General features: G+C 52.7%; 2 protein-coding genes and 2 non-coding genes across 4 annotated transcripts in view; 2 read left to right on the top strand and 2 right to left on the bottom strand.

The window, feature by feature from the left end:
- Positions 1-8,921, bottom strand: part of DLGAP2 (DLG associated protein 2) — a 460,914-nt gene extending 451,993 nt beyond the window's left edge. Inside the window, exon 1 of the mRNA XM_066380042.1 lies at positions 8,785-8,921. The gene's annotated coding sequence lies outside the window, so the exon portion shown is untranslated. The remainder of the gene's footprint in view (positions 1-8,784) is intronic.
- Positions 8,922-14,943: 6,022 nt separating this feature from the next.
- On the top strand, positions 14,944-15,019 carry TRNAS-GCU (transfer RNA serine (anticodon GCU)). Its single transcript has one exon. It is a non-coding gene; the product is annotated as a tRNA-Ser (tRNA).
- A 1,306-nt stretch (positions 15,020-16,325) lies between these two features.
- Positions 16,326-43,454, top strand: ERICH1 (glutamate rich 1). The gene is made up of 6 exons (XM_066380039.1): positions 16,326-16,421; positions 26,443-26,589; positions 32,365-32,499; positions 38,095-38,730; positions 41,220-41,411; positions 43,017-43,454. The coding sequence occupies exons 1-6, from the start codon at positions 16,400-16,402 to the stop codon at positions 43,082-43,084; spliced, it is 1,200 nt and encodes a 399-aa protein (XP_066236136.1). The 5' UTR covers positions 16,326-16,399; the 3' UTR covers positions 43,085-43,454.
- TRNAA-CGC (transfer RNA alanine (anticodon CGC)) lies at positions 30,424-30,499 on the bottom strand. Its single transcript has one exon. It is a non-coding gene; the product is annotated as a tRNA-Ala (tRNA).
- Positions 43,455-70,220: the final 26,766 nt, after the last annotated feature.

Here is a 70,220-nt window from a genome sequence, read left to right as displayed (position 1 = left end):
GGACAAACACTGAAAAATAAGTACGTACATTAAGGGGTGCATTAGAAGGTGACCGGGGAGGAAAAGGTACCGGGGGGGAGGAGTGAGAACCCCAACAAAGTGTCGCCTGGGAGCTCAAAGGAAGGGAGGGGTGACTGGCGTGTACCCATCCCACAGCTCAGCAAGGGGAGGGGTCAGACAGCCCTCCCTCTGGCGGGACATGGGTCCAATCTGCTCTCTCAGCTCCCCACTCAGCAGCAGGAAAAAGGACCAAGCCAGGCACACTGCTCCATGACCTGCTTTCTTCACTTAACATAGTCTGAGCACCTCCAGTGTGAAATATTTAACTTGCATCTGTTTAATGGGTGTGTATCTTTTTATACTGTGGCCATATCATAATGAATCTTTCTAATCTCTTGTTATTGCTACTTCCCAATATTTTACTAAGAAAACAAAGCTGGAATAAACATCTGTTTAGCTCACATCCTGTAAATTCATTTTTATTTTTTTTATTTTTTTTTTACATTTATTCATTTTTTTGAGAGAGAGGAGACACAGAAAGAGAAAGAGACAGAGAGAGGAAAGAGATAGAAAGAACAGAGGGAGGAGCAGGAAGCATCAACTCCCATATGTGCCTTGACCAGGCAAGCCTGGGGTTTCAAACCGGCGACTTCAGCGTTCCAAGTTGAAGCTTTTACCCACTGTGCCACCACAGGTCAAGCCATGTAAATTCATGATTACTTCCTTAAGACAAGTTCCCAGAAGTGAAATCGCTAGGACTAGCTTTATAAAAAATTTTAAAAAAGCTGTTTGTTTTTTATTTTTTTGAGTGATGTGAATCTTACTAAAATACCATTAGAGTGGAAAGTAAGGGGATAAATTGAACAGTAAGAAATACTGTTTGGTTAGTGTAAAGAGCTACATAACCCATCTTTCACAGAAAAATAAAACATTGAGTATAATTACAGTGATAATCTGGAATATTGTGTTGTAGACCCAGGAATATATGCTCAAATGGCTGTGGCAAAAGTTTAAAAATACAATATTCAACTGCTTGTGAAAATTTCTCACTTATCATAGTATATATTCTATACTAAGTTTTCAATGGAGTCAGAAAACAAGTTTTCAGAAATTTGTTTAGAAACTGTCAAAATATTACACATAATGCCAGAAAAGTGAAAATTATTTTTTTTTCTTCTTTTCCAAGTGAGAGGAGGGGGGAGAGAGAGACAGACTCCCTCATGTACCCCGACCAGGATCCACCCAGCAACCTCCATCTGGGGCCAATGCTCTGCCCATCTAGGGCCATGCTCGCAACCAAGCTATTTTTAGCACCTGGCACGGAGGCTCCACAGAGCCATCCTCAGCACCTGGGGCTGATATGCTCAAACAAATCGAGCCAGGGCTGTGGGAAGCGAAGAGAGAGAAAAAGAGAAGGGGAAGGGGTGGGGAAGAAACAGATGGTCACTTATCCTGTGTGCCCTGACCGGACATCCACACGCCAGGCCAATGCTATACCACTGAGCCAACTGGCCATGGCCGGAAATTATTCTTAGAGACAAAAGTTTCTCATGGCACAGTCAACACACACAACATAGAGAAGCCACGCGGCAGGCTGGTAATGCAGGGCCTGTCCTGTAGCACACTGGTGGTTAATGGCAGTGGATTTACCTGCATTTCTTGTGTAATACGGTCCAAAACCCTCCCTTCTGCCCAGGTCCCTGCTTGTGCTCAGCACCAGGGACAGCGCTGGCACCTGCCGAGGGTGGTCAACGCAAACAACCCTCTCCCACGGAGCAGGTTTCACATCTAAGTTTTATGAGAATTCCATGGAGCACCCGCCCCCAGCAGAGGCACAGAGGAGCACAGGGTGGCAGTCTGGGGTTGCCGGCTGGGAAACACGCCACAGCAGAAGTCGCAGCGCAACGAGGTGGAAGAATAAACATGGGGAAGCACAGAAGAGAAGCACCACCATGCGTGTGCAAGTGTGCAACAGCTGCGCACAGCTGGTCAGGAAGTGGGCGTGCACCGTGCCGGGCTGTGAGGGGACAGTGTGGGCGCCGGGGGCCACGGCAACGGAGGAGACGGTGCTGCGTGAGGTCAGGGTGGGAACCGGGGACACCCTGTGGGGAGCTCGTGCGTTCACGAGGACAGGTCACCAGAGAGATGGCACTCTGGAGCCGGGATCACGCACGAGCAAGACCAGGCCCCCCCTTCCTCAAAAGCTGTCTCTCTAAAAGGGGAAGACAGTACAGGGGGCGTTCCAGGGGGCGTGAGGTGTCACCGTAAGGTCAGAGCACAAAGTTACCTCGCCCACGTGCAGGGTCAGGGACAGTTACCAAAGTAACGGCTAAGCTCTCACTGGGGACTGGGGACTGAGGACTCCCCCCAGAATGTGGAGCAGAAAGACAGAGGGTGGGGGGGGGTGGCAACTCTGTCCAGGTGGTGCCACTCTCAGAACAACACGGTCACCGGCTCAGCTAAGACAGATTTCGGCCTCCACGTGAAAGCACACAGGGAACATGACGCTCCCTGAGACCTGAGGAGTTGAGCTGTCCTCCGGACACAGGGTGTGCAGTCACGATAAGCCAGCCACTCGGACAGGTGGAGGGGGGGGTACAGAGACAGTGCTCTACCTCCCGGGCTCACGGAGCTCACCAGCTGCTCGTGGGAACGGTGCACAAATACGGGGAAAGGGAGCCTCTACAGCGGTGTGTGCATGCTTCAATTTAGGTTCCTTTCGGTCTGTTAGAAGACTCCACCCTACAGCACGATTCTGTCTGTAGCTGTCACACAGTACCCAGCCCCAACAGGTTAGTCATGAGAGTACTTTCTAAACTGGAAAACAGGCATTCAGCATCCACCCCAGTGAAAAGACCAAGTGAAGTCTTGTGGTTCTTTGTTTTTGTTGACTTGGCTTCCAGGAAACTCTGACTCAAACTCAATGCCCAAAGAATTATGCCAACCCTCATGGTTATCATACTTGTTGCTCTAATTGTCTCCTTCTATTTTTTTTTTTTTTTTTTGTATTTTTCTGAAGCTAGAAACGGGGAGAGACAGTCAGACAGACTCCCGCATGCGCCCGACTGGGATCCACCCGGCACGCCCACCAGGGGGCGACGCTCTGCCCACCAGGGGGCGATGCTCTGCCCCTCCGGGCCGTCACTCTGTTGCGACCAGAGCCACTCCAGCGCCTGGGGCAGAAGCCAAGGAGCCATCCCCAGCGCCCGAGCCATCCTTGCTCCAATGGAGCCTCAGCTGCGGGAGGGGAAGAGAGAGACAGAGAGGAAGGAGAGGGGGAGGGGTGGAGAAGCAGATGGGCCCTTCTCCTATGTGTCCTGGCTGGGAATCAAACCCGGGACCTCTGCATGCCAGGCCGACGCTCCACCACTGAGCAAACCGGCCAGGGCCTCTCCTTCTATTTTATTAACATTTCTGCGCTTGTCCCTGTGTGGTTATGTTGGGCCAAAACTTTTTGGAATGAGGTGGCAAAACAGACATACAAGAGAAGACCAGGAAAAAAACATCTAAGTTCTATGAGAATTCCGAGAATGGCTTGATTACTTGCAATGGAGGATGGCTCAAACTGGGCCCCAATTTTACCTCCTCGTGAGAAAAGTAGTCAGCACTTCCTGAGCACTTGCCATGGACACTGTTCTAAATGCCTTCCAGCGTTGAGTCACTGAAGCCTCATGAAGGAACTGACACTCACTGAGGTCAAACAAATTGCCACATGACAACAGCTGCCAGGCAGTCTGACTCCAGAGCCCACATCTGGGGCCCATCTGCCGGTGGAAGAAGCTGCTGGTTGGTGCCATGCAAAAAACAGTAGGAGACCCTGACGAGATGGTGGCACAGTGGATAGAGCGTCAGCCGGGGATGCTGAGGACCCAGGTTTGAAACCCCGAGGTCGCCAGCTTGAGCAAGGGGTCACAGACATGACCCTGTGGTCACTGCCTTGTCACTGGCTCAGCCCTCCAGTTAAGGCACACATGAGAAAGCAATCAATGAACAACTAAGGTGCTGCAAGTATGAGTTGGTGCTTCTCATCTCTCTCCCTGTCTGTCCCGGTCTCTCTCTCGAGCACTTGCTTTAAAAAAAAATAAAAGTAGATAGTTTAATTAAGAACAAGAGGATAATTTTATATTGATTGCCTGGCTCAAAACATATACTACTCACAAAAATTAGGGGATATTTCAAAACGAATATGAAACCATAAAATAATCCCTAATTTTTGTGAGCAGTATACCTTAAGGGCAGGGGTCCCCAAACTACGGCCCACGGGCTGCATGCGGCCCCCTGAGGCCATTTATCCGGCCCCCACCGCACTTCCAGAAGAGGCACCTCTTTCATTGGTGGTCAGTGAGAGGAGCATAGTTCCCATTGAAATACTGGTCAGTTTGTTGATTTAAATTTACTTGTTCTTTATTTTAAATATTGTATTTGTTCCCGTTTTGTTTTTTTACTTTAAAATAAGATATGTGCAGTGTGCATAGGGATTTGCTCATAGTTTTTTTTATAGTCCGGCCCTCCAACGGTCTGAGGGACAGTGAACTGGCCCCCTGTGTAAAAAGTTTGGGAACCCTTGCTTAAGGGCCTTAGGGGATCATTGTTTCAATATTTTTTTTCTTTTGTGTAGAGCTTAGTTTTAAAGGCAATGACCAAACAGATTTACAAAGTTCCCTTTTTAATTTGTGCTTCAATCTTATAGATGGGCTGGTTGTAACTGTTTATTCCTGTTTAGCAATATTTAATTTTAGTTTTTCTCTTGTATGTGTGCATACACACAACAAGGTATCTGGACAAAAGTATCATCTGAAGACCCACAGATCTTGCCCCACAATGGAGCATCAAGTGGAAATTTTTAGAGAAACTAAAAACCCTTATATCCCACTGGGCTGTAGGGACAGAAAACTCAGTTCAAACGGAGGAGTTTCTCGGTTCACTTAATGGTAAATCAAGCAGGAATGCCGGTGTCAGGCACAGTCTGACTCAGGCTTCGGCACCATTGGGCTCAGGAGGCTCCACCACAGCCAGCCTGCCGGCCTCCAGACAGGTGTCCCCTCTGGCCACTTCTGAGCTTCCCTTTCTGAAGCCTTCCCTCCTCAAAAAGCACGTGCAGCTCCTCGCTGACACAGTTACCCTTGAGAGGAGGATGGGCCTGCCCACACAGAAGGCAGGCCCACCACAGCCGAGCCCTGAAAGTGGGCCGGTGTCCCCTCCACGACCTCAGAGCGCGGCTGTCCTGGAGCAGTGGGCGCGGGCAACGGCAAACACAACAGACGCCCGTGAAACTGGCCCTTGACGATCCCCCAGGAAAGGCAGATGGCTCCGGAACAAACCTACTGACTCCCGGCATGGAGAATTACTGCAGCAACCCGGAGAAGCTCTCCCCTCCAGAGCGGCTGCCACTGGTGCCTTCGCAGGAAACGCCAGAACAGCAGAGCGGGGGCTAAAGAGTGGGAGCATGCGGACCCCCACCCTGAGCCGCTGCCTGGGAGACGCTCGTCCGTGGCCACGAGGCCAGCACACAGAGCAAGGACGCGGAAAAGGAAACTGTGCTTTTCCACGTGAGCTCCAAGTGCCTCTGCTGAGGACACAGACGCTCACGCTCCACGTGTTCTTGGGGAGATGACGCAAAGGTGAGTGATCCTAGAACAGCAGGTGCAGGATTGGTACCGGAATCCACATGCCCTACAGCCCCCACCTCTCACACCAAAGCTGAATGCTCTGCTCCCTGAAAAGGCATGTTTTCATCACAAACGTAAGTAAGTACTGTCCCTCTCTGTACACGCAAGCCTCTAAAAGACAACAGAATATCATGTAAAAATAAAAGCTGGCGATCAGCTGGGAAAACAGTTATCTGATAAAAATAACGTGTACATATAACTGGTTGATTGAGGGTGATTTTTAACTGCATAGGGTGCTGTGCCTGCTAACTTCCTGTATGGAAGCCTATAATTCTTTTAAAGCCAACATGCTGGCAGTGCTCTAAATATGACTCCCATCTGGCCAAAATGATGAATCATAGTTATTTTTAATGTATCCAGAGAATGACCATGGCATATCCTTCTAAAGGTCAATAAATGATACATTTAATTAATTTCCCTTTAAAATCTACAGTCAAAGTGTACATCATTCAACTCCTTGGGTAGCTGGGAAACCATGATGTTTTCCTGGAATTTAGTTACAAAGAATTACAGCACCTCTTCAATTTCATCTTGTAGGCAAATTATGGAAGGTACTCTGCTGAAACAGAGAGAGCAAATCCTCTAACAATTTAAAAAATATTAGAACCCTTTAGTTTCAGAATTGCTCAGATTCTGGGTATGTCAACTCCAACATGCCTCAAATTTTACAAAGCATATTTTTGCTTTTAAATTTTAATTTGGAATTTCTGCAAATTCAAAAATGAAATAGAAATAGGAGAAGCACTTCATTGCCACAGGGTGACATATATTTATGTCATGAGAGAGAAACAATCTAAATGCAGTAAAAAAAAATGTTATTAATTCAACTACATCACAAGTAACCTAAGGCCCAACAACATATTGTTAAAATGCAGAGTGGGGCAAAAGTAGGTCGACAGTTTTCATATGGAAAATAGTACAATAATTAACAAGAATACAAGAATAAACTCACATGTTCACAACTGTAAACATTTTAAGCAACTGTAAATATTTAAAACAACAAAAATATTGGTAAATAAATACATGTTTATTTCTGCCTCAAGCTAAGCCCCTTCTAGACTGTCCGTGCAAAGTTCTTTGGAAGGAAAGGCAGTAACGATTGACAATATGGAAAACTGGTTTAGAAAGCTTATCCAGGAAACACTGTTGTGGAGAGAAAACCTTAATTTTAATTACTTCATCGCTTTGGAATAATCAAGCATTCATTTTGCTCACTAAGCGTAACCTTCACTCTGAAATGTAATGTTCAGACTGGACACAATTGAGCTTACTGACTTCTTCACCAAAAACTGGAGGTTCTCAAGGGGCACAGGTGGCTTCACTGAGAATAACCCCCACCATGATGGGACTCCTAAGTGGACGGGACACCTGAAGTGGTGACAGAAAAGGGGACTGTTCTTCTGGCCAGGCTGTTTGTCACCTATGCATCAAGGGGCCCACAACGCTCACAGCCCAGAGGTGCCTGGACGAACAGTGTTTCCAGGGTACGCTAGCCTGGCTGCCAGATGTGAGACATAAATATCCCGTCCTGCTCTCTTCCTAGCGATGAAAAAGTCACCCCATCACATAGGAAATGGTACACACGCTCTCCAATTACCATTAGAGCCAAATCTGTGAGTCACCCAGCTGCCTGCACAAGACAATTTGCTACTGGAAAATCCTGATTAATGGCATTTTTTTAAAACACCAGAGTAACAACTTGACCTGCCAAAAATTACCATTTTTTTCATCATTTCATCATTTTTCTCCTTAATTACCTATTACCTTCCGCCAAGAATTTGAAATAAAATGGAAAAGTTATAATGTGCAATAACCGCAAATCTAAATATTGTTCCTTCCAAGGTGCAGGGAAGGAGTGGGTTCTGCGACATCAGCTTGGAGACATGTGAGGACAGTCCTTCTGGGTGTGGCATGTGGACTCGCCAAGGCCACGCTGTGATGCAGGGTGATTTACTAACAACCAGTGCCACTGAGTCACCACCTACAAACAGGCCTTCAAGTCCCCGGTTGTCAGCAGGCGCTCCAGGAGGGCTCGCCCAGCTGGATATCGAGAGCAAACCCTGGGACCCCAGGAGAAGGCCCGCGGGGCAGTCCTGTCTGAAGTGCCTCCCTGCGCGCTGCTGCCTCCCTCCTCGTCCGAGGTGACAGTAAGGCTGCCACGCTACACATTCCCAGCTCTAAACCACCACAGCCCGCGCCGGCAGAATTCCCGACAAGAGGAAGAATTCGCTGGCCAACGCTTTATTCTTAATCCGTAAAAGACAGGCGGCTTTCAGTCCCGCATGCCAACCCCGGGCCATTCATCTGGAGAAGCGACGCGCAGGCGGTTCGAGTCACGTCAGCCGAGAAGTGAGCGGAGCCCAAGAAAGGGCAGCAGCTTCGGAGTTTCCGCCGCGAATCGCCACCACCCGCGCACTCCCTGCACCCGCCGCCCCGGTGCCTCCGAGGGTCCCCGCGGAGTCGCTCCAGCGCCTCTAACTCTGCGTCGTGCCCCGCCCCATCCCCGTCCGCCCGCTCTGCGCCCCGCGCACGCGGCCACTCCCCCACCCCCCGCCACCTGGCCCGCCGGCCCCCGCCCGCGCCGCGCGGCTGCGACAGTCATATCCCGTTATTTCTGCGCGATCGTTAGCGAGCGAGCCGAGAGCAGCAACAGCCGCTGCCGGGGGAGGCTTGGTGACAAAATCCTGCGCCGCAAGCGTCTCGCTTAGCAACCGCCCGAAAAAGCCCCCGAGCTCGCGCTCACACGCGGAGAGCAGGAGGCGGCCACCCCCTCGCGGCGCGCTCCGCCGGCCCCGCCCGCGCTGCAGCCACCCGCCCGCACAGCGAGCCCGAACCCGCGACCCCCGCGACCCGGGCGCGCTGCCTCGGCCGCCCGCACCCCAGTCCCTGCTCAGCGGGGTCCGCTCCCACCTGCCGCCCCCACCCGCGCGCAGCCCCCTCCCCGGGTCTCCGCCGGGCCGAGCGCAGAATGTCACAGCTCCGCGTCCGCGCCCCCGGGAGCCCAGGGTCCAGGGACACGGCCCGCCCGGCCCGGAACCCCGCGTCCCCGACGGCTCCCGCGCCCCGTCCCCGCACCCGGTCCCCGCGCCAGCTCCGCGGCCCCGGCGGCTCGCACCTTCCTCGGCGCGGACATCTTCGTCGCTCCCGGGTCAGCAGGTGCGGGGACACATGGCGAGCTGGTCCCTCCCGCCGGACGGCGGCTTGCGGGTCGGCGAGTCTGTCCGCCAGTCGGTGCGCTCGCCCGCGGGTCCGTCCGCCGCCGCCGCCGCCGCCGCCGCGCGCTCCGACCGCGCTCGAGCCCGGCGCACAGTCGGTCCTCCCGGCGGCGCCTGCGCACTGAGCGGCCGGGGAGGCCCCGCGCACTAGGGGGGCGGCCGGAGCGCGGCGGCACCTGGAGAGCAGCCGAGCCGCGTCGGGGCAGCGCAGGACCTCGGGCAGTGACCCCGGCCGCCCTTCCTGCCCCTTTCCTTCCGGCGCGCACGGCGGGCCAGGAGAGCGCGCGCACCGCCCGGTCGGCCAACTGTTGCGCCGGGAGCGGCCGGTCACGCGGGAACAGCGGGGGCACGAGGCGCTCGGAACACGCCCGGCGGGCGGCCAGTGACCACGGCGCTGCCCTGGAGCAGATGCCGAAAGCGCTTGGGAAGTTACCGCTGGTGCCACTCGCACCCGAACACCTGGGCAGGTGCAGCCCGCTCCAGACGCGGAGAGTGACACCCGGGCGCATTCGCGCGAGGGATTCGTGGACGAGGTCGAGTCTCCTCCACACCCAAATGCTCCCGCGGCAGGAGGGGTCCCATCCATCCTGCTGCTGTGGGTGGACAGGCCAAGCCAATCCTCCCGCTGCTCCCACCGCGCGCACCTTCCTGTCTTCGCGGGGAAGGGGATTCCGGCACGTCCCCAGAGGCAGCGCGCTCCGCCAGCGGGGCCAGTGTCGGTGCGTGTTCGCTGTCCGCAACACACCGACCATACAGCCAGGGGACAAGGAAGAGGGCTTATTCAGTGAAGTGGTGTTGACAACTGCAGCGATCTGGAAAACCTAGCGACGTGGTTATATTTGATGGACTGCAATTAAATTCACGGAGATGCCCTTCGGTGACCGGAGGCCGGGCGAGAAGGAAAGTTGCTGCGGATTGAGTGACTGCCCGCCGTGCTGGGAGCTGGGACTGCTTTTACTCCCGCTCTGTGATGTAGTTACTGACCTTGGGCCACTCTGTAGGTAGCCCCACTTTTGATACCTCTGCAACAGCAGACCTTTGTATGTCTCTAACTGGGCTATGGAGAGGGTTAAATGAGATGAAGGACGCGAAAACTGATAGAAGAAAAAAAAACACCAAGATGAAAAATTTCAGGGAAATTGACAGGGGTTCGAACAGGAAAAGAATCAGGAGATCAAACACCTGGACACGAGACAGTGGTTTTTTCCGGAAATTCCAGGGTCTTCCATAAAAAGCTGTCTCCACAAGATTTCTCCATAAAATCGATCACTCAAATCAATCAATCGCAGTTTATTTTCCCACGGAAGTTCTAAGTGCTGAGGCACACGGATACAGCATGAAGCCAAGAACCTGCCACAGTTGAACTTCTTCCTGTTTCCAGGGTCCCACAGTTTTCTCTCCAGTCAAAAACCAGTGGGTTTTGTGTGCCAGACTGCACCCCAAAATCGACTTCAGATCAACTTTTGTTTTAAAACTTACTTTCCTTGTCCTTTCCCACTCTCCATATTTGCCCCCACCCTTTCATCTGTTTGAGATCTATTTGTTTATTTACTCGTGCACCAGCACACCAATTGCAGAGATGGGCTGAGTGCCTATCATGCTCTCCGTGTGGGAGCAGGAGCGACAGCCACTGGCTGTGGAGCCTTCTGTCTAGGGAGAGTCGTCTTTCAAAATAACACAGTGACATGTAATTACACATTATAACTGCTTCCCTGAAGGCGAGATACAGGGTGTTATTGGAGAATAAGGGCAACCAACACAGAGTGTGGTATCAGGAAGTTATAATTAAGTTAAACCTTCCTCTTCCTCTAGCTTCCCCACAAGCAGGCTCGAAGATGTGGATTTGGGTGTAGGCACTTTGGGAGGTTGATCCAGGAACTGGGAGGGGGAAACGGTGCTGGATGCGTTTTCAAGCTGTCTACCCCTGTGGACAATGGGGGTTCAGGCTGCCCAGGACTCCATGAAGGAACTACAGGGAATGCACCCGCAGGTTGAAAGGTGGACATTTATTGTCTGACTTCTGTCCCCCCAAAATTTATGTTTGCGTTCTCACACCCCCACCCCAGGTTCCTCTGGCTGAACAGCTCCCAGAGCTTCAAAGAACACTGTGAGGTGCCAGCAGTGAGGGACTGCGCAGCAGAACCAGAATGATGTCAGATGTCCACTTCTGCCAGAGCAGGAGTGGGATTCAGGCAAGGAAAGAGTAAGGCAGGGGAGGGCTGCCAGGCTGAAGATTCGGGGGTAGAAGGACTTGGTGCTGTGCAGAATGTAGTGACCAGGACAAAGTGAGCAGGAGAGAGGAGCATGAATGTCCTGGGTTTCAAGGACACTTTAGTACTCTAAATTAGACCCTAGACAAGGGGTCCCCAAACTATGGCCGGCGGGCCACATGCGGCCCCCTGAGGCCATTTATTGGCCCCTGCCGCACTTCCGGAAGGGGCACCTCTTTCATTGGTGGTCAGTGAGTGGCGTCGCTCACATACAGTACTACTTCCAGTGACGCGGGACACATGCCTCACGCGGCTCCAGAAGCGCGTCATATCACTTGTTATGGCTAGCAGTGACAAATATGGAACCGGACACTGACCATCTCATTAGCCAAAAGCAGGTCTATAGTTCCCATTGAAATACTGGTCAGGAGCCCTGGCTGGTTGGCTCAATGGTAGAGTGTCGGCCTGGCGTGTGGAAGCCCCGGGTTCGACTCCCGGCCAGGGCACACAGGAGAAGCACCCATCTGCTTCTCCACCCCTCCCCCTCTCCTTCCTCTCTATCTCTCTCTTCCCCTCCTGCAACCGAGGCTCCATTGGAGCAAAAAGATGGCTCGGGCACTGGGGATGGCTCCTTGGCCTCTGCCCAAGGCGCTAGAGTGGCTCTGGTTGCGACAGAGCGACACCCCGGATGGTCAGAGCATCGCCCCCTGGTGGACGTGCTGGGTGGATCCCGGTCGGGCGCATGCGGGAGTCTGTCTGACTGCCTCCCCATTTCCAGCTTCAGGAAAAAAAAAAAAAGAAAAAAAAAGAAAAACCTTTAAATAAAAAAATATATATACTGGTCACTTAAATTTACTTGTTCTTTATTTTAAATATTGTATTTGTTCCCGTTTTGTTTTTTTACTTTAAAATAAGATATGTGCAGTGTGCATAAGGATTTGTTCATAGTTATTTTTATAGTCCGGCCCTCCAACAGTCTGAGGGACAGTGAACTGACCCCCTGTGTAAAAAGTTTGGGGACCCCTCCCCTAGACAATGAAATTTGATGTAGGATTTTGACATGAAATAAGATGTTCTGCACAGATAACCATGTTATTTGTGGACAAAGACAATTTTTTTTTCTCCCTTCCCAATCTGTATATCTTTTATTTCTTTTTCTAGTCATATTGCATTAGTTAAGGCTTCCAGTCTGATACGGGAAAGAAGGGATGGGAGGGGCCATAATGACTGGAAGGAAACATCTAGTTTCTCATCAGTGTGATGCTAACTGCACGGTTCTGTAGATGCCCTTGATCAAGCTGAAGTTCTCCTCTCTTCCTAGTCAATGGGTGTTTTATCATGAACTTTGAAGAAACGAGCGTGGAATTGGGGAGATCAAATTTGAAACACCTGGAGAACTTCCATTGAGCGACCATGAAGATATGGCTACACTGCGGGAAGTGGGAGATGCTGCAGGTAGAACGGGCGGGGTTATTTTTCTGGAGGAGATGTGGGGGAAGAGGCAGGGAGGGGTCCACCGTGAGTCCCAGGTCTGGCTCTGCACTTGGTTTGATGATGCTTCTGGGGGACCGCAGGGCAAATGCATGACTACTGACACATGCACTGGAACTGGTGACGTGGAGGTCCTGTGACTTCAGCAAGAGCGGTACAGCACAACTGGGTGCAGAGGACACACTGGGCAACAGAGTCGAGTGAAGAGGAAAGTGGAGACTGACTCATCCACTCTTTCAGGAAGTTTGTGTGTGAAAGAGATGAAAGAAGCAGTGCTGGAGGAGATTAGGTGCTTTCTGGAAAGATTTTGTCAGGTCAGAAAGTCCAGAGTAGGCTTGAAGGCTGGTGGGGATTTTGAAAGAGAGAACAGCAAGTTCACAGGCAACCTACCCAAGGACATTATCCAGCTTGGATTCCCTCTCTTCTGCACCACTCACTCTTTAAAAATACTTTATATTTTACTTATTTTTCTACTGTTTTAGAGAAAGCGGAAGGGAGAGAAAAAGAGAGAAACACTGATTTCTTGTTCCAATTATGAATGCATTCATTGGTTGCTTCTTGTATGTGCCCTGAATTGAACCTGCAACCTTGGCACATTTGGACAGTGCTCTAACCAATTCAACTGTCTGGCCAGGGCAAAAATATTTTATATTTTAGAGTAGTTGTAGGTTCGCATCAAAACTTGAGAGTAAAGCACTGAGATTTCCTACATGCCCATCAAAATGTAGAGCCAGCCCCATCAACATCCCCACCTGATGGGACGTTTGTTACAACCTCTGAACCTGCACCGACGTCATCACCCAGAGTCCACAGCAGACATCAGGGTCACTCAGGGTGTTGTACATTCTGTGGGTCTGGACAATTACACTGTCACACAGGGTAGTTTCGCTGCCGTAAAACCCTCTGTGCCCTGCCAGTTCATCCTCACCCCAACCCCATGGCAACCACTGCTCTGCCACCGTCTCCATAGTTTTCTTTGCAGAATGTCATAGCATTGGATTCACACAGTGTGTAGCCTTTTCAGATCGTCTGGCCTCAGGCATTTCAGATCCCTCCTTGTCTTTTCCTGGCTTGATAGCACATTTCTTGTTAGCGCAGTCTGGTTGTTCCAGTTATGCATCACCTACTGAAGGACATCTTGGTTGCTTCCAAGTTTGGGCAATTACGAATAAAGCTGCTACTAAAGTCATATGCAGGTTTTTCTGTGGACATAAGTTTTCACCTCATACGGGTAGATACCAAGGAGTATGATTTCTGAGTTGCATGGCAAGAGAATATTTAGTTTTGTAAGAAAGTCAAACTGTCTTCCTAAGTAGGTGCACCGTTTGCACCCCGTGAGTAGTGAGTACAAGTTCTGCTACTCCACATCCTTTGCCAGCAATGGGTGTGGTCAGGCCTGGATATGGTCACCCCCATAGGTGTATAGTGTTGTCTCACTGTGGTTGTGATTTGCATTTGTCTGGGGACATGTGATGTGGCAGGTCCTTCCACATGCTTATTTACCTCATGTGTCTTCTTCGTCTTTCAGGTCCTTGGCCCCTCTTTTACCACATCCTTCGTGTCCCACTACTCATTTTTCAATCTCAGCTCCATCAGGTACTTCAGCACACAAACTGGCTGCATATGCGGTGTGTGCTGTTTTCTTTCCTTTAACACTCTTGATTATGTGTGTGTGTGTGGTGTGGATGTGTTCCATCTTTAAAAACCCTCCAGCTACTCCCCACTCCCTGTAGAGTGATCTACATTTAATGTCTCAAATTTCTCTCCTGTGATTCTCTCTATGGAATTCCCATCAACCTTACCTTTTGCCTCGACCACTCCAACAAAATGACTGTAATCAAGGTCACTGATAACCTGCACTTGACAATGCTAGCTGTCTGTGATCCATCCTCACCTTAAACCACCGACATCATTCGAGACACGCTGACTTCTACGACTTGGCTCCAGAACAGCTCAATATCCACTCCCTCTCATTGCTATAGCCGGGCCCTTCTCGCCTCCCTGTCTGCAGGCTAGGACACCTCAGAGATCAGCTCTTGGTTCACTTCTCTGTCCACACGCAGCCCATACAGCTTTAAATGCCACCTCTGTGCAGACAAGCCCAGTTCTATATCACTTTCCTCAGCCTTTCTCCTGAACTCTAAAACCAGATTCAACTGCTTACCTGACGCCTACATTTACATGTCTAATGAGCACCTCAAAGGTAACATGCCTAACTGCACACCACCCCCAAGGATGCTCTTCCCAGAAGCTCCTCTGTTCTGTGAAACACCAGCCTTCCTGTCCCCAGACCACAACCCGGAGCCATCGCACACTCCTCACCTGCCACAGCCTACATTTGGCCATTGAAAAATATCAGCCCTGGCTGGTTGGCTCAGTGGTAGAGCGTTGGCCTGCTGTGCAGGAGTCCCGGGTTCGATTCCCGGCCAGGGCACACAGGAGAAGTGCCCATCTGCTTCTCCACCCCTCCCCCTCTCCTTCCTCTCTGTCTCTCTCTTCCCCTCCCGCAGCCAGGGCTCCATTGGAGCAAAGTTGGCCCGGGCTCTGGGGATGGCTCTATGGCTTCCACCTCAGGAGCTAGAATGGCTCTGATTGCAGCAGAGCGACGCCCCAGATGGGCAGAGCATCGCCCCCTGGTGGGCATGCCGGGTGGATCCTGGTCGGGCGCATGCGGGAGGGAGTCTATCTGCCTCCCCGTTTCCAACTTCGGAAAAATAAAAAAATTTAAATTAAAAAAAAAAAGGAAAAATCTCTTTCGCTTAGTCTTCAAATGTATTCAAAATCCAAATACTTCTCACAACTGCCCTTGCTAGCCAGCCACCAAGGTCTTCCTCACTGCATCGGGACACAGCGAGTCTCCGTGCTTCCTCCACCAAAATCGATTCTGGGCACAGTGGTTCGGGGCTTTTCTTCAGATGTCAGATAATTTCACTATGTTCAAAACCAGCCCGATTTCCATGTCGCCCACTGGAAAACATAAAGCTGATGCCCTCCCTAGCGCCTGGCCCCACTACTGAGGTCTGCTTTCCGTCTGACCACGTGTCACTGTCCCCTAAACCACCAGTCACTGGGCTCTATTCCCACAGCCTCGGAACTGCTCCCGGACAGTCACCGGGGAACAAGGAGCCGCCTGCTGTCCCCTGCGTCCAGCCTGGCTCAAAATGCCTTCTCTGCGGCTTCCTGACCCGTCTCCCCACTTGGACCCCCTCCCGCCCCTGAGCGCAGCCCTCCCGGCAGTACGCCGTCCGTCTCACTTCACCTGCCACCCACCACTCATGGGGGTGCCCGGCACCCAGCACAGAGCCCGACACACACGCTCACAAACACGCTTCCCAGGACGAGAAGCGGGGCTGGGGGCAAACAATAAACCCAGGTCCGGAGAGGACGGAGAGGACGGAGGGGCCGGAGGGGATTCTGGGCCGCGCCCTTGGCGGAGGCCTTGCCCAGGTGAGCCGCGGACGCCGGGAGGGTGGGCGCCGAACGGGTGCGTCCCACTGCTCGCGCCCTGCCCCACCCTGCGGCCCGCTGACCCCCTTCGGTGACCCCGCTCGCCCCAGACCGCCCTACAGCCTGCCCGGTGCGCAGAAGATGCAGTCGCTTTCTCCGAGCAAGCGCCGAGCAACGCGTCTAGAGGCCACGCCCATAGATCCCTCAAGAGCCAATCCAAAGCCGGGAAGCGATTGATGGGCACCAGCGGCAGACACCCTGGACCCGGACTGGGCACGCCGGCTGTTGTGGGCGGAACTACAGGGGCGGATACGGAAGAGGCGCTCGGACCTCGGTCCCCGCAGGGGTCGGGGGTCGCGGTACCTGCATGGCGGCGGTGCGGAGGCACGGTAGGCGGGGGCGCGGGGCCGCGGGGAACGCAGGGCGTGTCTCCAGCCTTCCCGGAGAGGGTACGTGACGGACGCGCCGCACGAGCCCAGGTGACAGCGGCCTGACCTCGCGCGTGTCCGCGCGGCGGACCGGCCCCTCGTGTGGTTCCGAGGAAGGGTTCTTCTGTGACCCACCATCCCCGCAGCCCTGCATGGTGCGATGCGGTGTCGTTCACCGTAGCCACGCGCCCGAGGTGACACCGCAGGACTTCTGTCTGGACGTTTGTCACTTTCCAGCCCTTCTCCCATTCCGCCCCCCCCCCCCTCTTCTGCCAGGTTAGCTTTTCCGTTGTTTTAGTTGGTTTTTTAGACGCCACGTACCAGTGCGATGATGTGATATTTATCTCTCTGACTTACTTCGCTCAGTATACTGTCCTTTAGGGCCACCGCTGTTGTCTCCAGCGGCAAGGTTTCCTTCTCTCCGCGGCGGGTTGTGTTTCATCTTGGTGGTTTCCTTTGCTGTGCAGCAGCTTTTTAGTTTGATGTCCTCCCCTGTGTTTGTTTGCTTCTGTTGCTTGTGCTCCAGGGTTCAAATCCAAAAGGTCACTGGCAAGCCCAACGTCAGGGAGCTTTGTCTGTGTGTTTTCTTCTAGGAGTTGGATGGTTTTAGGTATGTCTCTCACTGTTACTTGGATTATCGGTTCAGGCTATGATGTTTTTTTCCTTCTGTACATTTAAAACAGAGGATTGCGTTTTTTGCCCTTTGAAATGAAAAGCCGAGTGGTATCTGTAGTTAGTTAATAAGCATTTGCTTAAAATAAGAAAAGGAAAGTAATGTGTCAACAGGGCAGAATGTGGGGAAAAGTAAGTAGAGCCCCCACCCCTGTGGCTCCGTTTTATAAAAGCATCGAGCTGTGCATCCTGCTGCTTTGACCACCGGTCATGGCGTACATTCACCCGGTCAGCTTCCCACACTGGTCCTCTCACAGATTCTGAACAGCCAGCTGTCAGGCCCCAGAATGGACCGGGACAGATGCTGGTGACACCACGTACATTCCACAGTCCGGTGTCAGCAGGTTCACAGGCTGTCCAGTCACACGTGGAGGGTTCTGGGAGCAGGCCCGTCATGGAGCTGTCACAGGGGTCTTCATGCCGACGGAGGCACCCCCTTGTGCTTCCCTGCATTTTGATTGGGGGTTCCTGTACTTCACACCAGGTTTTCCTTGTTTCTCTCCCTCGTTCCTTGTTTCTGACGGTCAGTGCTCTACCCCGTGCAGGAAATTACTGTGTCACCTGGAATACACCTGGTCATGTTTTGAAACTTTGTCAGCTCACTGAATTAAGATGGATGCAACCTTTTCCTTGTTTTCGTCAGCCAGGGAACATCTTCCCTGAAACAGCCTTCTTTTGCTATTGGGAAATGTGACCAAGGCACTGGCGGGTTGGTTCAGTGGTAGAGCGTTGGCCCAGGTATGGACGTCCCAGTTTCGATTCCCGGTCAGGGCACACAGGAGAAGCGACCATCTGCCTCTGCAGCCTCCCCCTCCCTCTCCTCTCCCTCTTTCTCTCTTCCCCTCCCACAGCCATGGCTCAGTTGGAGCAAGCGGAGGATGGCTCCATGGCCTCACCTCAGGCACTAAAATAGCTCAGTTGCCAAGCAACAGAGCAGCAGCCCCAAATGGGCAAAGCGTCAGCCCGTAGGGGTGGGAGTCTGCCTCCCTGCTTCTCAATTAAGAAAAATTAGAAAATATAAAGAAATGTGACAGAATTGTGGAGTCAGGTTGTTTGAGAGCATTGTGTTTGGAAGGATAGATCAATAAATCTTGAAAGTGTGAGGTGTGAGTGGGAGCAGAGTGTTAGTGTTGTCCCCTCTTAGCGAGACCGTGGCAGAGACTTCTGCTGAAGCAACACTGGCTGAGCTTCCTTCCTTCCTTGCCTCCTTCCCTCTGCCTCTCTTTTTCTGTCTCTAAAATCAGTCACTAACAATTAAGAAATGACACTGCTCGGCCCTGGCCGGTTGGCTCAGCGGTAGAGCGTCGGCCTAGCGTGCGGAGGACCTGGGTTCGATTCCCGGCCAGGGCACACAGGAGAAGCGCCCATTTGCTTCTCCACCCCTCCGCCGCGCTTTCCTCTCTGTCTCTCTCTTCCCCTCCCGCAGCCAAGGCTCCATTGGAGCAAGGATGGCCCGGGCGCTGGGCATGGCTCTGTGGCCTCTGCCTCAGGCGCTAGAGTGGCTCTGGTCGCAACATGGCGACGCCCAGGATGGGCAGAGCATCGCCCCCTGGTGGGCAGAGCATCGCCCCTGGTGGGCGTGCCGGGTGGATCCCCGTCGGGCGCATGCGAGAGTCTGTCTGACTGTCTCTCCCCGTTTCCAGCTTCAGAAAAATGAAAAAAAAAAAGAAAGAAATGACACTGCTCTTCTCACTGCAGACCTTGGTGAGAGGCCACCCTAACCTGCCTGCACCTGGCTCCACAGGTGGGCTGGTCAGGCAGAGGTCAGACTGGGGAATGTGTGCTGTATGCAGGTGGTCCAGTTGCAGTTTGTTCCCCAGATGCCAGGCTGGGCCTTCCCAGATGCCAGGCTGGGCCTTCCCAGGTGCAGCCCTCCCGGGAGCTGGGGTGTGGCAACAAGGGAAAGGGGTAGTGAGCCGTCTAGTGCCCCGCAGACCCTCGGACAAGCTCGAACCTTCAGTGAGCCTCACTCCAGCTGGGCAGCCAGTGTCTCAGGGCCTGGAGGTCAGCGTGGCACGGTCCTTACCATGGGCTCTCCGTGACCAGCAGCCATTGCTCGCGTTCCCAGAGCAGAGGTGGTGGGACAGGGGTCTGTGTCTATGCACATGCGCTGTGTGTCTGCATGTGTCTGTGTGTATATCTGTGTCTTTGTGCATGAGTCTCTGGATCTCTGGTTGCATGTGTACGTGTTTGTGTGTGTGTGTGAACTGTTAATGACACAGTAAACGCTACTAAAAAATCTACAAGGGCCCTGGCCGGTTGGCTCAGCGGTAGAGCGTCGGCCTAGCGTGCGGAGGACCTGGGTTCGATTCCCGGCCAGGGCACATAGGAGAAGCGCCCATTTGCTTCTACACCCCTCCGCCGCGCTTTCCTCTCTGTCTCTCTCTTCCCCTCCCGCAGCCAAGGCTCCATTGGAGCAAAGATGGCCCGGGCGCTGGGGATGGCTCTGTGGCCTCTGCCTCAGGCGCTAGAGTGGCTCTGGTCGCAACATGGCGACGCCCAGGATGGGCAGATTATCGCCCCCTGGTGGGCAGAGTGTAGCCCCTGGTGGGCGTGCCGGGTGGATCCCCGTCGGGCGCATGCGGGAGTCTGTCTGACTGTCTCTCCCCGTTTCCAGCTTCAGAAAAATGGAAAAAAAAAAAAAAAAAAAATCTACAAGGAAAAATTTTGGACAGAGTTCAGAATACTTTTTTGTAGTTAAATGCATTAACTTTTATTTTTCAAGCTTTTAAAAAAAAATTGAAGTATAATATACCTCATGAAAATACAAGTCCTAAATGTGCAGTTTAGTGACTTGTCCCAAAGTAAATGAGCCTGTGTGGCCACCATGCAGGGCAAGAAACAAAACACAGGGGCCCAGACCACCCACCTGTCTCTGGGCGGCCACTGCCCCTCACCCCACAGGCACCACACGGTCTGCTTTCTTGTTTGTTTTCTGATCGCACAGTATTTCTGTTTAAGTGTTAAAGTTTGGGGGGGGGGTATTAGTGTCTATCTACTACTTAGATGGGAACACCACATTAGCCAGACTCTAATGTCCCATTTCAGTACTATTTGTTTTTAATTAATATTTCAGATATTGACCAACTGTTACTTAAAACTTCGCTAATTACTTTTCCGTTTATAATTATATCACGAAACCCATGAAGAAGCTATCATTACTGTACCACGTCCTGTCTGGCTTTTCCTTGTGAATGGAGCGGTGCTGTTACCAGCCTCTTCCTCTGGTCTGCGTCCCCGCAGAGGGTCCTGCTTACCTCACACAAGGGGAAAACGCAGTGTACCTGTTGAGCATTGTGTTTCAGAAAGCTGCGGACAGGCTGACAGGTACTCAGCAGACACATAAACGTGAACAGATAAGAAATGATACATTACACTTGGCTGCTAGAGCAGGCACCCAGCTGTCAGGACTGAGACACGAGCACCTAGCTGGGTCTCACAGAAATGGGGTCTCCCTCCTCTTTAAAACCACACAGGATGGGGGAGGGGTGTTTGTTCAGGGGTAGGTTTTGGAAGATATCTCCAATTTTCACCATGAAATATGCTATAGCAAAAGTTTCTGTTAATGTCTATTTCTGGTCTTCAGTAGCAGTTTCTTCTTTAAATATGATTTCAAAAAGCCAGCCAACTCTATGTCAAATTCTAGATAATATTACTTTTCCATTCATAAGTCTGGTCATTGGAAACTCTAAAAAGGTGTGTGATAACCCTGTTGTCCTGTGTGGTTTTTCTCTCAGAATGAAATCCCCGGAGTCCGAGTTGTCTGCCAGTGTTTGTGGTCTCTTACTGCACTGTTTCCTGCGAGCAGCACTGCACTGCTGTGTTAGCATCGCCCTGTGAGACACAGTGTCAACTAGCTTCATCCCCGCGTCTCCACAGTAGCTCTCCTCTCGTTAGTCCTCAGAGACAGTGGTTCACGTGCATGAGGACAGAGTCACAGAGGAACGAGCTCCATCCCCAGCCACGTCCCTGCCAGAGGCTCTCTAGAGGGGCAGCATCTGTTAGAGGAAGGAATGTGAGGTGTGACCTAGCTTTTTTTTTTTTTGTATTTTTCTGAAGTTGGAAACAGGGAGGCAGTCAGACAGACTCCCGCATGCGCCCGACCGGGATCCACCCGGCACGCCCACCAGGGGGCGTCTCTCTGCTGCAATCAGAGCCATTCTAGCTCCTGAGGTGGAAGCCATAGAGCCATCCCCAGAGCCCGGGCCAACTTTGCTCCAATGGAGCCTTGGCTGCGGGAGGGGAAGAGAGAGACAGAGAGGAAGGAGAGGGGGAGGGGTGGAGAAGCAGATGGGCGCTTCTCCTGTGTGCCCTGGCCGGGAATCAAACCCGGGACTTCTGCACACCAGGCCAACGCTCTACCACTGAGCCAACCGGCCAGGGCCCCCAGCTTTTTTTTTTTTTTAGACAAATTTAACAGGGTGACATTGATCCACTAGAGTACATAGATTTAGAGAAAACATCTCCACATCATTTGGACATTTGATTGTGTTGTGTACCCACTACCCGAAGTTAAATCATCATCTGTTACCTTATATTTGTCTCTCTTTATGCCCCTGCCCCACCCTCCCTCCTCTCCCCCTTCCCCTCCCCCTGGTAACCACTATACTCTTATCTACGTCCATGAGTCTCAGTTTTATATCCCACCTATGTATAGAATCATACAGTTCTTAACTTTCTCTGATTTACTTATTTCATTCAGTATAATGTTATCAAGGTCCATCCATGTTGTCATAATGATACTATATCATCATTTCTTATGGCTGAGTAGTATTCCATTGTGTATATACACATCTTCTTTATCTAATCCTCTATTGCAGGGCATTTTGGTTGTTTTCATGTCTTGGCCACCATGAACAATACTGCAGTGAACATGAGGCTGCGTGTGTCTTTACATACCAATGTTTTCGAGTTTTGGAGGTATATACCCAGTAGAGGGATTGCTGGGTCATATGGAAGTTCTGTTCTTAATTTTTTGAGGAATCACCACACTTTGTTCCATAGTGGTTGTACTAATTTACATTCCCATGTGACTCAGTATTTTTTGTTGCTTTTGTTTTTGTTTTTGGTGGGGGTTTTATTGTATTTTTCTGAAGTGAGAAAAGGGGAGGCAGAGAGACAGACTCCTACATGTGCCCAGCCAGGGTCCACCTGGCATGCCCACTAGGTGCCGATGCTCTGCCCATCTGGGGCTGTTGTTCTGTTGCAACCAGAGCCATTCTAGTGCCTGAGGTGGAGGCCATGGAGCCATCCTCAGCACCCGGGCCAACTTTGCTCCAATGGAGACTTGGCTGCGGGAGGGGAAGAGAGAGACAGAGAGGAAGGAGAGGGGGAAGGGTGGAGAAACAGATGGGCGCTTCTCCTGTGTGCCCTGGCCGGGAATCAAACTCGGGACTTCCACACACCAGGCCAACGCTCTACCACTGAGCCAATCAGCCAGGGTTCTGACCCAGTTTTAAATCAAGTAAATTTTATGCACAGATATTGAAGGGAACATGTGCTACTTTGGGTCAAAGTGAGCTTTTCGAGACAATGAGGCCCTGGATGGGTAGCTCAGTTGGTTAGAGCGTCATTCCAATACACCAAGGTTGTGGGTTCAGCCCTCAGACCAGGCACATATAAGAATCCACACTGAATGGATAAATAAATGGAACAACAAAACGATGCTTCTCTCTCTCAAGTCAATTAAAAATATACATGTGTTCATGCCACGATGGGGCGGCTCACCCCGTGGTCCCAGGTGCTTGTTCCTCTGCCACGCAGTCTTCACTTCCTTTGCTGTGTCAGAGTGGAAGCCTACAGCAGAGAAAGGTCCTGTTTCCATTTCTTTTCCCTAGCAGCCGTTTCAGATGGCATGCCCCCAAGTTGCCCCGATGGAGACTTCCTGGGATGGGAGTGAGCAGAGGCTGTAGCACATTCCTACCTGTTCTACCTTCTTTCCCACCAGGAACTTGTCAGACACTCCACCACGTCCCACAGCAAAGCCAACAGGAAACATAACACCTTTGTGAAAAATGGAACAAACTCCTCCTTTTTATACCCAACTGTTAGATTTTTAAATCAAGTAACTGCATCTAAGAGCAGCTTAGAATTGAATAGATTTCCCATCAGCGCTCAAACTCGCTCTCTCCTTTTGAGATTATATATTTGCAGTTTGTCCTAGGTGTCTAATTTCCAAAGAACCCTTTACTGAAAGTGTATTATTTGCTGATATCTTTAAATTGAAGTAGCAGTGTAGGCCACGCTCTCTGAAAGCTCTCATCAGGAGGACTTCCTTCCCCTGTGACGAGGGGACAGTGCTCTGGTCTTCTTCATGTCCAGGCTGGTGTGTCTCAGTCTTGAATCCTGTTGCCCACCCACAGGGGACCGTGTCTGTTTCCTGGTGGTCATTCTTCCAGGTGGCCCTCCACGTCCATCCCCTGGTGATTGCTCTTTGACCCCAGAGCTTCAGGTTAAGGCTGCTCTTGCTGCTGGGGGAGGACGTTTGGCTGAGCTTTGAGGAGAAGGCGGGCTGGCGCCCGGCTGTCAGGGCCGTGTGGTGGCTCTTAACAGAGCTGTGTGACACCCAGCTGCCTTCCAGAACCAGGGGCCTCGCTCTGTCTGCTCTGTGTTGTGTTTGAGCACTTGGAAACTCAGACTGATCTGCTAGCCTGCATCTGCAGTAGGCGTGCACCCCCCCCCCCGAGGCACATTCCACAAACCAGAAATGACAGAGGCTTTTAAAAGGGTGCCTCACTGTGTTCCGCATCCTGAAAAGCTAGTGTCTGTTTCTGTTCTGCTTTTACCACGGACGCTAAGCTGGAAACCTGTCTGTTTACAGAGCAGAGTCTGTGTCTGTAGATCCACCGGGCAGTTCACAAGGGCTCGTTTCCGTCAAAACTCTGGCTCGCCGAAACAGTGAGGGTTCCAGGTGGTGGTACGGTGGATTTTCTGCTCTAAACTAGCTGTTATTTCTGTTTAAATAAGCTACAGACTCCTTCTAGCGGTAGGAGACTCCGTATGACCACCAGCACTTGGCGGCCACCTTGTCCCGTAGAAGTGCAAAGCTGCTGTTCTGTGAGGGCACAGCACTGAATACTTGTTTCAGGACAGCTGTTCAGACGTTAGCTTCAAGGGCTGCAGCGTGCCCCAGTCTCATTCCCCATTTAACACCCGCGTGTGGTCTCACGTACTGGGTAATGTGAAATGCATCAATGGCCCTTCCAGCTAGAGTGGTGGAAGGTAATAATTGATCATTTAAGTTTGCTTGTTACATGTTGCTCTTTTAAAGCTGATTTTAAAACATTAAAATCATATATATATATACACATATATATATATATTTAAGTGAGAGAGATGGTTCGACAGGGACAGAGACAAGAAGAGAGAGGTAAGAAGCATCAACTTACAGTTGCAGCACCTTAGTTGTTCATTGATTGCTTTCTCATATGTGCCTTGAGCAGGGGGCTCCAGCTGAGCCAGTGACCCCTTGTTCAGCCTCAGGGTCATGTCTGTGATCCCACGGTGAAGCCGGTGACCTAGGAGTGTGGAACCTGGGTCCTCAGTCCCCGTTCTATCCACTGTGCCACCACTGGGTCAGGGTAACATCATATTCTTTTTTAAAAGACTTTGTGCCTCAAATTGTGGTAGCTGAGAGGGACGTGCATATTTACCAGCAGAATAAGGACACAGTGAGCCTGGAGTTCCTCCCGGTGCTGGAAAGTAGCCGTGGCTGTGGGTGTGGTGGTGGGCCCACCAAAGGGCGGGGCACAGCAGGGGTGAGGACCCATTTGCAGGCCGACCAGCACTGAGGGTGGGGATGTTGCTGGAACATAGGGGCGAGGCCTGGACTGGCCCAGGAGCCAGTGGTGCCCTGACCAGGGATCGGGGCAGGTACACAGGCGTGGTGTAGGAGGGGCAAGGTCACCAGGTGCTGCAGACTGGGGTATCTGCCATTGGAGTAGGGGTCAGAACTCAGCCACTGGGAGGTGGCAGCCCCTTAGTGGTGGTCAGAGCAAGGGGAGGAAGTGTGGTATTGAGCAAACTGTGCGCCGAGGGAGAGTCGACGTGAGCCACGCCCGCTGTCCTCTCAGGCCTGCGTGTGGATGGGAAAGCTGAGGTCCAGAAGGTGCCCAGTGGTGACAGGCGCAACCCTAACCTCATAATCCAACTCAGGGTCCCGGAGAACGTTGTCAGGACTGTCCACCTGGGAGAGGGGACAAGCCTGCCTCCTAGGAGAGCAGCTGAGACAGGAAGTGACCCGTCTGTGCCTCGGGAGCTGGGTTCGTTTTGGAAAGGGCAGCCTGAGGGATGTGGTGCGGTGCGGGCAGAGGTGTGGGCAGCGCCCGTCCCAGGCCTGGTGGGCGGTGTTGCCGGGTGGTGTTCTGAACCCCAGCTCTTGTGCTTCCCCTGCTGTGCTCCCCAAACCTGAGGTCCCGCCAGCAGGGCGCAGAGACAGTGTGGGCCAGGGTGAGCCCTGCTGTGGACCACAGCCCCTGGACTGTTCTGCTCCAGAACCAGTGGGCCTGGGCAGGGCTGGCCCACATGGGCGCTTGTGTGGGCAGAAACGGATATTTCAAGGATTGGAACCTCCTTGAGAGCCATGTAAGGCCTGGGCTCTACGACGTGCGGACGGCCTGGGCTCTACGACGTGCAGACGTGCAGACAGCCAGGGCTCTACGACGTGCAGACGGCCAGGGCTCTATGACGTGCAGACGGCCAGGGCTCTACAACGTGCAGACAGACGGCCAGGGCTCTACGACGCGCAGACAGACGGCCAGGGCTCTACGACGCACAGACAGATGGCCAGGGCTCTACGACGTGTAGACAGACAGCCAGGGCTCTACGGTGTGTAGACAGACGGCCGGGGCTCCACGACGTGCAGACGGCCTGGGCTCTACGACGTGCAGACGGCCAGGGCTCTACGACGTGCAGACAGACGGCCAGGGCTCTACGACGTGCAGACGTGCAGACGTGCAGACAGCCAGGGCTCTACGACGCGCAGACAGACGGCCAGGGCTCCACGACGTGCAGACAGACGGCCAGGGCTCCACAACGTGCAGACGTGCAGACGGCCTGGGCTCTATGACGTGCAGACGGCCAGGGCTCAGGCTCCCAGGTGGCCCTGCCCACGGGACCTGGGGACACGGTCAGCTGCAGGCAGCCAGGGGTCTTGTGAGGCAGTGCTGGGGGCATCCTGTAGGTCAGTCGCTTTGCTTTCTGGTGTTAATATTAGATTGTGTCTTTTTAAATAAACTCTGTGTGCATTTAGGTAAGACTCCCTTAAATAATTCCTTCTTCTCTTTTTTCCTGTCATTTGGTTGCATTTTAGTGTTTGTTGAGAAAGTGCTGAAGAGACTTTTTCCTCATGACCCACACGGCCAGGAAAAGAGGGCAGCGCTGCCTGTGGCCTCCGAAGCCCCTCCCGAGAAGGTGGCCCCTGAGAAGGGGCCGAGCAGGTGTGCTCCCCCGTCTACAGGTAAGCGTTGCAGGTCACAGGGAGTCGCAGACGATCCCGTAGCAGCCCTCGCGCCCACAAACCAGTTGATAAAAGACAAGGTCATCCGCACTAATCTTAAGGAGCAATTGATGCTGTCAGCTGTGCTTCTGCTTCTGAAAGAATACCTCTGTTCAGGGTGGCTGTCCTCCGAAAGTCACACGTCAGCGCTGCAGCCCCCGAACCTCAGACTGGCTGTGTCTAGAGGCAGGGCTTCCGGAAGGAGGTGCCGGTTCAGGGTGGGCCAAGTGCAGGGGGCTGGGCCCTTGTGGGAGGAGGGGTGGGCCTCAGGCACACGGGGACAGCCGTGTGGGCACGCAGGGAGGAGAGGCCGGAAGACCAGCCCTGCCCACACCTGTCTCTCAACCTTCCAGCCCCCGGGGCTGAGAAATGTCCGGTGTCTGAGGCCCGGGATGTACCGCAAGGCGTTGCTGCGTGCGAGCACACACACTGTTCAGGTGGCAGGTGTTGCGACTGCCTCTTCTCCGCATCTCACTGACCCGTGTTCTTGTCATTTGGAAAACGTATTTAGGGTCTGTTTGCATTTTCTTCCCCTTTCCACTCGTCAGCTTTCATGGTGACTGGCCACCAGCAGTAAGGCTGGAGGAGGACAAACGGGACTGTTGGCGCCTTCCGCCTGGTGGTCATTCCTCAGCCTGAAGTCCGTGCCACAGGGCCAGGCCGGTTTCCTCCTGGAGGATAACTAACCACTGTTGCTCTGCATGAGGGACTGTCCCTCTGCCACGTGTCTTCTCGCCCAGAGTGATGACTCTCCACTTTTTAAAATCACTGTTTAAAAATAAACACTCCCTCCTCCTGAATGTGGTTCTGAGGCAGTTCTGTGTGACGTCCCCAGTTATCAAGGCAGGCGCTCTCCACAGGTGCTGATGGCCGGTGAGAGGGAGAGGGCGAGCCGATGGCTGCAAGCTCGTGCCAGAGGATTTCAGTGTCCGCTGCTGAGCCCGTTTCCGTTCTTAGGAATCACTTCTGTCTCCCTAAACTTGTTCCTGATCCTCCAGGGGAGGTCTTTCTGCAAAAACTCCAGTGTTTTTCAGCAGGCGTCTATAAGGCACTGTGAACTGTAATGGTGTGGAATTAAAAATCAAAATACTGGCCCTGGCTGGTTGGCTCAATGGATAGAGCGTCAGCTGGGCATGGGATGTCCCGGGTTCGATTCCCAGTGAGGGCACACAGGAGAAGCACCCTCTGCTTCTCCACCCTTCTCCCCCTCTTCCCCTCCCGCAGCCAGTGGCTTGGTTGGTTCAAGCCTCGGCCCCAGGCACTGAGGATGGCTCAGTAGATTCGAACATGGGCCCCATACAGGGTTGCCTGGTGGATCCCAGTTGGAGCTCATGGCGGGAGTCTGTCTACCTCCCCTCCTCCCACTTAAAGAAAATGAGCAACAACTCAAAAGAGAAAGTGGCCTGACCGGGCGGTGGTGCAGTGGATAGAGCGTCAAACTGGGATGCAGAGGACCCAGGTTCGAGACCCCGAGGTCACCAGTTTGAGCGCAGGCTCATCTGATTTGAGCAAAGCTCACCAACTTGGACCCAAGGTTGTTGGCTTGAGACAGGTGTTACTCCAGTGGTAGTCAACCTGGTCCCTACTGCCCACTAGTGGGCGTTCCAGCTTTCATGGTGGGTGGTAGCAGAGCAACCAAAGTATAAATAAAAAGAGAGATTTAACTATAGTAAGTTGTTTTATAAAGATTTATTCTGCCAAACAGCGAAAATCTGACATAAAGTACTTGGTAAGTAATTATTATTATATGCTTTAACTTGCTGTAACTCTGCTTTATAAATTTTATAAAAGTAAAGTTACTTCCCTACTTTATAAATCACCATGACTGTGGAACTGGGGCCAGTTAGGATATGTTACTACTAACAGAGATACAAAAGTGGGCGGTAGATATAAAAAGGTTGACTACCCCTGGGTTACTCAGTCTGCTGTAGCCCCCTGGTCAAGGCACATATGAGAAAGCAATCAATGAACAACTAAGGTGTCACAACGAAAAACTGTTGATTGATGCTTCTCATCTCTCCGTTCCTGTCTGTCTGTCCCTATCTGTCCCTCTCTCTGACTCTCTCTGTAAAAAAAAAAAAAGAAAGAAAGAGAAACGGGCACAGGAGAGTGACAGACAAATAGTGGCTCTTGCAGCAGAAAAGGTGTCCATCTGTGAAAACAGGAAGCGCGAGTGAAAACTGTATTAGGACTGCATTTTTCATGTGTCAGATTGTCGTAGATGAGAAATCTGCTAACACATGTTGGGGGTACCGGGTGAGCACTCAGGCCAGGCTGCTGGAAGCAACCCTTCTCACCGTCTCCTAAAACAGTCCATTCATCCAGCCAGGTTACAGGTGCACACAGGGCTCAGCAGTCACAACTGCAGCAGTTTTACATGCACCTGAAGTTCAGGTGTGGGAACAGGACGTCAAGATTATTCATTACAGCATCGTTCAGTATAGCAAGAGCTTGCGGAAGGTCTGCGTGTCCACTAGCAGGAGATTGGCTGGATGAAGGATGGCCACCTGCCTTGGGGAAGGCTGCACACGTCAACAGTGTAGATTAGTGTTCAACCGCTGGTCCTCAGACCAGTCCGCCAGAAATTTCATCCTGGTCTGCAGAAGAGTGGCCACCCTGATTTATAGGAAGCTTACAGACCCAGTGATCTTAGTCTAATCCACTTATGCTCAGAGTGATTTCTGCCTTAGCAATCCCCAAAATAATTCTCTTATTTTCATCAGTGCCCAAGTGCAGAAAGGTTGAAAACCACTGGTGTAGACAGCTTGCTGCCGGGCTCACAGAGACAGGGAAGTGGTGCACGTTGTCGGAGGGCACACAGCGGTCTGGAGGACGCCTGGGAGGCTTCCCCACACGTCTGTGAGCCGGGTCATTGCAGCACCCTTCCAGTAAATAGACAGTAAGAGGAATCCTCTGAAGATGTGTTCGTTTCTACAGCGCATAAGGGATTTAAAAGTCCTGGTAACTTAATTAACTGTTAACTATGACAGAGAAGTAATGATTTTTGTGTATTTGGCAAAACTTGGAAGCTTCAGTGACCAGAGATTTGTGGTTAGTTTCCAGTGGAACCATTAGCGGGTCAAAGGGCACTGGTGGGGTGCACAGGCAGTGAGAACCAGGGGCTTGTTCTGCTCTAAGACTGGAGAAATCACATCATGTGTGAAGCTCTGAAATATTGGACGGGAGAGGAAAACTTGATGAGAGGGAGGAAGAGGACGGAGGAAGACTCGCAGTAGCTCTGGGTGGTGGGAGGGCGTGATACAGCAGCTCAGCCTGGGGAGGGGAGGGGACGGGGAGAGGGGGGGAGGCCCCGTGCTGCTGACCTGACAGAGCAGCAGGCACTGTGAAATGATGTCCGGGACAGCGACATGGAGGACAGGGTTTTCAGGCAGCACCGACTGGACAGGGGTCCTAACTCATCCTGACGGTTCAGGGAGCAAGGACAGTCCTAGTTCTATGTCACTTTCTTTTCGGGTTTTTTGGGGTTTTGTTTTGTTTGTTTTTGTATTTTTCCAAAGTGAGAAGCAGGGTGGGGGAGGTTTGCAAAGAGACAGACTCCCACATGAGCACTACCGGGATCCACCCAGCGTGCCCACCAGGGGGCGATGCTCTGCCCATCTGGGCCATTGCTCCATTGCAACTGGAGTCATTCTAGTGCCTGAGGCGGAGGCCACGGAGCCGTCCTCAGTGCCTGGGCCAACTTTGCTCCATTGGAGCCTTGACTGCGGGAGCAGAAGAGAGATAGAGAGAAAGGAGAGGGGAAGGGTGGAGAAGCAGATGAGCGCTTCTCCTGTGTGCCCTGACCGGGAATCGAACCCGGGACTTTCACACGCGGGGCAGATGCTCTACCACTGAGCCAACTGGCCAGGGCCTCACTTTCTTATTAAGAAAGGTGTATCTTAAAAAAAAAAGAAAGAAAGAAAAGAAAGGTGTATCTTATTAAAAGCTTCCAAAGCGGCCCTGGCCTATTGGCTCAGCGGTAGAGCGTTGGCCTGGCGTGCGGGGGACCCGGGTTCGATTCCCGGCCAGGGCACATAGGAGAAGCACCCATTTGCTTCTCCACCCCCCCTCCTTCCTCTCTGTCTCTCTCTTCCCCTCCCGCAGCCAAGGCTCCATTGGAGCAAAGATGGCCCGGGCGCTGGGGATGGCTCCTTGGCCTCTGCCCCAGGTGCTAGAGTGGCTCTGGTTGCGGCAGAGCTACGCCCCGGAGGGGCAGAGCATCGCCCCCTGGTGGGCAGAGCATCGCCCCTGCTGGGCGTGCCGGGTGGATCCCGGTCGGGCGCATGCGGGAGTCTGTCTGACTGTCTCTCCCCGTTTCCAGCTTCAGAAAAATACAAAAAAAAAAAAAGCTTCCAAAGCCCTGGCCGATTGGCTCAGTGGTAGAGCGTCGGCCTGGCATGCGGAAGTCCTGGGTTTGATTCCCAGCCAGGGCACACAGGAGAAGCGCCCATCTGCTTCTCCACCCCTCCCCCTCTCCTTCCTCTCTCTCTCTCTCTTCCCCTCCCGCCGCCAAGGCTCCATTGGAGCAAAGTTGGCCCGGGCGCTGGTGATGGCTCCATGGCCTGTGCCTCAGACACTAGAGTGGCTCTGGTCGCAACAGAGCGACGCCCCCTGGTGGACGTGCCAAGTGGATCCCGGTCGGGCATATGCGGGAGTCTGTCTGACTGCCTCCCTGTTTCCAGCTTCAGAAAAATACAAAAAAAAGAAAAGCTTCCAAACATATTCCATGAAAAATGATCAAATGTTGATGTTCTTCTACAAGAAAGATCTGTGTGGTGGGTGTCTCCACTCTGCCCTCATTCCAGCCAGGTGACTGTAATGAGCCTCCGAGGGGTTCAGACTAAGTCGAGAACTAGACCTCTTGCATCTTAGCCCCAAGAAAGTGAAATGTGGCCCTGGCTGGGTGGCTCAGTAGATGGAGTGTCATCTCAGCACACCAAGTTGGCAGGTTCGATCCCCAGTGAGGGCATATACATATGAGAGGTAGCCAGTGAGTACACACCTGGAGGGAACAACTCAGGGGACAAGTAGTTAATAATTCTCTCTCTTCCTTCTTCCCCACCCCCTCAGCTCAATGGGGAAATCGTTTTTTAAGTGAAATGTATTTTTTTATGTTTTTTAATTACAATTTTCATTCAGTGTTATTTTCTATTATTTTCAGGTATACAGCATAGCAGTTAGACAGTATTGTACTTTACAAAGTATTCCCCAATATTTCAAATACCCACCTGGCACCACACATAGTTACTGCAATATTATTGACTATACTTGGTTTTATAATAAGATATGTGAGCATGACTCCATTAAGATGTGTGTGTGTGTGTGTGTGTGTGTGTGTCTGCATGTACACAGACACACAGTGTACATGGGTTGTAAGCACATGGGAGAGAAAGGTCCAGATTATGCCACCAAAATGTTGAGATTCATGTAATAATGACAGGTATGTGGAGTATTTTTCCTGCGTATGAAATTGTTCTGTTTTTATATAATATTATAAAAACCTAGAAGTTTACATAATAAGTAACTTAACGGGAACTTAAATAATTATAAATGGTTCTTTTCCTGGCTGCATGTATAGTTGACTCTGCTGGCAACGTGCTTAGTGTATTGAAGTCGGTGTTGGAACAGTGGCAGAGTTTAACGAGCTGGTGTCATGTCCCAGTGACTGTAGTCGGAGGTCAGTATGAGGACACCGCAGCGCTGACCAGTCCCTGTTGTGCCCGTTTCCTCCCGCAGGTGGCGGCACTGAGACCCCGCCCGCCCGGCGGCTCTACACGGTGGCACTGCCTCCCGAGGGCTACGTTCCTGCCCCGCCGGAGCCGCTCAGCCTCACGGATTCCGAGAGCGCCCCCAGCAGCGACGACGTGGGAGGTAACGGCGTCTCAGTCTTGTGCACTGATTTTATCTCGGTCTGCGCTGCACAGGGCTGGGCGTGGCCTGCCCTCCTTCCGCGGAGGAGGCTCTGGTGCTCAGTGATCAAGTGTCGTGTCAGCGACACGGCTCAGTGGTCTCGGTTCAGTGGAACTTTTTTCTTAATTTTTTAATTTTCAGAATTTCTGGAATGGTATATCAGCTTTGTTGTTAACTATCCTCACGTTTAGGGTCTCAGTTCTGACCCTAAACATTAAGCTTCTACCTTGTAAAGCAAAATGATAGCTTTTTCCCTTTAAGTTCATTATTTTGTGACTTCCTTAGAGGAATGTAAATTTTCAAATAAAATTTTACCCCGATGATTTTTAACAAATATAAACAGAGAAACTATAGTCTAGATTTAATTGACGTGAGTATTAAGAGAGTCTGGTTTCCAGCACACTGACCTTTCTGACTTCCTGAGCAAAGGGTCAGGCTGCACTGACAGGGGTTGCGAGGGAGTGATACACTCGTCTGTTCAAGGCAGGTTAGAAATCCTTAGGACATGATTAGGTAAAGAGGGTATATCATACAAAAGTGAATTGTTTTATGAAAATGAGGTGAGCATGCTTTACATTCCTAGATAGTTGGTGAGAATGCGCCGGGCTCACACACATGTGCTTGCGTGCACTTGGCTCTGATGAGGACGCCCTGCTGAGAGACCAGCAGCCTGTCCTGAGACCAGCTGCCACTTCCCAGCTGGCTCTGGATGGACTGAGCTAGAGTGACATCCTCGTGGGAAATGGACAGTGGCCGTGCCAACTGGACAAAAGTATCTTATAGACGGTGTGCCCCAACCCTGCAAGCTGTCATTCTTCTTGTTAATTTGCTTAAATAACTTGTTAATCAAGTTATTTCAGTTCAGGCTGGGAAATTGATGTATAACTCATTAACAAATGTTGCAGTTTGCTGTTCTTGCAATCCTTCTGTCTAATGTTTGTCCCTTTGTAAATCCCAGGAAGGGGGCCATTTTGGTGCATTTGAAATACTAAAGTTGGAGAAAGAATTACCACTGTTTGCTGGGTTCCTACTTCTGTTCTCTCATACGAGAGGATTTGCAGAGAGGGGCCCTGCATTCAGGTAGGGTGTAGACCTGTAACCTGACCCACACCCCTCACTCCCTGTGCCAAGGTGGAATCCTCAGGAAGTGGGGAAGGAAAAGTCCACGGCTGTGCCCAGGACGCACCAGGTGTGGAGGCACTGGTGTGGGTTAGATGTCCTTTCCATGCGCTTGGACGGATTGGGGCAGTTTCAGAACTTACTGGCACCGTCTGAGCTGAGGAAACCCTGCTCTGTGACCTTCCCTCCGAGGCACCCTGATGCGGTGCTGGGCAGCCCGCTCATCTGACCAGTGAGGTGCAGTTTTCACCAAGTGCAACTGGAGCCTGGACAGAGCCCTGGGTGAGCGCTGGCTGGTGTCCACTGACCGGGGGACAGTCCCTGCATGGCACACCTTCTCAGCAGTCTTTCATTTTTATCTTGCTGATTTATTGAAGTGAGACTTAAGACATTGACTTCCTTCCTCGGGGCTGAGTGAGGATGGCTGACAGCTCCTCACGATGTCCGGGCCTCCTGGGGCCTGGACACGCTTCTGTCCGCAGGCCCCATGTGGAGGTGTGTCTGTGCTAAATGAATGTACTCAGTATGGGTTAGTAGAAAATGTCCTGCCTGACCTGTGGTGGCGCAGTGGATAAAGCGTCGACCTGGAAACGCTGAGGTCGCCGGTTCAAAACCCTGGGCTTGCCTGGTCAAGGCACATAGGGGAGTTGATGCTTCCTGCTTCTCCCTCCCCCCCTTCTCTCTCTCTCTCTTCTCTCTCAAAATTAATAATAATAATAATAATAAATATTTAAAAAAAAAAAGAAAATGTCCTGAAATTTAGGCAAACAGTGTACTGTCAAAAGTAATCCAAAGCATCTGACATTATATTTTAACAACTGACCTTCGTATACATGGTTTAGGTCAAGGTTAAAGGTAAGTTACTACTCTTAGCACCTGGAGCACATTGATACTGAGGGGATTATCACGTGCATTTGCAGCCTTAGCATTAAATCCAGAATAAAACTGTTTTTCCTTTAAAACACTTCGCTTGTTTCCACGTCAAGTGGTACAGCTGCAGGCGGGGATGATCTGGGGACTGTGGCTATTTTGGTGTCTGTTTCTACTACAGCACTTCATCAGGACATAGGTGCCAAACAGCAGCGAAGAGAATTTTGACGAACTGTGGTTATTTCTAAAATTAATGTGTGAAAGCAAAGGTATGTTTTAGGGATGACAGCTTTTCAAAATTAGCTTGCTTCTCAGATTATAAAAAGTTAAATCTCTGCTTCCCTAACAGATTTTCTGTAGCTTTCCTTGTATTTGAGGGTCTAAAGTAGCTGACCCGTGGAGGATGAGAAGGTTCTGGACACTGGAGTGGTGGGTTGGATAGCGTGACGTGGAGACGGACACTTCCTGTGCTCTGGACTGGAAGGTCTGGACAAACTGAAGACAAGGACGTCATGGGCAGTTAGCACATAGGCGCTTTACTGGAGAAGAGCCCTGCGTTTGCAGGGCGGGGGCCTTTGAGGAACAGAAAGGAGGAATGAACCAAAGATTTCAGAGTTGTTTCAATGAAGCTCCTGCATAAACAGTCGTTCATGGGCTTTACTTCTGTCCAAGGATCTGAGGGCACCACACTGCCACGTCGTAACTGTGCATCTGTGAGCTGTCATGTTAATGACTTTCCTCTCTTAATGACTGCTAGAACCCACTGACAAAATTGGGGGGCACTGGGTGGGGACTTGGGAAGTCCGGGCCTCTGCACCCTGTCATCACAGGTGAGGTCAGATTAACAATTGCAGGGGTATTAAAAAAGAAAATCCAACTGTATGCTGCCTACAGGAAACTCATCTAAGTAACAAGGATAAAAACAAATTCAAAGTGAAAGGCTGGAAAACAATACTCCAAGCAAATAACATCCAAAAAAAAGCAGGCGTAGCAATACTCATATCTGATAATGCTGACTACAAGACAACAAAAGTACTCAGAGACAAAAATGGCCATTTCATAATGGCTAAGGGGACACTGAATCAAGAAGACATAACAATTCTTAATATATATGCACCAAACCAAGGAGCACCAAAATATATAAGACAGCTACTTATTGACCTTAAAACAAAAACCGACAAAAATACAATCATACTTGGAGACCTCAATACACCGCTGACGGCTCTAGATCGGTCATCCAAACAGAGAATCAACAAAGATATAGTGGCCTTAAACAAAACACTAGAGCACCTGGATATGATAGACATCTACAGGACATTTCATCCCAAAGTGACTGAGTATACATTTTTCTCCAGTGTACATGGATCATTCTCAAGAATTGACCATATGTTGGGCCACAAAAACAACATCAGCAAATTCAGAAAAATCGAAGTTGTACCAAGCATATTTTCTGATCATAAAGCCTTGAAACTAGAATTCAACTGCAAAAAGGAGGAAAAAATCCCACAAAAATGTGGAAACTAAACAATTGCAGGGGACAGGGAGCCACCCTAGAGTCACAGCAGAGTGGCTACAGCTAACTCAGTTCCCTGCCATGGACTTAGAGGTGCCTGGGCTCAGAGGAGGAACCGAAATGACAGCATGTTGCCTAGCACCTGATTCTCACCCAGACTGTGAGTTAGGGAGTGGCACCATTTCCACCTCGTTGATAAAGAAACCAAGGCCCAGAGTGACTGCATCTTGTATTAGTGTTACAACCATCATTGGCCGATTTTGTAGGGCAGCTGTAGGAGTGAAATTTTACTCCCAGTGAAACTGCAACAACTCCTACATCCTTAAAACCACCTAGAATGTCATGATTGTAACAACTATGTCTATTTGTCAACCAGTGGTCTTTGGTGCCAAAAGCACCAACAGGAATCCCCAGTTTGGGGTGTGGTGAAGGAGACTTTTTTCAGGACAGACAGCTCAGAGGTGGGCCAGCACAGGTGTGAGGCAGCCCTGAGACCAGGCTCCTCTGGCTGGACAGCTCTTCCCTGCACCGTCCTGCTCCTCGTGACCTGCTTACTCCACACTGGTCTCCTTTGCACTGTGCTGATCTGCTCCACCTTGCTCTGCTGAGACATTTCTGGTGTTTCAGCGCAGCCAAGGAAACACAGTCTTCTATCTTCCATGGAAGAGGAAAGTGCACCCCCAGAGCCAGAGGGGAACTAACTGATATAGACAGAAATCTCCACCCCTGGTCCCTGATTGGTTTGTACTCATGCCGTAAGGGCTCCAAATCCTTGTGGATTGATTGGTCCAAAAGGCACTGTCCTGATTAGTCAGAATAGTGCCACTCTGATTGGCTGGAGCTGCACAGTTCTGATTGGATGGGGAAAGCCTCAGTCCTATTGGCTGAAATAGGATTCCAGGAACAACTCTATAAAGGGCTCAGCCAACAGAACTCAGGGCGGCAGTTTAGGCAGCTTCTCCCTGAGGCAATTTGTGTGGGAGGCCCCCTCACGCAGAAAGGCTGCTGGGCTCTGTTTCTTATATCTGAGCTCATTGGCCACCAGCAGCCCTTCTTAGTGTGTGTCTTTTTTTTTTTCTTTCTTTTTTTTTTTTTTGTATTTTTCTGAAGCCAGAAACGGGGAGAGACAGACAGACTCCCGCATGCGCCCGACCGGGATCCACCGGCACGCCCACCGGGGGGCGTCGCTCTGTCCCGACCAGAGCCACTCCAGCGCCTGGGGCAGAGGCCAAGGAGCCATCCCCAGCGCCCGGGCCATCTTTGCTCCAATGGAGCCTCTGCTGCGGGAGGGGAAGAGAGAGACAGAGAGGAAGGAGAGGGGGAGGGGTGGAGAAGCAGATGGGCGCTTCTCCTGTGTGCCCTGGCCGGGAATCGAACCGGGACTTCCCCATGCCAGGCCGATGCTCTACCACTGAGCCAACCAGTCAGGGCCAGTGTGTGTCTTCTTAATCAGGGGTCACAGTCTGTGTGTGCCTTTTTTATTTATTTGTTTGTTTATTGAGCGGGGGCAGCAGATAGACTCCCGTATGCACCTGACCAGGATCCGTCCGGCATGCCCACCAGCGGGCGATGCTCTGCCCATCCGGGGCGTTGCTCTGTTGCAACCAGAGCCATTCTAGCGCCTGAGGTGGAGGCCATGGAGCCATCCTCAGCGCCCGGGCCAACTTTTGCTTCCCTGGAGCCTTGGCTGCAGGAGGGGAAGAGAGAGAGAGAGAGAAAGGAGAGTGGGAAGGGTAGAGAAGCAGATGGTTGCTTCTCCTGTGTGTCCTGGCCGGGAATTGAACCCAGGACTTCCACATGCTGGGCCAGCACTCTACCCCTGAGCCAACCGGCCAGGGCCTATGTGTTTTCTTTTTAAGAACAAGTGGGCTGTTGATTTTATTGTGTCAGACACCTTGGTAGTGTCATTAGTTGAGATACAGTTGAGAATCAGTAATGCAAATATTTTAATTTTTTTTTCTACAAGAATCTAATGGAAACTGTTTTTAGGCTAATATGTTTGTTATGATTCCATTATACAGAAAATTGTTTTATTTGAATTTTTGTTTTTATAGATCAGGATCCTCATGATCAGCCAAAGAGAAGAAGAATTAGAAAGCATAAATCAAAGAAAATATTTAAAAATCCCAACAGTGTTCATTTAGAACAAGCAGAATTAGAGAAGCAGCAGAGTCTCCTACAGGAAAAATTGCAGCCACAGCACACAGATGGCCCCTCAATTAGCAAAAACAAAAAAAGGAAACTGAAAAAGAGACAGCAGACGAAAAGAAAGAGAGCAGCCGGCTTACTGACGAAAGCCTCTGGCATCAGCTTCCTGTACGAGCCCGCGGAGGAGCAAGGAGACGCCAGCGAGGGGGCCGCAGCCCACGCTGGGGACGCCGGGGACGGGGTCGCCGACGCCGCCGAGGAGGACGGAGGGGACGCCGAGGGGGCCGCAGCCCACGCGGGGGACGGGGACGCCGAAGAGGACGGAGGGGACGCCGAGGGGGCCGCAGCCCACGCCTGGCACGCGGAGGAGGCCCGAGAGGACGAAGGGGAGGCCGAGGGGGCCGCAGCCCACGCCTGGCACGCGGAGGAGGCCCGAGAGGACGAAGGGGAGGCCGAGGAGGACAGTGGCAACGACTCCAAGGCAAAGGCAGATGGAATCCTCGATTTTTTGAAGTCAACACAAGAAATGTATTTTTATGATGGTATGTTTTCTTATGTTTTTCTTCTGAATAGCGGCATCTACTTATATGGAAAAATAAGCAAACATAATTAAATGTTTAAAATACAGAACATATTAAAATTTCCAATATTCAATTAATAAGCCATTAATTTTCAGGCAAAAATCAGACTATTTTAAGATCTGACCAGCGCTTAGCTCAGGCCATAGCAAGAGACAGTGCAGAGGCCACAGGGCATCCTGACGCCAGATGTGGCCTCATCACCCTTGTTACTGTAACGTCAGTGTTGGAATGTGCTGGGTCGGCTGTATTTCTAAAGAAACGATGAATGCAGGCTGGGGGGCCAGGTGGACACTTGTTGGTTCTCGTTAGTGTCCCGTTAGGCCTGGTCTCCTCTCCCCACATGTGAGCGGTGACTTGGGGTTTCAGTGCACAACTCTGAGTAACTATTGATACAGGAGATGAAATAAAAGCAGAAACTTTAACGATGACAGTTCCTCACAATCCTACTGAACAGCTGAGGGTCAGGGAGGGGCACACCCGGAGGGCTCAGGGGACAAGCAGGTTAGTGCGTCAGACCCGGAGACGCGGGAGCCCCATGAGCAGGACTGAGCAGAGGCTCTGAAGGGAAGACCTGCACTTGCCTGTCACTTGTCAGCACTTTGCAAACATAACACTTGTCCGAGTGACACTGGGAGAGAGACATAGTCAGTGTGTGATGACAGACAAGCCTCTTGCCAAGAACACTGAACGGCCAGCTCACGCTGCGTGTGGAGCTGCTGAGAAAGGCCCCTCAGAGCGCTGGTCCAGGGCGCCGAGTGCAGGGCCGTCCCCTGCCAGCAGAGGGGGCCACTGCTCAGAGGAGGGTCACAGCCTGGACTGCAGTGTCGTCCAACTGGTCATGCAATGCCCCAGACACACAGAGACAGGACACAGGACAAAGCCGTAAGAGCGAGCAGTGGAAGTGCACCCCCGTGTGGGGAGCACTGCCCATGTCAGACGAGGAATTTAAAGTAGTCGTGATCACCTGACCAGGTGGTGGCGCAACGGATAGAGCGTCAACCTGGGGCACTGAGGACCCAGGTCCAAAACCCCAAGTTCACCAGCTTGAGCACAGGGTCATAGTCATGACCCCGTGGTTGTTGGCTTGAGCCTAGATGTCACTGGGTCGGCTGGAGGTTCCTGGTCAAGGCACATATGAGAAGTAATCAATGAACAACTAAAGCGCCACAACTACAATTTGATGCTTCTCATCTCTCCCTTCCTGTCTGTCTGTCCCTCTGCTCTATCTCTCTCACTAAAAAAAGAAAAAGAAAGTAGTCGTGATCATGATGTTCAAAGATGGAGAAATAGAGCAAAAATTAAGAAATTTACCAGTTAAGCCTGACCAGGCGGTAGCGCAGTGGATAGAGCGTCAGACTGGGATGCGGAGGACCCAGGTTCGAGACCCTGAGGTCACCAGCTTGAGCGCGGGCTCATCTGTTTTGAGCAAGGCTGACCAGCTTGGACCCAAGGTCGCTGGCTCAAGCAAGGAGTCACTCGGTCTGAGGCCCCCTGGTCAAGGGGGGTTCATTGATGAGAAATCAATCAATGAACAACTAAGGAGCCGCAATGAAGAATTGATGTTTCTCATCTCTCTCCCTTCCTGTCTGTCTGTCCCTATCTGTCCCTCTCTCTGACTCTCTCTGTCTCTGCCACACAAAAAAAAAAAAAAAAAAAAAAAATTACCAGTTAATTTGAATCTATTAAGATAAATGGAAATCCTGGATCTAAAAAATACAGTAACTAATTAAGAATGCAAACATGAGTTCAAACAGCAGATTAGATTTACCTAAAAGAGAACTAGTATCCGGGAGGCCAGGCCACAGGCAGAGCCAGAGGGACAGAGGGGGAGACACGGGGGGTCCTGGAAGCTCACATGACGACTGAGTCCCCAGAGGCGACCGCGGTGTTTAAGGAGATGAGACTGGCAGTTCTTCAAAGCTGACAAAGGTTATAAAGTCAGATTCACGATTCTGTGAACTCCAAGCAGAATGGATGCACACCCCCCCACATGTGCAGCACTGGTCAGTGGTGAGGACAGAAGAGGAGGAGCTGTCCTCACAGGAGCAGCAGGGGCCAGAGCCGCCTGTCCCTGGTCTCCTTGCCGCTTGAGACCTGACCCCACTGCAGAGCTCAGTGCCCTTGTCCCGAGACCTGACCCCACTGCAGAGCTCAGTGCCCTTGTCCCGAGACCTGAGCCCACTGCGGAGCTCAGTGCCCTTGTCCTGAGACCTGAGCCCACTGCGGAGCTCAGTGCCCTTGTCCTGCTTACCCACCCATGGGATTCACCCACCTGTTGTGTGTGGAGACTGATTCCCAGGTCGGATCACGAGCAGACACCTGGTTTGCAGTCAACAGCGTCTAGTTCACTGCTCAAGATGCTGCTCTGTTACCTCTCGTCACGCTGGTCTTCAGTTCCTTCACAGGAACAAAAATAAAACGCGTTTCTATGTGGTCCTGCCTTTGTCTAGGTGTCTCCAAGGATACAGACCCAGCCTTCCTAGAGGCCACTGAAGAGCTGTTTAAAGGCCTGGAAGCTCGCAGCCTGCCGCTCGCAGACCTGCTGGTCCTGGACCACATGAAGACGCTGCTGCTCCTGCAGGCTCCCGAGAGGCTGCAGCGCGCCCTGCAGGTGTTCGCGGAGCACTGCAGCATGCCGCCAGGTACGCCGCCCGTCAGAGCAGCCCGTACGGGTGTGGCCTGGACGAGGGTCTAGAAACAGAGTGACACACATCTCACTTTCCAGACTTGGAAGCTACCGCCTCCTGGGGCCATATTTTCATGAGTTGGAGTGGAAGTGCCCCAGTCCATGCAGACATTGTGTGCAGAGCCGACTGCTCATGTCTCCCCTGCCCCAGCCACTCAGTGCTGGTACTTGAAATGAGCGGTGGGAATATTTAGGCCACAGAAATCTTCAAACACTGAAAATCAGACAATCAGGACCTTTGTAGCCACCGTAGCTGCCCAGCACTGTGCCTGACCCAGAACGGGCACGGGACACGTTTCCGTTAATGCAGGGTTTCCATGCTCAGAAATCTCAGCACAGCTGAAGAGTCAAAAACGGGATTTAAAATTCTGACAGCAAAGTAAGTGCGTCAGTAGAGCAGCCCCCAGGCCCGTGTGATTGGCAGGTGGTGGCTCAGTGAAGAGGTGGGGCTGGGTGACCAGGGCAGTGGCCCGTGCCTGGCATATTCTCCAGGGTGTGCAGGGAGCCAGCAGAGGGGACACGGCCCCTGGAGACATGGGCTCAGAGCGAGGCAGGAAGGGGGGTCCTTGCAGCCAGGGGCAGAGGTCTGACAGGGGCAGCTGACGAGGACTGGCTGCAGAGACCTCGAGGTGACGGGAGTCTATGGGTTCTTGTTCCGAGAGGAATGGGGTTCCTGGAAGACTGGGGCACAGGGTCCGATGGCACTTGGCAAGATGTCCCTATTGTGCTGAGATGGAGTGAGGGCCTTTGGTCACTCCCAGTGTGGTCACCGTCCCAGGGAGCAGGATTGGCAGGTTTGCTAACTGACTGAGCTGGTGTGGGATGTGAGAGACAGTGGGGGAGCAGGACTTGGAGTGGGAAGGTCACGGGCTCAATCGGGTGGTTCCAGAGGGGACAGAGCAGTGGAGAGTGGAGACGGCACCGTGGCCTGTTGGCTGACCGGTGGTGGGGCCGGGCGGAGTGACCCAGAGGAGAACCACAGCACTGGGCCTCTGAGGGGCAGCCTGCCCTGCTCCTCGGCCCTGTGCACCATGTGGGGTGGCGGCCAGTGGGTCCCTGTGTGCCTCTGGGGTTATTAGTCTGACCAGCAGGGGACGAGTGGGACTCTGAGGGTCTCCCTCGGGGCTGTGAGCCTCCCGAGACAGCAGGGACGGGTGGTGTCACAGGGTGTGTGGCTGTTCTGGACAGCCTTAGCTTCTGCGGAACTTGAATCCTGTGTTATCCCAGCACCAACTCAAGAGTTAGTTCCACTTGGCTTCTTGCTCGTTTGTTCGTCTTCGACATCCCGTTTGTTTCTCTGGTGCTCTCGGCTCAGGTGCAGGCCGTGCCGCTTCTCAGCGCGGTGCTCTGCAGAGCTCGCCCGTGCAAGTACAGACACGGGGAGGGGTCCGTCCTCTCCACCGTGTCTGTCACGTGATGTGTGACGACCATCAACATCTCTGCACCAGCGTTGTGTTTCACTGGGTTATTCGGAGTTCATTTGGGGCTGATATCCACAAAATAATGATTTGTAATGTTTCTTCTTTGTCTTGTTCTGTTCTGGTTTTGTTTTTGCTTACAGAGCAGGCCAACGTGATCTCAACCTTCTTTAACTACTGGCTCACACACGTGCTCCCAGAGAAGCAGTGAGGAAGGCAGCCTCCACCTGAGAGGCGCTGGCATTTAGCAAGGACTGTGGAGACACGGGTCCTTCCCACAGGAGATGAAGTCCCTGAATTCTCTGGCGGCCCGAACCCTGGGACTGTGAAGACACTTCTGCTGTGTCATTTGCTCGTGTAGCCACAGAAGGGAAGATGTCATGGAGACTTGACGTGAGCAACTGGGATAAAATTGAAATTTTTCACTTTTAAAAAATAGTGTATTTTTTTAATTACTACTTAGTAAGTCTGTTTTTCTAATTCCTGTATAAATTTAAATGTACATTCTGTTAAATAGAGTAAACTGTGTAGTTTGAAGTTGCTATATATTTTATAAAGTTTAAAGCCTCCTTGGATCTGAAGGTCTGTGGTGACTGTGCCTTGTGTGTGGTCAGTGCTGTGGGCTGAGCGGTGGGAGCCGGGGGGGGGGGGGGGGATGTCCTCGCTCTCTTCCTGCCCCCCCCCCTGCAGAATGACGCCAGGGCGCCCTGCCCTCCTGCAGCCTCATGGTGGCAGTCTCGCCAGTCTGCGAGCCTGTCCCAGACCCTAACCTCAAAATGGGCAGCGTGTGTCCTGCAGCTGCTTTCTACAGTTCTGGCCCGTCCCTCAGACGGCTAGAGCGCTGTCCAGACAGGACAAGGTTGCAGGTTTGACCCCAGGTCAGGGCACACACAAGAATCAACCGAAGAATGCATAAAATAAGCAGAACAGAAATCAGTGTTTCTCTCTCCCTCTCCCTCTCCCTCTCTCTCTCTGTGTTCAATTAATGAGTATATATAAATTTTTTAGAAAGAGAAAGGCCTTTACACAATGAATTTGTCCTGCTGTGTCTCATTCCGTCCTCTGTCTCTCAGCCAGTTTTTAATTGGTGCGTGTGGCTCTCTGCCCGTCTGAATGGGTTCTCACTGCTCTCTGGACGTCCACGCTGACCTCGCCTGTCTGTGCTTCCTCCTCCTGCGGCTGTGGGGCCAGGACCGCGTCCTGGACTCTGAGGCCTTGGGGGAGAGCGCAGGGTGTGCCTCCCAGACTCCCCCAGGGGCCTCCTGTTTTCCCACGCCTGTCCTTGTCCGGCTGGAGCGCTGCCTGCAGAGCCCCCCGGACCCCCTGTCGCACCCCCGCTGGTTCCTGTCACGGCTCTGGGCTGCTTCCTCCACGGCTCAGCGGGGAGCTGGGGTGGCCCACAAGTCATTTCCTGTTTTCTGTCTGCAGGAAGCACTTGCATGTTCTGAGTGCAGACGTCTGTCTGTCTGTGTTGTGTTTACCATCTATGTGAGCACGCTCACCAAGTGTGCTGACGATCTGTGTCATTGAGGTTTGGGTACCGTTTCTTCCCCATCCACAGACCCCTAACCCCTGCCTGTCTGTCAGCTGTGAGTTCACCTTGATGTCCGCGCGTCTGACCTGTGGAAGCCCACGTTTGATCGACCACACTGGGAACCCACCTTTGTTTTTCCTCCATATAAAGAGCAAGCTTCTCAATCCCAACATCAAACATCCTGTCCTTTCTCTACTGACCGTGGAGTGGCCGTCTTTATTAAATACCGGGCCTCCTTCAGGACAAGCGTCTGCTCTGGACCCTGCCCTGCTCTACGGGACACCCGTTCGCTCTGGCAGCCCCTCTGTGGCTCTGTGTTGCTCACGGTCCTTCCGGAGGGCCCCGTTGCCTCTGTTCTAAAATTTACTTTGCCACTTATGCATTTTTCTTTTTCCACATGAATTTCAAACGATGCTTCTAGTTTACCTAAGATTTCATCTGGGACTCTTACTTGCCTTTGAGCACTACTGGCATCTTCGCAAATTAAATCACATCCCAGAACATAATCTCCCATTTGCTCATATCTTTGTCCTTAAATAGGGTTTAAATTGTTTCTTCATAAAAGTCTGGTTCTTTCCCGGGTCAATTCCTGCTCCCTCATTCCTTCACCACGTGCACACAACTCCGAGCACCAGGCTGCCGGATGTGGAGGGTAGGCCCGCCCGCCTCACGGGTTGGGACGTCCTGCGAGGGAGCACAGGGCGTGCTGGCCCCAGACGAGCAGCGATGCCCAGTCTGTGCACGAGCTGTAACTGGAGGAGGTTTCTCCTGTTCTCTCCCTGCACTTGACGGTGTGTCTTGAGCTGGACGTTCTTCTTCCCGGGTCCTCACATCTCACCCACGGGAGACGGGCCCTCCCCTTAGGGACGTGCAGCACTCACACCCCTGCCAGAGCACCTGCTGACCCAGAGCCCGGTCCCACCACACCGCCCGGGCTGATCCCACGATGACCGAGTCCAGAGGGAGATGCCGACAGCCCAGGACTCCTCTGAGCCGCAGCGGGCTCGGGGCCCCACCAGCCCCCACAGAGCCACACCCCTCAGTTCTTCCAGCCCAACCTGCTCTCTGCTCACGTTTTCTCTCTCCTATTTATTAGGGTTTGAAGTGTGTCCCCCAGAAATCAATGTGCTGAAGCCCTAAGCTCCAGCACCTCAGAATGGGACATTTGGAAATAGGGTCAATGCAGATAGAATTCTTAGGATGAGTAGTTACACTGGAGTCAGTGATGGGGTCCCCACCCCAATATGACTGGTGACCTCATAAAAAGGGGACTGTGGGGACAGACACAGAGAGGCGGCCATGTGAAGATGGAGGCAGAGACAGTGATGCCACCACACACCAAGGATTTCCAGAAACCAGAAGCTGGGAGAGGCCTGGACTGACCGTCCCAGGGCCCTGGGAAGGAGCCCACCCTGTCGTGACAGCCTGCCCTGGGACGTCTGTCCTCCAGACCGAGACGACACGCAGGCTCAGTGCTGGGCTCCCTCCGTTCCTGACGTACCTCCCCTGGTGACTGCCCAGCATCGGTGGCCAGAGTGGTCCAGGTGTGATGACCGCAGTGGAGGCTGGAAACCTCTGACCCTCGTGGTTCATGGTCAGCACCCGTGATGCGGGATCACACCTCATGCGTGGATGGTGGCAACTTCCGACTGGGGTGATGGTGGATTGTGTAAGGAGTAAGTGAGGCAGGTCACGCACGATGCTGAGTGCTTGTGAGTGCTGGTGTCCTCGCTATTGGGAAACCAGGCCCCGCGCTGCCCTCTGTCACCTCCAGGGCACCTGGCATGTGCCCAGGAGGGGCTTTGCTGAGTTCATTACCGATATTGTCACTGGCAGCACATGACACCATCATGGTTTTGTTCTGATAGACAGTGAGGGCGTGTGGGGAGGCCCAGGGCCAGGTGAGTCCTGCCTGAGTCAGCCCCCGCCTGGGACAGCCACTCCGAGCTCTAGCCGCACGCAGTGCGGGCTGCAGGGCCTGGCTGGGGACAGCCACTCCAGGTGCCAGCTGCACGCAGTGCGGGCTGCAGGGCTCAGCTGGGGACAGCCACTCCGGGCTCTAGCCGCACGCAGTACGGGCCACAGGGCCTGGATGGGGATGGCCACTCCGGGCGCTAGCTGCATGCATGTGGGCCGCAGGGCCTGGCTGGGGACGGCCACTCCGGGCACTAGCCGCACGCAATGCAGGCCGCAGGGCCTGGCTGTGGGGTGTGGCCTGAGGAGCCCTGCATGTTGGCTCCCTGCGTGGGTTTTGCCTTGGGTGGGAAGCAGTCTCCAACACCAGGTTCAACTCTGTATTTCATTCAGTACATGTCAAATTAGGCAAAATTTCCAAATTCAGTCTTTCTGAGAGCTGAAGACTTTTCCAGCACTTTCCTTGTCAATCATGATGAGATTTTTTTTTTTTTTAATCTGTGGAGGATTACTCTGAATACATGGGGTTGCTGTAGGTCTGGAGAAAATTATAATTTTCCTTCTTTTAATCACAGCTTTTGAGTGGCCACATGGAATGTGCTCACTCACCCTACTGTGATGTTGTCACACTAATTTGAAGGACGTGGACACCTCCTGGTAAGTCCTGAATTAAGCACCTGGTAAACGGTGGAGGAATCCGGAAAAATGTTGGTGATGGTGAGCGCTTGGGCGAGCGGACGCCGCCTTGGGGGCGGGGTTACAAGAGCTCCGTTGTAGGTAAGTGACGACACTCCTCCAGGGGGCGGGGTTACAAGAGCTCCGTTGTAGTTAAGTGACGACACTCCTCCAGGGGGCGGGGTTACAAGAGCTCCGTTGTAGGTAAGTGACGACACTCCTCCAGGGGGCGGGGTTACAAGAGCTCCGTTGTAGGTAAGTGACGACACTCCTCCAGGGGGCGGGGTTACAAGAGCTCCGTTGTAGGTAAGTGACGACACTCCTCCATCAGACCTCGTCCTGAAGAGCCTGTGTTTTAGGGGCAGAGGGACGCAACTGTGGGAACAGCCGTGTCAGGAGTCAGGTCACGTATACACCGGTGACAAGCCAGACGCACCTGGCGGGTCGGGGAGCACAGAGTTAAAGCTCATTAGAAAATGGAAAGGAAAGCCAGGCTGAACCCGCTTGAATTTGGTCATAATTATGGTGAGAACTAGAGTAAAAGACCCCGTGAGCTAAATTCTGCATACTCAAATGTCCCAGCCTCTTCTTTGTGCACCCACCTCCCGTGCCCTCCTGTCACTGGCCCCCAGGAGCAGGGCTGGTTCCTGGCCATGGGGACCGGGTCGCAGGGGAGTTGCAGATGATACGTGTCCCCAAGGTCCCAGGACGCCCTCTGTGGAGGCCGAGTGACGCGGTGAGAAGTCAGTCGCGGGTGTCTCCTGTCTGTCCCTGTCCTGGCACAGGCTGGACTCTTGAGAGTCGGGCAGGGCGGCCAAGCTGGAGCCCAGGCCTGTGACCTCAGACTCACTCTGCTGGTGCCCAGTGCGTCATTCAAGCACCATCCAAGCTCAGCCACATGGGGCCACCATCCCCGGAGCCCCTGGCCCTGAGCACTGCCCCCTGCTCTGTCATGGGGCCTGCATGGAAATGAGAGGAGACCCTCACCCAAAACTCCAGGACCTCAACCCCCACTCGGGGACCTGCACTGTGGTCCCACTTGTGAAACAAACAGAGCTTGACTGGTAAACACGTGTCATACGCAGTGGAGTGTGTCACTGTGACATGCAGCTGTGTGAAGACCACATAGGCGGAACCTCAGGTAATAACACTCCCACGTGGCCTGTTGTATGTCCTGGGTGACTGCCGGCCTGCCCTGGGGAGGACACAGGGCAGTGGGTTCCTTCTCCGCAGTCGATAGAGTCACAGCAGCAGCCCGGGGCGCCACGACAAGGGGCTACTGCTGTCGGGTGCCTGGTGCCGGGGAGTTTATGTCTCAGCCTCCCTACTTCAGCAGACTCACGCGGAGGACACACTGCCGCCCGCCCCCCAGGCCACCAGTCTGCATGCCGCCGGGGTGGGTGGCGGACACCTCGGAACCGAGAGGGCACCACGCAGCCTGCATTCTCAGTCCTTCCAGGAGAGGGCGCCGGTGTCCGCGCTCTGGACTCGGGGGAGCAGGAGGGCACCCAGGACACCGTGGGCGGGATTTTCCAAACAGAGGACGCAGCTGGGAGCTCTGGACAGTCTTCTACGGAGTCCCACGACCTGAGTTCGGCAGCTCTGCCCTGGGTAACCCGGAGGGGTAATGAGGAAACTGCTGCAAAGTGGGGTTACAGGTGCAGAGACCCCGTGGGCAGGGCTGAGAGCATGGTGGCCCCGGCACCACATATCCTGTCTCCGCTCCCTGTTCCCACGTGCCCCCCTGCACGAGGCACCTTTCCCATCATGAGAGCTGCCGGATGGCCTCAGGACGAGGGGCAGTTGCGGCCCCTGCAGGAGTGAGGGAGGGATACGTGGACCTTTGCTTCTGTGCCTCCCCCTCCGTGTCCGCCACCCCCACCCACAGCCGCGTCACTCGGGCAGCCACAGCCAGCGCCCGTGCGCTGGGCACTGGCGCCACTCACTGCCAGGCGCGGCGCACCAGCCCGCGTGGCGCTTTGGTGCTGAGATCACTGAGCAAGCAGCAGGACCGACCCTGCCACCTGCTGAAAGGTCTGTGAGCTTTGGGTCCTTTTTTTTCCTTCACATTTTGCTTAGTTTAGCCAGTCGTTAGACCGGATCATTCCTGCCTCTAGGCACATGATCTCACTTTCCTTAGATCTTACTTTTATTTTTAATTCTGATATTTAACAGCTTCATCAAGGTGTACTTGCTATACCAGAAAAAAGCACACGTTTAGTCGATAAGATTCAGTGGACTTGGGCATACACAAACACCCCATCCACACAGGAAATGTTCATGTCCTCTCCCTCCCTCCCAAGTCTCCTGTGCCTGAAAGGGTTACAGGGAGGGGTGACCCAGGGAAGGGGGCGTCTGGTCAGGGCTTAGACTTCCTCGTGGCTTTTCCACGGGAGAACTGACAGAAATGGGACTCAGTATATTTACCAGCAGGTGGGACACAGCGCTGAGCCATCAGCCCAGAAGACGTGGACGGGCAGGGCCAGGTGGCTGGGTGGTGGGGAGGGCCAGGCCTCCCGGGAAGTGGGGGCTGAGACACCACAGGGCTAAACAGGGGCTGTTTTCACCAACGAGGACGGCTCGCTCCACAATCAGGCGTCCACCTGGGTAGGTGTCCATGTCCAGCCCTGTGCCTCAGCCTGGCAGCCTTCCGTGGGCTCCGCCTGAGCTGCCCCGCTGACCACGAGGTGCTGCCTGCGAAGTCCAGGGGCTACAGGCGAGTTTGACTTGACTTTGTGACCCCTCAGTCCGCAGACTCTCTCCAGGACAGCAGAACACCTTTTCTTACTGGGCAGGTGAGACTCTGCCTCGAGGAGTCAGTGCTTCATGGAAACGACTGTGAAAAACGCTTTTGTGAGACATGTGAACTAACCCTATTCAGGACAGACGCCATGGGACTCATTACCTTCATATACTCAGCTGCGGTTTCCGTAACTTCAAAACACTCATTTCTAGGCCTGACCTGTGGTGGTGCAGTGGGTAAAGCGTCAATCTGGAAAGCTGAGGTTGCCGGTTCAAAACCCTGGGTTGCCTGGTCAAGGCACATATGGGAGTTGATGCTTCCTGCTCCTCCCCCCTTCTTTCTCTCTCTCTCTCTCTCTCTCTCTCTCCCCTCTCTATAATGAATAAATAAAAAATCTTTAAAAAACTCATTTCTAGACCACGGTATTCTTTCCAGCGACACTCTTAGCAGCAGCTTCTCCGCTGCAATGAACCAACATGGACTCGGATCAGCTTCGACCCTTCCGGCTGGTACCCACCACCCTTCGGGGCGTCCGTGTGTTTGAGTCGTGTGGACTCTCCAAGGGGTGCTGCTTAAATCCGCCCCGCCTGTGTGCTTTCACCAAAAGCGAGTCATCCATATGAGCTCTTGTCTCTCTTCATTTACTCAGGAATTTGCGAGGGCAAACGTGTCCTGATGGCCACCTCCACACAGTGGCAGTCACACGTCCAGGGCTCCATGTGGGGAGCAGAGGGACAAGGAGCCAGACGTCACTCGGGTGCAGCAGGAACCAGAGGAAGCTTCCTGGAGGGGGAGGCGTGTGGATGAGCCTGGAGAACGCAGCAGCGAGCCCGGGGGAGAAGAGGGGAGGTAACTGTCCTTCAGCTCAGACCATATTATTAAATTAGAATTCCAGTAGCCACTGAAGAACAGTCTTGTAGCTGTGGAACAGAGGGAACTTCTAAGAGATGCTTTTATTCCAAGCTAATTAAAGCCATCCGTTACAACTATGTGTGAATAGACAACTTCCATCAATTTCCTCTAAAATTACTACTACTTATGGGAGATTTCTTTCGTTTAATTTTGAAAATGCTGCCCTCCCAACACCTTAAATGTAGCCATTAAGAGGCTTCCTAAACATCTGATTGTTTTCATGCATAAATTTCTTCCTTTTGGCATCACTACTTACATCCAGGTTTATGCCAGTGCCCCGTAACCACGTGTGGTCTCGGCGGGCGGCACCTGGATAATCCAGGTCCAGGCAGAAGGGTGCTGCCCCTCATGGAAACAGCAGTGTGCCTGGGGCCTCGGACGGGGGGGGGGGTTCTCTCCAGGAGCAGGACACCCCCAGGGAAGCCCCGCACCCTGACCTCAGCTCTAAGCGGGCCACAGTGATGTGTGTGAGTTTGGTATCCATGGTCCTTTTTTTTTTTTCCCCCTGTATTTTTCTGAAGCCGGAAACGGGGAGAGACAGTCAGACTCCCGCATGTGCCCGACCGGGATCCACTTGGCACGTCCACCAGGGGGCGTTGCTCTGTTGCAACCAGAGCCACTCTAGCGCCTGAGTCACAGGCCATGGAGCCATCACCAGCGCCTGGGCCAACTTTGCTCCAATGGAGCCTTGGCTGCGGGAGGGGAAAAGAGAGACAGAGAGGAAAGAGAAGGGGAGGGGTGGAGAAGCAGATGGGCGCTTCTCCTGTGTGCCCTGGCCGGGAATCAAACCCGGGACTTCCGCATGCCAGGCCGATGCTCTACCACTGAGCCAACCGGCCAGGGCCATGGTCCTTTCTTCTTTGTACTACCAAGTTTTATCTAAACTCCTCTTTCCCCAGATCCCTAGGTCGTTGGAGTTCCGCTACTTTTCACAGATCCGGAGAATGACTCAGCTTCAGAGCCTGAGACTAGAGCTCATTCAGGCACCTGCAGAGCGGGAGGGGCTGTGGCAAGGACTGTGGTCCCCTCGAGATAAGGAAACAGAGGGCCCCAGAGGCCCCCTGCCCTCCGCGGCTGGGTGGTGCGCCTCTCTGGAAGTTGCTGCTCCCGGCCGACTTCCGTCTGCACACAGAAATGAACTCTCCCACAGTTACTGTCTGGGAAATCTGGCTTCAGAGATTCTAGTAATAACTGCGCTTCCTTCAGCTGAAAACCTGGTTTTCCCGACCAAAACGCCCATCAGACTGAGGAAGGAAGGAAAAGGCTCAGGAATGCCCGGGCACAATGGACTTCGTGCGGCCGGATGTCCACTGAGTTCAGAAGCCCTGCCGCCGTGGACAGGGCCGAGGCCCAGGTGGGCGCGGTGCTGCTGCTGGGACGTCTCAGGACGGTCCTCATGCCACCACCGGACCTGCTTGCTGATGGCTAAGTGCTGTGAACTCCTCCTTACACCCCTTTTTCTAGTTAGCTTCTAATTTTGCTCGTTTGGAAGCAACGTGAGACGTTTCCAGGCGATTGCTTGGGTTTCAGTGTCAGTGATGCTTCTTAGCGTCCGGGCGACCAGCCCACGCTTAGTTCACCGCGGCTCAGTGGCATCTGGCGAGTTTGGACATTTTCTACCTGGAGAATTCTTTCTTCCAGTCCCTCTCGCACACGTGAGCATGTGCACTTAGTCATCAGCCAACACACTCGGGTCATTCGTTTTACCCCTTCCTGGCAGTACGTGGACCGCAAATCCTCAGCCCACATGCAGCTGTCAGGGGCTCAGAGAAGTTGCTGACAATCTCTTTACAACAAGGCATAGTGTAGTGATACGTACATTCATAGCAAACCACGAGGAATGGTTTCTTTCACGGACGAGGGTCGCGGTCACCCCTGACCTGCTGCCTGTTCTTGAGGGCGGTAGTTCTCAGCGTTGTCACAGGTGTGGTGGTCTTTGTGACAAAGTGGCCACATGATGTGTGGGCAGCCAGGCCGCCTGTCGGGTCTTGTTTTTTACACAGAGGAGGGCGGTGCTGGGCCCACGTTCACTGCACCAGAGCCTCCAGGCCCTGGACTCCTGATCCAGGAGAGCTGACTGAGCCCCGAACCTCTGTGACCAGTCCAGGGGCTATGTGGCTCTGAGAATCGCTGTCCTGGGAACTTTCTGGTGACCGCTAGTTACTTTAATGGACAATTAATTTAACTAGCAAAATATAATAAAAGTTGCACGCCAGAAAAATCCACCAGGCCCTCTATGTCATTGAGTCTATTTTCTGTCTGAAAGAAAGTCCCAGACAGAAGCATGATGCTGGGGGTTTCTGAGGACACCACAGGGTGTCCCCACCTGCAGACACAGGCTGAGCGCAGCTTCACCCGCGCCTCCCACCAGGACTACGCTCACCTCTGACCACGGAGCTGGGCTGGCCGCAGGAGCGCTCACCTCTGACCACGGAGCTGGACTGGCCGCAGGAGCGCTGACCTCTGACCACGGAGCTGGGCGGGCTGCAGGAGCGCTCGCCTCTGACCACGGAGCTGGAGTGCTCACCTCTGACCACGGAGCTGGACGGGCTGCAGGAGCGCTCACCTCTGACCACGGAGCTGGAGTGCTCACCTCTGACCACGGAGCTGGACGGGCTGCAGGAACGCTCACCTCTGACCACGGAGCTGGAGTGCTCACCTCTGACCACGGAGCTGGACGGGCTGCAGGAGTGCTCACCTCTGACCACGGAGCTGGGCGGGCTGCAGGAGCGCTCACCTCTGACCACGGAGCTGGACGGGCTGCAGGAGCGCTGACCTCTGACCACGGAGCTGGGCTGGCCGCAGGAGCGCTGACCTCTGACCACGGAGCTGGATGCGCTGCAGGAGCGCTCACCTCTGACCACGGAGCTGGAGCGCTCACCTCTGACCACGGAGCAGGAGTGCTCACCTCTGACCATGGAGCTGGGCTGGCCGCAGGAGCACTCACCTCTGACCACGGAGCTGGAGCGCTCACCTCTGACCACGGAGCAGGAGTGCTCACCTCTGACCATGGAGCTGGGCTGGCCGCAGGAGCACTCACCTCTGACCACGGAGCAGGAGCGCTCACCTCTGACCACGGAGCTGGATGCGCTGCAGGAGCACTCACCTCTGACCACGGAGCAGGAGTGCTCACCTCTGACCACGGAGCTGGGCTGGCCGCAGGAGCGCTCACCTCTGACCACGGAGCTGGATGCGCTGCAGGAGCACTCACCTCTGACCACGGAGCTGGGCTGGCCACAGGAGCGCTCACCTCTGACCACGGAGCTGGATGCGCTGCAGGAGCACTCACCTCTGACCACGGAGCAGGAGTGCTCACCTCTGACCACGGAGCTGGATGCGCTGCAGGAGCACTCACCTCTGACCACGGAGCAGGAGTGCTCACCTCTGACCACGGAGCTGGACTGGCTGCAGGAGCGCTCACCTCTGACCACGGAGCTGGATGCGCTGCAGGAGCACTCACCTCTGACCACGGAGCTGGAGTGCTCACCTCTGACCACGGAGCTGGGCTGGCCGCAGGAGCGCTCGCCTCTGACCATGGAGCTGGATGCGCTGCAGGAGCACTCACCTCTGACCACGGAGCAGGAGTGCTCACCTCTGACCACGGAGCTGGACTGGCTGCAGGAGCGCTCACCTCTGACCACGGAGCTGGATGCGCTGCAGGAGCACTCACCTCTGACCACGGAGCTGGAGTGCTCACCTCTGACCACGGAGCTGGACTGGCTGCAGGAGCGCTCACCTCTGACCACGGAGCAGGAGTGCTCACCTCTGACCACGGAGCTGGACTGGCTGCAGGAGTGCTCACCTCTGACCACGGAGCTGGACGGGCTGCAGGAGCGCTCACCTCTGACCACGGAGCTGGACTGGCTGCAGGAGTGCTCACCTCTGACCACGGAGCTGGACTGGCTGCAGGAGCGCTCACCTCTGACCACGGAGCAGGAGTGCTCACCTCTGACCACGGAGCTGGGCTGGCCGCAGGAGCGCTCGCCTCTGACCACGGAGCTGGATGCGCTGCAGGAGCACTCACCTCTGACCACGGAGCAGGAGTGCTCACCTCTGACCACGGAGCTGGACTGGCTGCAGGAGCGCTCACCTCTGACCACGGAGCAGGAGTGCTCACCTCTGACCACGGAGCTGGACGGGCTGCAGGAGCGCTCACCTCTGACCACGGAGCTGGACTGGCTGCAGGAGTGCTCACCTCTGACCACGGAGCTGGACTGGCTGCAGGAGCGCTCACCTCTGACCACGGAGCTGGAGCGCTCACCTCTGACCACGGAGCTGGACTGGCTGCAGGAGCGCTCACCTCTGACCACGGAGCTGGACTGGCTGCAGGAGCGCTCACCTCTGACCGCGGAGCTGGACGGGCTGCAGGAGCGCTGGGTCCTCACCTGAGCGCACAGGTGAGCAGAAGGCCGCACAGGGGAGTCACTCTGGCTGAGGCCCCATCACCTTCCGGCGTGATTGTGGTGCAGACCAAGCAGCCCAGTGACACGGCCAGGGCTGCCACAGGTGACCCGACAGGCACCAAGCTCCTTCATCCTGCAGTGTGCCGCATCCTTTCCTGTGTGTCTGGGCCCAACGTGCATCACACACAGCCCTTCTCCAGACGCGCCTCTAAGGAAGTCACAACCCCACCTCTTCCACGCGACAGGGGAGCCAGCCTCTCCTGTCCCCTGTCTGTCTGCTCCTGCCTGGATGGTGTCCCCATTGGGAACTGGTCCCTGGAGATCGTGTCCTGAACTTGCACAAGCTCGCCTGCAAACCGCCCGGCACCCAGGGCTTCCTGAGCAGGACTCAGTTTCTCCTCCTGCAGACATCCTGCTGTTGGCCTATCAACTCTGTTGTTGTCATGTGAGACCCCATATATAATTACGTAAATACTGAATAACCTTTAAAGTAATTCTTTTTTATTTTATTTTTCTGAAGCTGGAAACGGGGAGGCAGTCAGACAGACTCCCGCATGTGCCCGACCGGGATCCACCCGGCACGCCCACCAGGGGGCGATGCTCTGCCCATCCAGGGCATCGCTCTGTTGCAACCAGAGCCATTCTAGCACCCGGGCCAAGGCAGAGGCCAAGGAGCCATCCCCAGCGCCCGGGCCATCTTTTTGCTCCACTGGAGCCTCAGCTGCGGGAGGGGAAGAGAGAGACAGAGAGGAAGGAGAGGGGAAGGGGTGGAGAAGCAGATGGGCGCTTTTCCTGTGTGCCCTGGCCAGGAATCGAACCCGGGACTCCTGCACGCCAGGTCGACGCTCTACCACTGAGCCAACCGGCCAGGGCTCTTTAAAGTAATTCTAATTCAAGAGGAAACAAATATCACCCTGTGAGCTGAGACACCAGGAAGCTGGGCCGGCCGAGGTGCCCAGGGTAATCCCACCTGATTCCGTCCTGGGCTCCTATCCTGGCCTCGGGAGGGGCAGGGACTCATGAGAAGGCACTGACCTTTTCTGGTGACAGAGCAGATGGACAGTACCCTGAGGTGGAGGGACCCCCAGCCCCTGGCCAAGTGAGCCCCCTGGGAAGCCCCCAGGGCAGGGCAGGTGAGGGCTCAGTCTGTCTGCTTCCTGCCCGTTTCTGTTTCGGATGAGCAGGGTGAGTGCTGTCCTGTGGGGTCCCAGGCTGTCAGCGCCTCTGCTTGAGACCTGGACTTCACTCTGTGGACGTGGTGGACGTGGACAGGATGGGGCTGCGGGCGGGGCCCCTGCTGAGCACAGGGACGGGATTTAGGAAGGAGCAGGGTGGGGCCGCAATTGGAAAAATCTTTCAAAGAACATCCCGGGTCAGGGGGTTCCGACCAAACTGACAGAACAGGTTTCTTTTTTTTTTTTAATTTATTCATTTTAGAGAAGAGAGACAGAGACAGAGAGAAGGGGGGGAGGAGCAGGAAGCATCAACTCCCATATGTGCCCTGACCAGGCAAGCCCAGGGATTCGAACCGGCAACCTGAGCATTCCAGGTCGACGCCTTATCCACTGCGCCACCACAGGTCAGGCAGCCAGGTGGTCAGATTCACCTGGGGCAGGTGTGGGGCCTTGAATCAGATAGCAGGTAGGGGTCTGACTCAGCAGGGTTCTTGCTGACAGCGGCCAGACAGGAGGCCACCAAGGCCAATCCTGAGGTCCAGGCCCTGGAGTTCGGCTGGAAGCATTCTGCCGTCTCCCGGGGGCTTGTTAACCGATCAGTGAATTGTGGCAGGAAACACAGCTGACACGCTGACCAGGAGAGACTGGTCACTGACCAGGACAGACTGTGCCAGGAGCTTCCCCAGGGGCAGAGGGACGTGCTCTCTCTCCCAGACGGCCGGCCACGCCCCCAGCCTCCCAGTGTGCACTGCGCGCAGCCCTGCCCCACCCTTAGCCCCTGGACCCCGCCCAGCTGGGGAGCTGGGCTGTCCAACAGGCAGGGGGATATTTGGCCAAGGTACTTTTTAATTTGAAATATATAGAAGAGTAAAGAGCCAGAAAACAGATTTCACACTGTCATGCCTGCGATTGTTGGTAATGTTTATGGAGTGTGCTGTGGTCTGAGCTTCTGGTACTCACAACCACTGTGTGTATGTTTGAATATAGCCATTGGGTCATTGCAGGGGGTTTTAACAGGAAAAAGAAGGGCAATAAATAAGAACAAATCAATTTCATTGAATTTATTTCTGTTGTTAATTTCCTATCAATCACAATGTACAAATTGTTCATATTTTACCATTCAAAACTTCAAAACAACAAATGCTTTGGACACCTTGCATAGGTAATACATACCAGATTTATAAGGCTTATACCTGTAACAGGGAAAAGATATCCCAACATGCGATACTGCAATTCGTTTACATAACTGCAAAAACCAGGGTGGAATTTCATCCCCTGAGCTCCTCCCTACAGGGAACCAATCCTTCGAGTCTTGTTTGTTCTAAGTAGAGCTGACATTGTAACGCAGGCCAAGGTGCTCTAAATTCTGTATTTTTTTTTTCCGTTAAATGAGATAAAGTATATAAAATACTAGTACTTGCCTGGTATGTAGTGAGCGCTCAATAAATATTGGCTGCAGTTTTCAGTTTTATTTCCAGGAATTTCTAAATCAGAGAATGAGGTGCCGAGTTAGGGACTGTATTGCAGGGAGCTCGTTCTCAGCTGGGCACCCCGTGTGGCGTGTGCACCCCGTGTGGCGTGTGCACCCCGGGTGGCGTGTGCACCCCATGTGGCGTGTGCACCCCGGGTGGCGTGTGCACCCCATGTGGCGTGTGCACCCCGTGTGGCGTGTGCACCCCATGTGGCGTGTGCACCCCGTGTGGCGTGTGCACCCCATGTGGCCTGTGCAGCGGGTGTCAAGGGAAGTCTGCAGAGGTCCGTGGGCATGGGTGTCATTTTAAATGAGCCCGCAAAGCTGAGTGGTGCAGAAGGACTGCGATTCGGAGGGTACTAGGTATAAATTTTAATAATTCAGGATATGAATATTGATCTTCAAGGCTCTATTGATCACAAACCTCAATCCTCCAGAGATTATAAGTGAGTGTTCCCTCAACGTTAACACACACAGATGCAGGGCAGCGTGGCGGTTTCGGCATGGGGCTTTGGCGTGGTGGAAACAAGCATCTGTCAGGCACGCCTGCATGGCTCAAGGTGACTGGGGATGTGTCCACAGACAGGAGCCCTGGTGCCCCCTCCCAGGGACAGCAGGAGTCTCGTCCTCCTTTTTGTGTGTGACAGAGACAGAGAGAGGGACAGATAGGGACAGACAGACAGGAAGCAGAAAGGGAGAGAGATGAGAAGCATCAATTCTTTGTTGCAGCACCTTAGTTGATCATTGATTGCTTTCTTTTTTTAAAATTTATTTATTTATTTTAGAGAGGAGAGGGAGAGACAGAGAGAGAGAGAGAGAGGAGAGACAGAGAAAGAGAAGGGGGGGAGGAGCTGGAAGCATCAACTCCCATATGCGCTTTGACCAGTCAAGCCCAGGGTTTCGAACCGGCGACCTCAGCATTTCCAGGTCGACACTTTATCCACTGTGCCACCACAGGTCAGGCTGATTGCTTTCTTATATGTGCCTTGACCAGGGGGCTACAGCAGACCAGGTGACCCCTTGCTCAAACCAGATGAGTCTGTGCTCAAGCTGGCGACCTCGGGGTTTCGAACCTGGGTCCTCCGTGTCCTAGTTGGCCGCCCTATCCACTGCACCACCACCTGGTCAGGCTCATCCTCTTCTTTCGATCAGCCTCTACTCCCCCTTCCTGGACCAGGTACTTGCTACCTGCTATCTCCTGAGGCTGGTCATTCCATCCTCAAAACAGCTTGGGGTTCTGGAAAGTTCTATGTGGCACCCCAGGCTGTAAGCTTTGCCAGAGTAAAATCTCACGGGTTTAGCCTTCAATCACAGCTAAGATGGCACCGCTATTGTTCTTTAAAAAGTCTGTCTCTACTCAGTGAATTTTCAGGGGCTCTCTGTTAGCCAATTAGGGCGACACAGGCTAAAATTAGTAGTTTCTTCCAACAAAGGGTTCAGTAAATGGAAGTTTCCTTAACTGTGTCCAGGAACAAATTCTGTGTGTAAGTGTTGTGTCTGACACTGGATTGTGTATAGTGCATCTCTTACTTTAATGAGCACCACTTAATTTTACATAAATCCTAAATCAGCGGTTCTCAATCTGTGGGTTGCGACCCCGCTGTCCTAAGTGAATGAATGCTGGTCAGATTTCTAGAACTCATGAAAAGTGCTTCTCAGAATTCCAGAATGTCTAAAGCACCCCCACCCCTGGAAATAATGCAAAATGTTAAAAAAAAATTCTATAATTTAGCTTTTTGATATTGTAAACCTGGCTTTCTTCTTCCAGACTGTCCTGTGTTTGCAGGAGGTTACAATTGGATTTACAATGAAAAAAAATTTAATTTTCCATTGATTTGAGAGAGAGGGACTGCTCTGTGGTGGTGCAGTGGATAAAGCGTCGACCTGGAAATGCTGAGGTCACCAGTGTGAAACCCTGGGCTTGCCTGGTCAAGGCACATATGGGAGTTGATACTTTCTGCTCCTCCTTCCTTCTCTCTCCCTCTCTCTCTCTCTCTCTTTCTTTCTCTCTAAAAAAAAATAATATTTTTTAAGAAAGAGAGAGAGGAGGGGAGAGAGAGGTGGGAGACAGAGACGAGAGAGAAGCATCATCAGCTCGTTGCATCCAGCTATGCACTCACTGATTGCTTCTTGTGTGTGCCCTGACCCTGGATTGAACCTGAGACCTTGGCACACCAGGGTGACTCTTTATCTACCAAGCCACCCAGCCAGGGCCTACAGTGAAAATTCTGAAAGCACTGAAATGCGGCTTTGCCAGTCAGAAGGAAGCAGTGGTCCGTGCACAGCCCCTGAGTGATCTGCGTGAGGAGTGAGACCCGGGTTATTTGTTGAAATGTTGTGAGCTGGTTTCCCTGTTTTATTTGTCATGTCCTCGAAGGCTATGTGTTTGGGTCCTGTTTTACGGTTTTGACTTTACCAGTGTTGTGTGTTTAACAGAACATGGACCCCCAGTACGAGCTCATTAACTTTGTCGTGTGTTGGCAGTGGTACTGTAACCACTGCCTCCTCCTGTGTGTCCAGTTCTATTCCATAAATGTTTTTAGCCCAGAAGGCTAAGCTTACTGGTCCTGGTTTGCAAAGGTGTGCCTCTATAAATTTCTAACATTCTTATATATTCCCATGAAGAAGGCATTCTTAAATTTCATTTCTCTGGGGTAGAGTATTTTTAGTATGTGTTCCGTGGTTTTACATTCGTTTGTAATAGTTGTTCTTGGAGGGTCCAGAAATATTTGGGGTCCTGGAGAGAATGTATGATGTCTTGCTTTCCAGGGGTCTGGATGGTTTTGAAAGTTTGGCTAACCCCACTCGACCCCAAGCCCCTTCCAGATCCTAACCACTCACCCTGGGGGGGCCGCTGGTCTGTGCTCGGGGCTCCTGTGGAACACCCCCTCTCCCACAGACAAACTCAGAGCCTGTTTTTATTTTTAAAGTTTTGCTGTTGATCACGTCTGGAAAAACCCAAAAGGTACATTTGATTTTTTTTTTTCAGTAGTAAAGTAACAATATTTTTTTTTTAATTTTTTTTTGATTTTTTATTCATTTTAGAGAGGAGGGGGAGAGATAGAGAGAGAGAGAGAGAGAGAGAGAGAAGGGGAGGAGCAGGAAGCATCAACTCCCATATGTGCCTTGACCAGGCAAGCCAGGGTTTTGAACCGGCAACCTCAGTGTTTCCAGGTTGACACTTTATCCACTGCGCCACCACAGTTCAGGCAAGTAACAATATTTAAGAGAAACGTTTACAGAAGTGTACAGTTCTGGGATTTCTTTATAAATGTATTTTCATCCCTGGCCGGTTAGCTCAGTCAGTTAGAGTGTGTTCCAAAATGATGAGGTTGTGGGTTCGATCCCCGGTCAGGGCACACACAGGGGGCAACCAGGGAATGCACGATTGAGCGGGACAGCAAATGAGTGCTTCCCTCCCCCTCCCTTCTCTCTCCCTTCCTCTCTTCCTTCTCTCTCCCTTCTCTCTCCCTTCTCTCTCCCTCCCCCTCCCCTTCTCTCTCCCTTCTCTCTCCCTCCCCCTCCCCCTTCTCTCTCCCTCCCCCTCCCTTCTCCCTCCCTTCCTCTCTCCCTTCTCTCTCCCTCCCCCTCCCTTCTCTCTCCCTTCTCTCTTCCCTCCCCCTCCCTTCTCTCTCCCTTCCTCTCTCTGTCTCTCTAAAAAAGTGAACCAACAAATAAAAAATAAGTTCTGGCCGAAGAGCTCGGTTGGATGGAGCTTCGTCCCGAAGCACAGAGGTTGCTGGTTTGATCCCCGGTCAGGGCACATACAGGAAGCTCAAATTCCTGTCTCTCGGTCTCTCTTGCTACCTCTCTCTTAAAAAATTAAGATAAAAACCATGATAAATAAATACATGTATTTTTTTTTTTTTTTTGTATTTTTCTGAAGCTGGAAACGGGGAGAGACAGACAGACTCCCACATGCGCCCGACCGGGATCCACCCAGCACGCCCACCAGGGGCGACGCTCTGTCCACCAGGGGGCGATGCTCTGCCCCTCCGGGGTGTCGCTCTGCGGCGACCAGAGCCATCCCCAGCGCCCGGGCCATCTTTGCTCCAATGGAGCCTTGGCTGCGGGAGGGGAAGAGAGAGACAGAGAGGAAGGAGAGGGGGAGGGTGGAGAAGCAAATGGGCACTTCTCCTGTGTGCCCTGGCCGGGAATCGAACCTGGGTCCCCCCACACGCCAGGCTGACGCTCTACCACTGAGCCAACCGGCCAGGGCCAATACATGTATTTTTTAAAAAAAAACTTTTTTAAAATTTATTTTAGAGAGGAGGGGGGAGATAGAGAGAGAGAGAGAGACAAAGAAAGAGAGAGAAGGGGGAGGAGCAGGAAGCATCAACTCCCATATGTGCCTTGACCAGGCAAGCCAGGGTTTTGAACCGGCAACCTCAGTGTTTCCAGGTTGATGCTTTATCCGCTGCACCACCGCAGGTCAGGCTAAATACATGTATTTTTAAATTACCAAAGTAATAGATGAATACATAATTAGTGTGAGAATATAGGCAGCACTGAGTGTGCTGGGCGGAGGGAAAACTGTTCGGTTTGCACACTGGCATTTTGCGTGATCGGTGCAGGCGCACAAGGCAGCGCCATGTGTGTAGAGTCTAAATAAGGCTACGGGTGCCTCCCTCGGGGTGGTGGGTAGCGGCTCACTTGCCCGTCACTGTGAGGGGCGGATTTGCTGTTCGTTTGCCTCCTGCGGTGAGAAGCGGATTTCCCTGCCTGTTTTGCTGGTCCGCTGCTGGAAAACTCTAATAAACAGGAATGGCCCAACGCTTCCAAGTTCCTCTACCTTCTGCCCAGATCCAGTGTGAGCCTCCCTGGCCTCAGCCGCTGGCATTGCATCTGGTGCAGTTGGCAGGCTTTGGATCATTTCTGCACGGAGCCACCAGTGCCCTCGAAGGGTGGGTGGGATGGAGCAGGGGCCCTGGTTCTCCAGCATGTGGTTCCCTGGGGCTCTCTTGCTGGGGGCTGGGGGCCGGGTGTTTTCTACAGCCCTGCGAGAAGAAACCGGAAGCTCTGTGCAGGAGGCTGCCCGCGGTCAGAAGATCCAGGATGAGCTTCAGACTGAGCGCAGCAGGAACTGCTCCAGCTGCTGGAGAAGGAGGCTGACCACTTCCAAGAGCTGCAGTGTGAACTGCAGGCTGAACTCCAGCAGCACCTGGAACTGGAATGGTTGCTTGGGAAGGAATTGTGGGTTCGGGAGCTCCAGTTTGCCCTAGAAGCCAAACGCTGGCACCGGCAGTCACTAGAGACACAGCTGTGGGTTCAAGAGCTCCGGTTTCAGCCTCAGGCCGAGAGCCAGCAGCCACAAGAGCCAAGGTGGTCACTGGAGGAGGAGGAGGAGGTTTGGGCTGAAACTGCCGTTGGCAGGCTCAGAGCCCATCTGGTGGTCACCCAGAAAGTAAAAACCCAGCAGCCACGAGTGCCTCAGGGGCAGAGAAAGCCCCTCCACAAGTAGCTGGGCACTGTTTGGTCCTCACACCCAGGCAGAGCTGATGGAGTGGATGCGAAGTTTAGGCAGAAGCCAGAGTTCCCGGCAGCCTGGTTGTTGAAGTTGTGGAACATGAGGGGAGGATGGCATCATGCTCTCTGGAACAGAGATGAGAAATTGGCCACCATGACCACGCACTCCTCCTTGAGGCTGCATCTTCAGAGCTGCCGTGACGACCCAAGAAACCATACCCTATTAGATTGGGTGATGGCTGCTATTTGTGAGGTCTGGCAGAATGCGGGGGACTTGCTGGGAGCAGTGAGTTAGCAGCGGTCATATACAGAGCTGCCCCAAGTCCTCTGGGAACTGGGTATAAAGAATGCTGCTTTCAACCCTAGGTCCCATCAGCCAGATGAGGAAGTGTTCCTGGCAGGGATGAGGGACCTTACTGTCTGTAGTGCCCTGTCAGCTCTTTCTGGGTCTCTAGTGGCTATCTTGGGCCCCTATGTGGGGCAGGCCATCAATGCGGTTACACAGATGGTAGCAGATTTGGGCGAGGTGCAGGCAGCACTGAACCATAAGGCTGTGTGCTGCCCCCACCCACGGACTAACAAGAGAAATGGGCCTGTCAAGGTCACCCGAACACAGATGTGGGTAGACTTGATTGCGGCCGGGGAAGATAGGGAGAAATTGGATAGCAGGCCTAGGAGAGTCCCTTTAGAGCTTTGGCAGCAGCTTAAGCTGCAACAGAGGTTCCAGCCACTAAAAAGGCAGGGGAAGCGTGTGGCCCAAGCAGCTGCCAAGAAAATGGCTGGTGTTTGGGTTGTGTGGTTGCAGGATTATATGATGGAGACAGCTGAGGGAGGGGACGATCCCCAAGACCCATTGTTTCAGTTTGAATAGGGACCCGTCTAACAGGGACCAGGTGCTGGAGGCCCCATGTGAAACTGGCAATCCAGCAATCCCCTTCTAGTGTGAAGCAGGTGTTGGCCTTAGAAGATAATAAGTGTTTTTGCAGTAGCTAAGAGAACTGTCAAGGCAGTACAGGCCTCGAATGTGTGTGACCCCCACCAGGCCCTGTGAGCTTGCTGAGGGGTTTGGATGGGGCTTGTGGCAACAGACAGAGCACTTAAGGCACTGAGGTCCATTATCAGAGAGCTAATTGCCTGTAATGGACTTTCACCTCGGTGATTTGCACAGACAGCTGCACTACTGTGGACTGATCATTGAGTGATATAATGAACTCTTGGAACAGGGACTGTGACAAGAGGGGGAGCTGGCTTCCTTGTGGATGCATGCGCCGCTTGTGGACAGTAACGAGACCCTGACGGGGGCGTGGCACCTGTGGATGCACACGCCACTGTGGACAGTAACGAGACCCTGACGGGGGCGTGGCACCCGTGGAGGCACACGCCGCTTGTGGACAGTAACGAGACCCTGACGGGGGCGTGGCACCTGTGGATGCACACGCCACTGTGGACAGTAACGAGACCCTGACGGGGGCGTGGCACCCGTGGAGGCACACGCCGCTTGTGGACAGTAACGAGACCCTGACGGGGGCGTGGCACCTGTGGATGCACACGCCACTGTGGACAGTAACGAGACCCTGACGGGGGCGTGGCACCCGTGGATGCACACGCCGCTTGTGGACAGTAACGAGACCCTGACGGGGGCGTGGCACCCGTGGATGCACACGCCGCTTGTGGACAGTAACGAGACCCTGACGGGGGCGTGGCACCCGTGGATGCACAGGCCGCTTGTGGACAGTAACGAGACCCTGACGGGGGCGTGGCACCCGTGGATGCACACGTCGCTTGTGGACAGTAACGAGACCCTGACGGGGGCGTGGCACCCGTGGATGCACACGCCGCTTGTGGACAGTAACGAGACCCTGACGGGGGCGTGGCACCTGTGGAGGCACACGCCGCTTGTGGACAGTAACGAGACCCTGACGGGGGCGTGGCACCGGTGGATGCACACGTCGCTTGTGGACAGTAACGAGACCCTGACGGGGGCGTGGCACCCGTGGAGGCACACGCCGCTTGTGGACAGTAACGAGACCCTGACGGGGGCGTGGCACCCGTGGATGCACACGTCACTTGTGGACAGTAACGAGACCCTGATGGGGGCGTGGCACCTGTGGAGGCCCTCCTGCACCAGGAAGCTGCCCCTATGCAGTTGCAGAGACGCACCAAGGACACCTTCTTCCATGGACATCGCCCTGGACTGCACATGCGCCCCTCATGCCATGGGTGGCCTTGTTGGCACCACGGGGTAGGTGGGCCTCCAGTTAACCCCCTGGTCAGAGTGCCCAGGGAGACGTCGTTGTGAAGGGAAACTTTGTAATAGTCATTTTTGGTATAGCTTGTGCCATTGCTGTAGTCTCTGTTTTTGTTTTGGGTTTTTTTGTATTTTTCTGAAGTTGGAAACAGGGAGGCAGTCAGACAGACTCCCGCATGCGCCTGACCGGAATCCACCCGGCACGCCCACCAGGGGGCGATGCTCTGCCCATCTGGGGCATTGCTCTGTCGCAACCAGAGCCACTCTAGCACCTGAGGTGGAGGCCATGGAGCCATCCTCAGCGCCCTGGCCAACTTTGCTCCAATGGAGCCCTGGCTGCAGGAGGGGAAGAGAGAGACAGAGAGGAAGGAGAGGGGGAGGGGTGGAGAAGCAGATGGGCGCTTCTCCTGTGTGCCCTGGCCGGGAATCGAACCCAGGACTCCTGCACACCAGGCCAACGCTCTACCACTGAGCCAACTGGCCAGGGCCTAGTCTTTATTTATGAAAGGTACCTCACTCCTTGGGCAGGGACCATCGAGAAAGATACCTGCCAAGTAGATTGTGAGGTGAGCAACCCTAAAGGGGTGGCATGTGAGGAAAACAGCTGTGTTAGAACGGCTCACTTGCACTGTGCTCGACTAGTGCAGGAGCGGTGCCATGTGTGTATACTCTAGGTGAGACCACGGGGCTCCCTTGGGGTGCTGTTTGGCAGATCTCTTGTCCGCCACCATGAGGGGACATTTTGCTGTTCATCCGCCTGTTGCCCTTGAGGAGCCACTGAGCCACTTCACCCGCAGGTGTTGTAAGGTACCAAAAACTACAGAATTAATATTAATATTTTAAGAGGCTTGGAGAACATTTTATTAATTTGGGTTAAGGTGTGCAGAGAAATTGTGATAATAGTCTCTGTACTGTGTGATTGGCATGACCAGGATAGCCCTTGGCATTGTATTGTAAACGCAAAGGGGAGGAAAACATGAATTCCCAGACATTCCACCACACCTGGGGGAAAAGGGGTGAATGGCTAGCCAGGTGCAGGGAGAGAACAGCCAAAATAAACCTTTTCTTATAACTATGAGCCATTTGCGGGCATTTGTCCCCACAGAAACTACCTCTCCTATGTAAATGCGTGTGGTTAACATGTGTGACTCTGGACAGAGAGATAGCAGATAAACACTAGATAATATAGGAATGCCTTTTAATATGTAAAAAGACATCTTTCTGCCATTGTGTTGACTTGTAAATTTTGTTTTCTCCAAAATGATGAATGGCTTGCATGGTCCTATCATGTTAAAGGACATATGACTATAACCAATAATAGTAAGGGGCTCCTAATTACAATTTTTGCTTCTATACTTCCCACTTACAAAACTATAAAAACTAGGTAGAACAAAGGGCCGGCGCGCTCTCCCTCAGATTTCTGTCGGAGTTGCCGCCACTTGGCCAAGCTAGACAATAAAGCTTTGGTTTGTAATTGACGGATTTTGTTCGTGTCTTCAATGTTTCGGGTCCCTCCGGATTAGGATTAACACCCTGAGAAGCGGGTTTCCCTGCCGGTTTGCTGGGCCGTTGCTGCGAGGCTCTATTAAATGGGAGTGGCCCAATGCTTACCAGCTCTACAGTTCCTCCACCATCTGCCCAAATTCAATGTGAACCTGCCTAGTCTTGGCCACTGGCATTACATTGGGTAAAAAGTTTCTCTGTAGAAGTTAATTTGCTTGGTGGGAAATACACCCATTAAAATTTGATAGACACTAACAATTGATCAAACTTGTCTCTAATAGTTTGTAATGTGGACGAAAAAGGGGACCCAGGCTGAACCTGACAAGCTCAGGGAAAGCCTGCACAATGGCTTTACAGACTCAGAGACCTAAGGTAACCCCCAAGGATGGTCAAAAATTGAAACTTTCCTCCCATGTGACCAGGCCCTTCCTGCTTTCAGGCTGAGCCTTCCCTAGCAGAGGGAGGGCTCTTCACTGAGTGAGCTCTCAGGGAGCTGCTGACGAGGGCAGAGGGCCCCTGACTTGGCAGAAAGGAGACAAGGGAGAGCTCTGGAACACCTGATAAATGTTAATAGATAAATCAAACTTTGACATTAAAAAAAAAAAATTAAAACTTTCTAACTAAAAGCAGTTCATGGTGGTTAGTCACGTCCTAGAGTGGTGTTTTTCTCTAACAAAGGTTAATGCTTACCTTAATCAAGCCTGTCCATTGTCTTTTGCATCTACAGGAACATACCTGATAACATGCCTCTGAAATATAAGGGTTATCTTCATTTCCTGCCCCAATCAGGGCAGGCATCCCATCACTCCAGGAACCAACCAATCCCCCCATTGTTATTATTATCACGTGAATCCTTAACTGTAACGTTTTATGCCTGCCTAAGGATAAGAAGTTTCAGCGGGTACATTTTTACTTTGTATCCAATCCCAGAGACTTCCCCTTTGCTTTCTCCTGCCTCCCTAATCTATCACCAAACAACTTCACGGGACCCCCTTACCTTCCCCTCTGATTCTGCTGTATAAAATAAGGGGTGACACTGCCATTTTCCCCGAGCGCTTTCTCAATCCGTTGAGACTTTGCTTCCTGGCAATTGTTGACTGTTGAACTCAAATAAACTCATTTTTTAAAAATTCTACAGATTTGGAAGTTTTTTTACATTAACAATAATGTGGGCATTGGTCCTAACATGGGATTATGACTTTATATATTCTTTCTTTTCTATATTTTTCTTTTTTTTCTTTTTAGCATGTGTGAGAGAGGGACGGACAGGAATGGAGAGAGATGAGAAGTGTTGCAGTAATATAATGTTATAGTAATTAAATATATAGAAATATAGAAAAATGTGCAAGATATATAGAAATAATTAGGATATAATATTAAAAGCAATTAGGGAAATTAAATAAAATTATGCCACCTGGATAGGAATTAATATAGTGTGTACAGACAAGATAAACAGACTCTGCCTTTCACGCAGGGCTCATTAGTGTGTGTGTGAAGTTATATATAGATAAGAAGAGGCTTGATGTCATAACTCTGTAGGTAACATAAATAAGAAGCTTCCCCTAAAACACCTTAAAAGTGGCTTGATGTAACATTTCAGTAGATTAACATAAAGAGGTCTCCCTGCTAGGAACTCCCAAAGAGATGGTTTGAGGTGATAATCCTGTAGATTGACAACTGTTAGAAGGCTTTGGCCAGAAAAGGTACTAAAAGCTAAAGAGCCTCCCCCCCCTGCCCCCCCCATGCTGTTGTAGTCGCCCAGACTCCAACGTTGAGCGTGGACTTTCTCCATGCCGCTCTGAACAAGGACAGGCAAGAGGAGCATGCGGATGGCAGCCCCCTAAGCACACCAAAAGGATGTGTGAGCAATAAACTGCCTGTGTGATTCTTTTCTATTTTATTTTATTTATTTATTCATTTTAGAAAGGAGAGAGAGAGACAGAGAGAGAGACAGAGACAGAGAGAGAGAAGGGGAAGGAGCTGGGAGCATCAACTCCCATATGTGCCTTGACCAGGCAAGCCCAGGGTTTCAAACCGGCAACCTCAGCATTTCTAGGTCAACGCTTTATCCACTGTGCCACCACAGGTCAGACTTTTTATTTTATTTTATTATTATTTTTTTTATTTACCTGTGTGATTCTTGCAACTAACTTGTGTGTCAGTCGTGTCTTTCCTTCGGTGGCAGTTGGTCTCAGCAAAGATCAGTAGGATCCTCATAGCTGCCTCAAGAGTAGTCTCGAAGAGGCTGCCAGCCCTGCTGATAAGCAGGAGTGTCCCACTGCACGGGGAAGTCGAATCAGGGACACCTACTAGGACAAGAAGTATCAAATCATAGTTGTGGCACCTTACTCATTGATTATTTCACGTATGTGCCTTGACCACAGGGGTCCGGCCAGACCACCACCCATTGCTCATGCCAACAACCTTGGGCTTCAAGCCAGCGACCATGGGGTCATGTCTGTGGTCCCACACTGAAGCCTGCGACCCTGAGCTCCAGCTGGCGACCTCAACCTGGGGGTTTCCAACCTGGTCCTCAGCATCCCAAGCAGATGCTCTGCCCACTGCACCACGGCCTGGCCACTCTGATAGCTGAGGAAAGTGGTGTTTCATGTTAATGTGCATCTTTCTGAATATAACAGTTGTTTTATTTGGGTCTTTTCTGAGACATGAAATACAAGTCATTTTGTGCTTTCAGGCACGTGAGCAGTCTCTCTGGACTTTTGGTGAGAAGGAAGCAGGCCCTTGCTCGTGGGGCTGCAGGCTGGGGTCCACCAGTTCACTGTGACTATGCGTGTAGCCCCAGCTAAGACGAAGTACCAATTACAGACTGCCCACATGTGGACAGCTCTCTTGTGTTTAGTCAGGCTCCCCTCAAAACGTTTTACACTTTCTTCTGCACCAGGACGGCTGCACTGAGGAGTCAGGCCTCAGGAATGCTGGGGCCACAGCACATCCACTGAGTGCTGTGTTGATTCCAAGGTGGCTGGGTGTCTGACTTTGGCCTGGTCAGGGGTAGCTACCTCGCTCCTACTTTTTTTTGGACCCAAACTTAAACGTGGCTACTTACAAAGCCCGTCCTTTCCCTCTCACAGGTTTGGGCACGTCCAGGCCTCAGTTGCTCATGCATCGGGTGCACCTGCCAGCTTGCCGTTCTGGGGCTCAACCCGCACCTGCAGGTGCCTATCCTCCAGCATCCCGCCTCCCAGACAGGAGAAGCCCCGCGGCTTAGGTCTGGGGCTCTCTGCTCATTGTGACCACAGAGGTCCAGCCCAGCGGGTCAGCAGGAAGGCGGTGGGTCCGGGG

The sequence above is a fragment of the Saccopteryx leptura genome, chromosome 4, assembly GCF_036850995.1.
Source record: "Saccopteryx leptura isolate mSacLep1 chromosome 4, mSacLep1_pri_phased_curated, whole genome shotgun sequence".
Taxonomy (NCBI): domain Eukaryota; kingdom Metazoa; phylum Chordata; class Mammalia; order Chiroptera; family Emballonuridae; genus Saccopteryx; species Saccopteryx leptura.
The sequence above is the reverse complement of the archived record's forward strand: the minus strand, read 5'-3'. Positions and strand labels throughout refer to the sequence as shown.

What these genes read in the sequence shown, in the direction of transcription:
- ERICH1 (XM_066380039.1), top strand. Translation starts at nt 16,400, where the DNA reads ATGGCGGCGGTGCGGAGGCACG. An exon ending in GTGTGCTCCCCCGTCTACAG is followed by an intron (nt 26,590 to 32,364) that starts GTAAGCGTTGCA and finishes TTCCTCCCGCAG; the next exon opens with GTGGCGGCACTGAGACCCCG. An exon ending in AGAAATGTATTTTTATGATG is followed by an intron (nt 38,731 to 41,219) that starts GTATGTTTTCTT and finishes GCCTTTGTCTAG; the next exon opens with GTGTCTCCAAGGATACAGAC.